This window comes from Castanea sativa, chromosome 8, assembly GCF_040712315.1.
Source record: "Castanea sativa cultivar Marrone di Chiusa Pesio chromosome 8, ASM4071231v1".
Lineage (NCBI taxonomy): Eukaryota > Viridiplantae > Streptophyta > Magnoliopsida > Fagales > Fagaceae > Castanea > Castanea sativa.
This window is the reverse complement of record NC_134020.1, coordinates 40,161,166-40,225,894: the sequence shown is the minus strand read 5'-3', so window position 1 is coordinate 40,225,894 and position 64,729 is coordinate 40,161,166. Positions and strand designations below refer to the sequence as shown.

The following is a 64,729-nucleotide window of genomic DNA, read 5'->3' as shown; positions in this document are numbered from 1 at the left end:
CGCAAAAGGCCAAAATTCTTGTAGTGATATATAGTTGCATAGACCTGATTTGGGCTTTTCAAGAAGAAGGCAAAGACTTCACCTTCCCTAGCTACAAGTTCCTCAACACCACCACCATTTCATTGATCAAAATAAAACTTGAAATGAATGACTTACTCAGCGACTAAGCCATTCATTTCAAGATTTGGCTATTAGAAGAGTTGCCGGAAGCAAGATCAAAGGTAGAGAAAACAGAAACGACAACATTTTAGCACAGAAAAGACATTATTTGTTTTATTTTAGAAACAAACCCTTCTTGTGTCAACATACAGTCATTGTCGTTTCCATCATAGAAGCCAGAAGGTTTGTTTTTTCCCTCCTATGCCAAAGTGCACCAGAGAGTATGCAATTAAACTTCACGCCAAACTTGAAGGTAAAATAAAATATACTTTCTTCCTAGAAATTTGCTGGATCAAACTTTGTTAAATTAAAGTTACAAATAGTGTGTAGTGTGTACTAACCTAACCTTTGCTTAAGAGCAAGTTTCCGAAATGATCCTCTATTTCAAAATTAAAATCCACTTATTTCGATTTTAAAGAGAATTTTAATATATTTAGTATGGCTTTTTGTTTTTTAATCAGGTTGTGAAGAGATTTGTCATTGCAAGTTTTTTGGTGCTCAATGATAAGCTTTGCATTATTATTCTAAATTTACCAGTTATGTTTTTACTAATCATGATTAAATCTTGGTAAAGAGAATCTAATAGAAATTTAACATATGTCGTTACTAATATAAATAGAAGGTGAAGAGTGTCATTTTCTTCAAACCTCGAAGAAAGAGAGTGTTTTTTCCCTCTTCAAATTCAGAGTGGAGTATCATTCTCCCAAATTTCAAGAGAGGAAAGTGTAATTACCAACAACAAAAAAATTACATAGCTCATTATGTCATTGCAAAATGCGTTGTACTTGTTCATAATAATGTAGTTATTAATTTATTGTATATATTTCAAATATTTAATAGGTTTTAGTATTTTTTTTTTAATTTTATTTTAACAATGTTAACCAATATTAAAAATTTCAAAATATTTTTTACAACAGTTAAATTGAGAAGCTTATATTGGTTCTTATTTGAACCTACCACTAACATTATTTTTTTTACCTATCACTAACTCCCAACCACATCAGTTAGGTGTAAAATAATTTGTTAATTTTTTTTGTGTCCATAAACTTTCTATATTTTTTACATAAATGTTGTGCCATCCACTTTGGCATATAGTCAGCATGAGCACAGTATTTTATTCGTTGTATTTGTCACACCAATCACTTAATATTAATAATTATTTTAACATATTAACAAAAGGTTAAGAAAAGTGCTACATCCACAACATTTTAACAACAAATCATAAGTGGTAAAATGTTGTTGTTTCTAATTTGAATCCAAAACTTAAATTATTTTTTTGTCTATCTGTAACAACAAATAACAATCTGCTACTTAGAATTTATTTTAAAAATGTTGTACACATAACAATTCTCAAAGGTTAAAGACTAAAAAATCTAAAATAACACATTTAAAGGGTTGGGTGGCCATTTCGAAACATGGGTAAAAAATGAGAAATAATTGTGTACTCCCGGAGTACAATAAATGCGTACTCTCCACTAATTAAATTCATGGTGGGATCCACCATTCATATGAGAGGAGGGACTACACATTTATGGTACTTCGGGAGTACCTAATAATTTTCTGTGAAAAATTTAGGATCTAAGAGGTAATTAAACCAAAATATTGTTTTCAAAATTAAAAAGTAGTTTAAGGAACAAAAATATAGGACGCCATTAGACCTTTAATTAGGAAAGATTTAAACTTTTTTTTTTGGGTAAACTTTTAAGTGCAAGTGATTATGTGATGATGAATTGTGTCTAACCTTTAACAATCATTTATAAAGTTCATATAAAACTCAATTATAATTAATGTGGAGTTTTGTTAAAAGAATTAAGGGCTTTTAAAATATAGGCAAAAATGCTCACACATACTATATTTTGGAAAATTCTTAGGTACTTCCGGAGTATAGTGAAATGGTGCTCCCTCCTCTTACATTCATGGTGGACCCCACCATGAATTTAATGAGCGGGCCCTATCATGAATGTGAAAGGAGGGAGTACCATTCTTTATGCTCCGGGAGTACCTAAGTATTACTCCTATATTTTACACATTTGCACATGTTTTGTTGTCATGTGGTATTGGGAACAATTGGACTTTTTCAATTAATCAAGAAGTAATGCTACCGCTACAAAATATTTTATAACATTTTTATAAATGATTGATGTGACCAACTTTTTAATGGTTTTCACTTAGATCTACCATTAACATCACTTTTTCATTTATTAATAATCACTCATTACATTAGTTTGTAAAATTTTTGTAAAAAAATTTGTATCTCTAGCATTACTCTTAATCAAGGGCATTATCTCACACATGCGCACACGCGCATGCGCGCGCGCGCACACACGCACATATATATATATATTATTTTTTTTTCTGGAAAGAAAACTTTTATTACCAAAAAGAAACTAACAACAACTCAGCCTAGGCAGCTTGCACCAAGATGAGATTAGCAAAACTAGGTGGGCTGAACCCCTTATCACAAGAGCCCAAAAATAAGAACTATCAAGGGACCACATAGTTAGAGAATGAGCAAACTAGGTGGGCTGAACCCCTTATCAAAAGAGCCGAAAAAAGAACTATCATGGGACCACTTAGCTAGAGAATGAGCAGCATGATTAGGTAATGTTTGATAACAGGTTTTGTTTTCTATTTTTAAAACCATGTTTGGTTAGTTGAAATTAAAAAAAATAGTTTTTTTAAGAAAAAAAATAAAAAATACTAAAATTTGTTGTTATTAGGATTTGTACTCTAATGTTAACTCATTAAATGAGACAGATTTATTAAACTAAATGTGTGTTTTCATTAACTTTTGAAAATTAAAAACTGAAAACAACCTTTTGCATGTTTTTAGTTTCTTTCACAAATAGAGTTTTGAAAATAGTTTTTGTTTTTTGTCCATTTTAGGTTGCCAAACATGTTTTTTAGTCTCAAAAATAGAAAATTGTTTTTTAAAAAATAAAATAAGGAGAAAAACAGTTACCAAACATACCATGAGCTTCTCTATATACCCAGCTGAAGAAAATCCCATCAAAATCATACGAAATAAGCTTGACAGTATCAACAAATTTAACAAGTCTCTAGGTTATGTTCTCTAAACTAGCATTAATGGTGTCTATACAAGCTTTGGAGTCAGCTTTCAATAATAAGACAAGTGGCTGGAAGGTTGGCCAGCAGCTATAATTATATAATTAATAAATCAATCAAGGCCATCTCCCATATAATTTATATTGTAAGGACTCAAAAAGAAAAGGCCTACCACTGCATACCCTTGGTGCGATGGTCACTCCACAAGTATAAGTGTTTGTGGGGTGTGGGGGGCAAAGGTCGGGGTTCAAGTATCCAAGAGGAAGCTTCACATATATATACGCTTAGATTAGGCTAGAATAAAATTTTATCTTATATCAAAAAAAAAAAAAAAAAAGAAGAAAAGGCCCAGCTCAATTAGAATAGTGATGCTGCTTAGATCTTTAAACCAAGCCTAAACAATGAATTTTTAAGAGAGTGGGCTTCTAAGTCAGATGCAATGCTAAGATAATCACAAGTCTAAGACTAATGGAACCAAAGTAACAAATAAGAGTGAATAGAACAACAATTCAATGTAAACTCTTCCTCAGGCAGATCCGATGATAGATCTTGTATTGATAAGTAAGGTTGATATTTCTTTACAGGGTCATTCTCTATCCTCACACTTTGTTTCTTTTTTCTTGGAAAACATTCCCCCACTCTTTTTGGAGGGTTCATTTCCTTATATAGCCCATTTCCCTGCATCTTCGTCCTCCATCTGTACGTTTTAGGGGAACTCTATGGATGCTTGTCTCACCAGGATTCTTCTGGAGATGGTTGAAGGAGCTATGAGCTGTGAAGTCACTGTTCAAAGGTCATTTTTTTCATTAATGCAGCCAATTAGGTTGGGGCAAAGCATTGAATGCAGAGGTGGGAGGTGCCTTCTTCAAGAAACTTCCTTCCTCCACCCTTGCATGTCTTGTATGGTTGTACCTTTCATTTGCCATCCATTCCCTTATCCTTGGGTTTTTCAGGGGTGCTAGTTGCCCTTTGGCTCTTTAATTCTCCTCGGGTGGGCATAGTCCTTGGAGTTTGCCTGCCTTTCTTTGCTTGAGTTGGGTAAATTTATCCTTGGATTGGGTTCCTTGGCCCTCAACCCTTCCCCCCCCCCCCCTACACACACACACACACATATATAATAAATATAAAAAGACTTGCAGTACTATCATGTATGTCCTTGAGTGTGTGGTATATAATTTTTATTACTCCGTATTTTATTTTTTATCCTTGGCCTAAAATACTTTTGTATATTAAAAATAGCTCACTCTGTCTCATGCTTTCCTCGTGGTCCGGATCAATCTTGTTTGCTAAAGTAACTACTAGAGAATTCAAAATTGTCATACAAGTTTACAACCATCAATTCTCCCTCACAACTTAAAATCCTGTCCAATCATCTTAAAATGAGATCAATTATATAGTCTATGTATTTTTTAATGTTGATAATCTAATAAAGTTTATCCTAAAAATATGGTATATTTATCCTAAAAAATTAATGTTATGATTGGACTAATGAATATGGAAGGAGAGGTGGTTCTCAGGTAGGGACATAGCTCTCTACTTGTAGCATAGGAGTCCCTTCTCTTCAAAGGAGGATGTGTTGTAGTGGGTTTAGTTTTTTAGGAGTACAAGGAAACAGTTGTCATGGAGGACCTTTCCAAAAGGTGGCAAAAACTCTCTCTAACAGATACAGAAGGAGACAAGTTTGATTTGTCTAAGGAAAAGAAAATACTAGAATTTGTCCTTGTGGGGAAGTTCTTCACCTGAAGAGCGATAAACATTGAAGTGCTAGCAAAAACGTTTCGACCCTTATGGAGAACACGACGAAATTTCGAGATAAGGGTAGCCGGCAATAATATAACACTCTTTTCTTTCGAGTTAGAAGCGGCCGTGGAGAAGGTTTTGCATGGAGAATCGTGGACATACGACAGGCATCTGGTGGCATAAGAGCGGTATGACGGCTGGAAGCCGATGTATGAACTCAGTTTCTACAACACGACATTTTGGATACAGATCCACGACCTTCCTTTTTCTTTGTTGACAAGGGAGGTCGCTTTGAGCTTAGGTGCGATACTAGGCACGGTGATCAAACTAGTGGACAACTCCGATTTGCAAGGAAGAAACTTCGTACGGGTACGCGTAGTGGTGGATACTTCCAAGCCACTAAGTAGGGGCCGGTGGGTGTCATAGGACCAAGACATGGAAGGATAGGTCTCCTACCGATACGAGAAATTACCAAACTTGTGTTATTGGCATGGTAGCCTTACCCACGATGACAAAGACTGCGTGGTATGGCTCAACAATAGAGGTAGCCTTTCCATGGAAGACCAGCAATACGGACCATGGCTTTGAGCTCCTCAATTCAATGGAGCAAAGAAAGTAATGGTGGAGGTCATGGGCTTTGATAGACCCGAGAGTGGTAGAGTTCAAAGTGCACTGTTGTCAGAGCACCAAACAAATACCACAGTCACGGCGGCAGTGAAAACATGAAATAGTGTGATGGGTAGTGCAGAAGGGGTTGAGGCTGAAAGTAAGGAGGAGCTCGCTCAAACCTCCATGGATGTCGAGAGCAGTGGTAACCCCCAGTCCAGCGGTGGAATGGTGAGGCTTGAAGAGACAACGACACAACAACAAATCCCGGGTTTTGAGGGGTGTATCAGGGATATTGATGATGCACTAAACTCTACCCCGATGATTACGCACTCAATTGATAATCCCAATTCACATGCTCTCAAGTTAGGAAAGTATTTGCACACCAACGGCAACACATCTCAACTTTTGAATTCAGAAACTGGTGTACATTATTTATGGAGTGATAAGGGAGAACTTTATGTCAGAGAAGATGGTAGTGCTTCTCCAAAAACTTCCTTCGTGGTGGGCCGGGTTGATAACTTACATGAGAATGCAGTGGGCTTAAATAGGCCTAACCGTAATAAAAATAAAAGCAAAGGGACCTTCAAAAATAAAATTGGACCTTCACCAAGCAAGCCCACACTGTCCATAAAGAGAAGTCCAAACAAAGGTATTCTTTTAAGTGCACAGGATGGTGCACATGAGCAAGAGGGCGCCATGCATTCAGATAAAGAGTATGTAGCAAAAAGAAAACACGTGTGTGCATGCACGTCGTATGATGAAATTATAGAGATATAAAAAAAGATACATATGGAGGAGGAAACTAGGCAACTTAGTGCCCTGTTGGCTGAACACCTAGGATTGGCGGAGGCTACTAGGCAGCCTCGGCGAGCACAATGAGTCTGCTCAGTTGGAGCTATCGGGTGCTTTGGAACCTCCAGTCAGTTAATGCCTTGGAAAAGGTTATTCGAAAAGAAGATTCCAAACTTGTCTTCCTCATGGAGACAAAGTTAGATAAGAAGAGCTGGATGGATATGGTCAAGGATAAATGTAACATGAAGGATGGTTTGTTTATTCCAAGTATTGGGAGGGGGCCTAGATTTATTCTTGAAGGAAGGGGTACCAGTGGTGGTTCAAACGTACTCTCAAAATTAATTCATTAGTGGATGAGGGTGCAGACTTTGGGTGGTGGCACTTCACTGGGTTTTATAGGAACCCGGACACAGCCAAACGCCCTGAGTCTTGGGCAAAAGTTAAATATCTCAAGGAAACTTCAACTCTGCCTTGGTTGATAATTGGAGACTTCAATGAGATTACTGAGGCTTCGCAGAATGAGGGTGGTAACGACAGATCGAGACAACAGATGATGAACTTCAATGAGACTATAAATTTCTGTGGTCTCCATGATTTAGGATACACTGGACCAAAGTTTACATGGAACTATGAGAGGGCAGATGGTGTGCGGATGCGTGAGAGGCTGGATAGAACGCTTGCAACTCCTGATTGGTTCAGTCTGTTTCCATTGGCTAAGTTATACCACTTATCATCATTGGTCTCAGACCATGTTCCTTTAGTGTTACGTATGACACCAAAATCAAGGGGTAGGAGACAGAAGAAACCTTTTCGGTTTGAATCAATGTGGTTAAAGGACCAAAGTTACGAGCAGGTGGTGACTAACGCATGGGAAAAAGGGATGATTTCAGTAAAAGGCAATGTTCTACAGAATTGTTTAGAGCAATGTAGGTCTAGTCTAGATGATTGGAATAAAATGTTTTTGGACATGTGGGTAAAAAGGTGGCTGAGCTCCAAAAGAAAGTAGAATAGTTAGAGCTTTAACCCTCCTCAATTGAGATCAATCAGGTTCTAAGAAGTACTCGATCCGAACTGAACAATTGACTTGACAGGGAGGATGCAATGTGGAGACAACGGGCACGTATAAACTAGTTCCAATTGCTGGGGATAGGAACACAAGCTTTTTCCATGCAAAGGCTTCCTCTCGACAAAAAAAGAACCTCATTGCAGGCTTGCTAGATGACGAGGAGGTGTGGCAGGAAGAGGAGGGTAAGGTTAAGGAAATTGTAGTGGGATATTACTTATCCCTTTTCCAGACAAATAATCCTATGTAGTTCACGGAGCTGCTAGCTACCATCCAAAGAAAGGTTACCCTTGTTATGAATTAACAGCTCACCAGTGAATATAGTGAGCATGAGGTGAAGGTTGCTCTAAAGCAAATGTACCCGCTAAAAGCACCAAGTCCAGATGGGATGCCCTCTTGTTCTTCTAGCACTTTTGGCCTACCTGTGGTAATGTGGTCTCTAAAATGGCTCTTGACTTCTTAAACCAAGGTATCTCCCCGCCCAACTTTAATGAAACTCATATTGTGATAATTCTAAAAGTTAAGGAGCCTAAAAGAGTGACTGACTACAGGCCCATAAGCCTGTGCAATGTCGTTTATAAGATTGTATCGAAAGTTATTGCAAATAGGCCGAAAAAGATCCTACCCTCTATCATTAGTGAAACCCAAAGTGCTTTCGTGCACAAAAGGTCAATGTGATGCACTTCAAAATGTCCTACAAGGGTATGAGAAAGCCTTCGGTCTACAACTAAATAGAGCAAAAACCTGCCTCTTTTTTAGCAGCAACACCCTTACCACAATCAAGGAAGAAATTAAAGGGAGATTCGGAGCACAAGTGATCAAACAGTATGAGAAATATTTAGGTTTACCATCCTTGGTGGGCAGGAATAAGCGTAAATCTTTCAATGAGATAAAGGAAAAATTGGGTAACAAGCTAACTAGCTGGAATGAGAAGATGTTATCCAAGGCGGGCAAGGAAGTCTTGATCAAGGCAGTGGCACAAGCAATTCCTACTTACACAATAAGCTGTTTCAAAATTCTAGACTCCCTTTGTGACGACCTTACCAGCATGATAAAGAACTTTTGGTGGGGCCAAAAAGTGGATGAGAAGAAGATTTTTGGATCACACATCTTTGGTTTATAGGGTACTCAAGGCCAAATATTTCCTCACATGTGAGTTCATTGAAGCATCCATGGGAAACAACCCGTCATTGACGTGGAGAAGCATCATGGATGCTTAACCCATGGTTAGGGAGGGGATCAAATGGAGGGTTGGCAATGGTAGAAATATTCGGATCTGGGGTGACCAGTGGCTGCCTTTAGGCCCAACTCACAAAGTGGCTTCTCCTAGATTATTTTTGCACCCCGATACACTAGTGGGGGAGCTTATTGACCAAGAAAATGTTAGATGGAAATCAGAAGTCTTGGCTGCCTTTTTTCTCCCACATGAGGTTGACATTATACAGAGCATACCCCTAGTTCCCAATTTCCAGAAGATAAACTAGTGTAGGCCTAATCTTCAAATGAAAAGTTCAGCATTCGTAGTGCATATGCAGTAGCTATGAGACTCTCATCAAATCCCAACAGTGGCACTAGCTTGGATATGAGCCTAGGTTGGCAACTTTGGAAAAGGTTATGGGCTCTTCCCCTCCCACACAAGACTAGACACTTTGCATGGCGAGCATGCCGCGACATACTTCTCACTCTGTGATGGTTGTAGGTTAGAGGTCGAAACAACGATTCATGCCTTTATATGGTGTCCAAGGGCACGTAAGGTGTGGGTATGCTCAAAAATAGTGTTGCCAGGTGGAGCTCTCTCTATGAATTCCTTTTATGATCTGATGTGGAAAATGCTTATGGTTGACCAAGTGGATGTGGATATGGTGGCCCGTGTGGTCATTCTAGCATGGGCAATGTGGTATCATAAGAACAAAGTAAGACTAGAAGCCCAGAAAAGACCAGGCAATGTGTTGGTACGTTGGGCAACTACCTATATGGAGGAATATAGTGCAGCTACTGTAGCACAAACAAACTTGGAGCCCATCATGCAGAGAGCCACGACATGGTCCCCACCACCACGATCTTTGTTTAAAATAAATGTTGATGGTGTGGTAGCTAAAGCAACAAGGAAGGTAGGTATGGGTGTGATTATTAGAGACGAGTTGGGTAGGGTGAGGGCTACAATTTGCAGAAACTTGGATGCTCCCTTAGGTGCCATTGAGACTGAATCCAAGGCAATTGGGGCAAGGTTGTTGTTCACACAAGATATCGGTATCTAGGATATTGTGGTGGAAAGTATCTCTTTAGTCATGGTCCAAGCTCTGAACAGAATCTTTGCTCCACCTTTTGCAGTCTCAGCAATTATACAAGGCATCCTGGATCTCAGCAAGGGCTTTCGGAGGGTGGAATTTTCTCACATTAAAAGACAAGGGAATAGGCCGGCTCACGTATTAGCAAAACATGCTCTTGGCATTGTTGATTTTATTGCATGGATTGAAGAGACACATTGCTTTTTTGAGAAAGCTCTTATCCACGATGTAACTTTTTAAGTGCTTTAATAATATCATTCTTAGTATTCCCATAAAAAAAAAAATATATAATATATATATATATATATATATATATATATATGTGGAAGGAGAGGTGAGGAAAGTAGACTAAATAGTAGCCAAATTATACTAAAATTTTGTACAATGTATTTTTCTTTACTCTCCCCTCATTTAATTTCATACCATTCTTATCCAAAAAAAAAAATCATGCCATTAATAAAGTGTCCAAATGATTATATATATATGATTATTAAAAAAATCAAAATCTTGCCAGCTAACATATTAAATATTTCTTTATTAAATTTGTTGACTTGTGGAAATCAAATCTTTTGATCTAACGTAATCAAATCTCTAACATCTCTCCTATAAAATAAAATGGAGAGATGTTAAAGATTTGATTTCAACACCAAGTCAACAAATTTTATAAGGAAATATTTGATATGCAATGTCTTTAGAACATTTATTAACCTTTTCCTTTAAAATGTGCAATGTCTCATGAATTAGGCTCATATTCTTCCTTACTGTTTTCCCAACCAAAAAAAAAAAAGTAGGCTCATACTCAATTCCTGAATAAATCAAAACACATAATAAAATAAAAAAAGTTAATGCAAAGAGAAATTACAGAATAACTAATTAAAATAGTATAACTTTTATAGTACAAATGTGATGCACAAAAAGAAAATAAAAAATGTAAGGGTCAGGCTAAACTAACCATTGATTATGGACAACAAGTAGTAGTAACTAGTAACCCAACAATGAACATGGTCATGACTGAGATGGTTCTCATTCTTTCCACTCTTCTTACAGAATTCCCTCAAAACTTCTTTCTTTCTCTTATTTGGCCGGAGAAGTTGACAAAGATGTATGTGTTTATATTTTCGGTGCATTATATAGTGTGAGTTTGAAATTTTGAGATTTTTTTTATGACTATTGCTATTGGAATTTGCTATAAGTGCTTAATGTTTTTTGATGAGTAATGCTACAGCCACAAACTATTTTACAACATTTTTACAAAATATTGATGTGGGCAACCTCTTATTGGTTTTCATCTAAACCCATCATTAATATCACTTTTTCATTTACCAATAATCACTCACCACATTAGTAGTTTGTAAAAAATTTTGTAAAATAGTTTGTATCTCTTGCATTATTCTTTTTTAATAGGAGTCATGAAAGATCTTAAATAAGTTTAAATGTACAAAATATTTTTTTTAAATTTTTGTTTAAAATCTAAATCTGAAATTTGATAATTATGATGATTGTTAATAAGCATTTATTATGATTGTGTTTATATATGAAATTATTTATTATATTATTAAAAAAATATGACCTAAAAAATCCTAATATGTTGGTTTAAATATATATATATAAAATATTAAAAATCAATTAAAAATATCCATTTTTATGATAACATGTAAAATCGAGAGCATATATATATATATATATATATATATATATATATATATATATATATATATATATAGTATTATTATTATATTAATATTATAAGTTTCAAAAAATATATATATATATATATATATATTATTAATAAACAAGTTCAATAAAATATGAGCTTCTCTTTAATTTATTTTTATTTTGAATAAGAAATTTAATCTTATGATCATTATTAATAGACATTATTATGAATATGTTGGTAATATTCTAATAGATGGACTAAATATGGGAGATTTTATAGGAAAAATAAAGTTAGGATTACAATAAAAATTCATAACAATTTCACAAACCCTAATTATTTGTCTATTGCCTATTCACCTCACACATGGGACATAAACAAAAGTTGCAAATTATGGGGTAGGGGGCGATATTGACTATTGAGTAGGATGAGGATGAATCAATGAAAGCAAAGTAAAGCCTTAAATGGCAATTAAAATGGAAATTTGTTAGAAAAATATATCCTTTAATTGTATCTTCACTTTTACTCTTTTTTTAAAAAAAATACATTGATAGTTAGGGGGATTTAAATTTTGAATGTGTCTGTTGGAAACACCTAAAGGTACCAATTGAGTTATTTATACTATTTATAATAAGATTTTTCTCTTTAAACTAGACTTTTATGTGGTTCAAAAATATCCTTTAACCTAACTATTAATAGGGACAAAATTTGGGGACAATTTGGTAAAGATATGTTGTGATGAGACTAGTAACTTATAAGCCTCTTGGCATTTCCACTTACTCCTTACCCTTGGCTGTTATGGGAATGGGAAATCAAGAAAGATTGGACATTTTCAAACACTCAAGGGAATTTAGGAAGGGATACTCTCCAATTAACTCGAAAAGGTATGGGGAAAATTGGATTTTTCAGACCTTCAACGGCATTTAGGTAGGGACACTCTCCACAATTAACTCAAAAAATAATAATAATAAACGAAAGCAGTGTTATTAAAACCGGCCCGGCCCAGTGACCCGGCGCGTTGACCGGGCCTAGTGATCAATTGGATCGCAAAAGTATGTGACCTATTCAAAACTGGTGCAACCCGTGTGACCCGGTTGGGTTTTATTAAACCAGCCGGATTTGTAAATTGTGTAAAATTACATTAATAGATCCACTTTATTGACTCTTTTATAATTTAAACTAACTTGTAACTCTATGCATATGCATGGATACATTTAAAGATATACAATAAGATGTATAATATAATTCATATATATATAATTTAAATACTATTGATAGCCATTTTTATATTTTGTTAACTCTTAAAAAAAAATTTGTAAGGATATTATTAAATATAAAATGTAAATTGTCTATGTTTTTTTTTTATATTAAATTATAGTGAAGCACTTTTTTTTTAACCATTCATTTATTCTAAATTTCTTGGTTTTTGTATTTAATAACTCACTTTAATGAATATTTATGATGTGGTCCCACATTTGATTTTAAAATTAAGAAATAAAACTTTTTAAGAATAAATAATTTAGAACACATGGCGCAAAATTAAAACTCTAATTTGGAATTCTAATTTGAGTTTCTTTCAGCTTCACCTATTATTATTATTATTATTATTATTATTATTATTATTATTATTATTATTATTATTATTATTATTATTATTATTATATAGATGTGTGATAGTAGGGTAATTTAAACAAGAGAAAACCTAAAAATCCTTTAAAAAAAAAAGCATTGTTCCCTACGCCCAGCGGATTCACACTTTCTACTTTATAGTTTGTACATGTAGCATCACTTTTCAGTTTTCACAATTCTCAAAACCTACTGCTACGGCTTGCTATTGTGCAATTTTTTTTTTTATGCTTTGAAGTCTAATAATGAGGCTGATGTTGGAGTTTTCAATGAAGATAGAGCTTCAAGTTTAAGCCCAGGTTGTAATCCATGGGATTGGAGTAATTGGACCAACCAATGAGAGACTGAGAGAAATAAGCATTAGAGTTTGAGATTTTTCATTTTATTTATTTAATATACATAATTTTTTGACATGTAACAAGATTTTCTTTAGCAAAGACTTTGTTGCAATCTTATGACATTTGTTTATTTTCCTTTTGAATTTTATAGAATTTCCAATGCTATTGCTTATGAAACATTGATTTTGAATTATAATGGCAAGATTGATTTAGGCATATGCCTTTTTTTTTTTTTTAATTTACATATTTAGGTTATGATTTCTCAAACTTAATTATATATATTTTTTATTTTTTATTTGATCTTGCAGTTTGATCGATGACTCACTGGTTGGACCAGTGACCCAACTCATAGAATGGGTTAACGCCCGGTCCGAGTTTAATAACTATGAATGAAAGTACTAACAAATTAGAGGGATGGAAATGTACCTAACCCAAACAAAAACGACCTTGCTCAAAAATTATTATAAAGTCCGATGATTGCATTATTTAAAAGTCCATCTCCATCTCATCTATTCCAAAATGGTTGTAAGTAAGAGGAGATGGCCTTGGCCCTTCTTCTATATAAGCTCATTTTTATTAATATCTCTTATCCTTTTTTTTTTTTACCAAATAATATCTCTTATCCTTATTCAGCTTTAAACGAAAAAAAAAAAAAAACAACAAAAGTCTGTTTTTTTAATAGGTAACATTTACATATCTACCATTCCTTCTTGTTCAAAGTTGGCCCTAGGCCAGGGCCTAGGCCACATAGGTCATGGTCTAGGCACTCAAATTGGAGAGCAATAAGTAAATATATATTTTTTAATTTTAAAAAAATGTGAGATGTAAATTTTTTTTCCTCCTATTTTAAGATTGGCAAATTTTTTTGAGTAATGCTAAAAATACTACAAATTTTATTAAATAAGTCTTACAAATTGTTGTATCACCAGTCACAAAAAATAATATCAAATACTTATTCATTTCCTTGTTAAAGTGCTACTAAGAATGTTAATTTTCACATCAGTTTTTTTTTTTTTTTTTTGGGTAGTAAAATTTATAAAAGTTTTAGCATTTTCTGAAAAAGAAAAATACAAATTAATAGAAATCCAACCAAATCATTGTTAAGTAGGTGAAAAATGCATAAGTTATTATAAATTTTACTATAACAAACTTACAAATTAATATGGCAAAACTATGATTAGTACCTGTTAAAAAATATAATAAATGAACGTTTAAATCAATTTTTTATGATCAGTGACACATTGCTTTGTATAGCTTACGTGGTAAAATTTCTCGTATACTTAGTATCACTCAAATGAATTAGTCATAATAAAAAGTAAAAACAATGGATTTAATTTTTAAAAAAAATTATAGTATAATATATTAAAAAAACTAATAGTTAACAAATTAAATATTATTCAAGTAATATTTAAATATAAAAAGTCTTATTTCAAGTTTTTGCCTTTAGCTTCACATTGTTTTGAGCCAAACCTATTCCTTGTCTATACTTGTAAAAGAGTCTTTTGGAAGATCGATTTAAGTATATGAATCTTAACAACGAACATATATAACATATTTTTTCTAATTAATTTTGTTAACGTATGATCTGATGTAATCAAATCTCTAAATCTCTTTGTAAAGATAATGAGAGAGATGTTAGAAAATTGATTTCAATATCTTAACAAAAGTTACAACTTTTTTTTTATTAATTGATCTATAATAATTTTTTTATAATTCAACAGTTACTATAAGGGAGAGGAGATTTGAACCTTACGTCTTGTAAACACTAAGATGTGCCAACTAATTGAGCTGGCAAAAAAAATTGATGCATTGAATTATATCCATATGGATATTATATGGTTATCCCAATATAGTCAAATTGTTAATTTTACTTATTATTTCGTGTAGTAAGTAGGGTTGTAAAAGAGTAGGGGTTTGTTGAATATTAAATATTCAAGTTTGACTCCACCTCAAAAGTAAACTATTCAAGCTTAGCTCGAGCTCAAACCAAGCTTGCAAACAATCTTTGAACTCAAACTCATAAAAAAGTCCAAAAACTTGAACTCGTGCTCAATATCAAGCTTATGAGTTTGAGACCCATCACAAGTATATTAGCAAGTTTGTTTGGTTCGAGCGGGTGGTCCAAAAGCCTAATTAATTAAAGTCTTAGTAAGATGTGTTTTTTTCAAACTCATATCGAGCTTCTTACCAAGCCCATAAACAAACCTAGGTTTTGCTTCTTCTTTTTTATCGAACCCTATTGTTCATGAGTCTATTCATGAACATTTTTTTAAGGCTTGACTTGTTATTAAACAAGCCTAAAATTAAAGTTGAAGCTTGGCTTATATATAAGCAAACAAAAACAAACTTTTTATTTAATCAAACAACTTGGTTCATTATAGCCTTGTAATAAGTGTTTTGGATATTATATGGCTCTCCCAATATTCAAACGGTTAATTTTACAAAGATCAACAATGGTGTCGAAGAAGTAAAAAAAGCTTGAAGAAGCTCTGCAGAACTCAACAATGGCGTCGAAGGAGAAAAAGATGAAAGAGGAAGAGAAAATCAATGAAAATTCCCAAATTGAAAGAACCTTAGAATTTCAAAATTTTCTAGAGGTTTTGCTCTGATACCATATGAAAAACTGATTTTCTCAGATTCATTGATTGAGTAAAATCCCTATAGGTACAAGCTAAGCAAAAATAAGCAAATGCTCTGTAACTAACTTAACAAACTCACACACGTGCAAACAGTAAATAACAAACTAAAACACGTGCGTGGCTAAAGCTAACTAAGTCTAATAACAAAACTACAGGTCGTTCACTATACAAGGACTAAACTACACTGCCGTTTAAGCTGACTTAAGTGCTCTTAATTCCTCTGCCTCTGGAGCTCGAAGCGATCCACTGAGGACTGAGCTGTTTGTTCTTCATTAGTTAAGTCTTTAAGGTCTGCACTAGCTGCGCTGAGTGAGTCTTTAAGCTGTTTTGATGCAATAGCTTAAGTTCCTTCATTCCTTGGCCTTTGATAGGTTATGTCAACTTTTTTTTTTTTATTAAAAAATGCTTATATGGTAAATAATTATTGGATAATAAAATGAAGTTAATGTAAGTAATAGATATCTGAAAAGACATTTGAGGATTGACGTGAAGTGCAACAACACCAAAAGCATGTTGGGATCAAATTATTTTGTTTTAAGAAACTTTCATTTGATTCAGAATATATTTAATGGGACCACTCAAGCACTCACACAAAAATCACTCACTAACATGTTACTAATTTTGTATATTCTGCTCTGTTTTCTTCAAACTCAAGCTTGTGAAAGTCTGTAATTCCTCTCTAAAACAAAACCAATGCTGATAGCATTGAGCCATAAACCTAAACCCGTGGCTAAACAATTCTTTAAGCATGAGTGTCTGGACCTTCACCCCAACCCAAGTCCCCAACCCCCTATAAATAGAGTACTGTGATGCTATCACTAATAGTGCACACAGATTCCCTCACTCACACACATAAGAAGTAGTCATTCATCTCCTTCAAGTTTCTTCTTCACACTTGCAATGGCATCAGGCTGTCACGAAGAGAACTGTGTTCGCCGGGATTATGGATTGAATTGCCATCTCTGTGTCAAAGACTTCGAAACTAAGGCGGCCTTGGACAAGCATTTCGAGTGGCACATTAGAAATGATTCGGTGAAGCCCGAATTCAAGTGCCCCAAACCGAAGTGCAATCGTCCGTACCCAACCAAGGTTGCACTCCAAGACCATATCAAGAATGGGCAACACTGAGCAGTGATCCCTAGCCAGTTTCTGTGTCTTTATTTTATTTTATGTGTTTATGCCCTGTTTCTTTATCTTCAAATAATTATGTTTCCCTTTATCTTCTTCAATGTAATCCGTATGTGTTTACTTAAATATATGAAACTGGTCTTCCTCTAATGGCTATCCCAGTGTTCCCACAATCATCTTTATTTATTTATTTTCTTTTTCCACTAAGTTTAGTTACAAGTTTTCAAACTGCCAAATTTATACGTGGATATTCACTTCTAAAATCACTTTTTTTTTAATTGTCAATAATACTCATTAACAACATGTCACATGTAATTTGTTGTGAAAATATTTTGGGACAAAATTTAGCTACAAAATCAGTTATAACTTAAGGTTACAAACTGATTTAATAAACTGACATGCATAAAAAAATGACATATACACTGCACATGATTACATAATTAAACTTAAATCAACAAACTCTAGTTAGCCACACCACCTATTAAAAATAAAAATTAAAACAAAAACAGAAAAAAAAACAAGCCCTGTTTTCCCTCCATTGGTCACCCCCAAACTCTCCTCTTTCTCCGCCACCGGTCACCCTCAAATCCTCCTCTGTCTCCACTGCCGGCTCGCCCTCAAACCATCCTCTCTCTCAAAGAAATTCCTGATTGTACTTTTATTTTGTCCTTTTGTTCCTTCTAGTTTGTTTCGTCATGTACCAGCTTGAGCCCATGGGCGGCTCTAGCCTTTGAGGTCTTAATTACCTGGATGTTTTTACCCAGGTCCTGGTGTTTTTTCTTGTATCATTGGTTTGGTTTTCGTAATATAAATTTCTATCTTTTCTCTTTAAAAGAGAAGGCATTGTAGGCACATCAAGAAACAAAGATAAAGTTTTCTTGGTTTTTTGTCAAATGTAAACTAGTTTGACATCGTTAGGCCCAAAGCTTGCAGATCAGATTTTAGTAGCATGGTACACAACGACTACAAAGCACTTGGTAGCATTTTGAACCACAAAATTTTTCTCACAATCGCTCAAATAAATTCAGCCTAAAGTGTATACAGAGGAGGGCTTAGGGGTGGGCCAGCAGTGGAGACACAGGAGGGTTTGAGGGGTGGCTGGTGGTGGAGACAGAGGAGAGTTTAGGGGTGACCGGTGGGGGGAGAAGAGGGCTTGGGTGACCAGTGGGGCTGAGTTGCAAAGATGTCAATGACTTAGGGTTGTAAACGAACCAAACCGTTCATGAACAACTCAGGCTCGGCTCGATAAAAAGCTCGTTCATGTTCGTTTGTTTACAAATAAACCAAACTTGAGCCTTATTTTTAGGCTTGTTTGATAAACAAGCCGAGCTCAAGCAAAAAAAATTGTTCGTGAACAAGCTCGTGAACAATAGGACTCGATATAAAACATGCCAAGCTTAACCTTCTTTATAGTTTGATATATGTTTACTAAATAAACTTATTATTATGACATTACACATATATTTTGGAATGTTAATTTATAGCTTGTTTATTCATATATGTTTTAAAATGTTAATTTATTTAGATTTGTGAAGATTATAATTGTACGAATGACAAATGTGGATGTCAAAATTGTATTTTGAACAATTACTCAAGCTATAAACAATAAATGATGATGGATGGATTTAATTATGTGAAGTTGTAATGTGAACAAATTCTAATCACGAGTGTTAGAAGCATGATAAAATGAATACATATTATATATATATATGTGTGTGTGTGTGTGTGTGTGTGTGTATTTGTTTGCTTGATTTTTGGTGATATAAGCATTTGATGATGTAATTTTTTTGGATCCCAAGCTAAAAAACTTGACTTGAGCTCGAGTTTGAGTTTGATATTAAACTCAAGCTTGGCTTGACTAATTAATCAAGCCAAGCCAAGCCGAGCTCAAGTTTTTTGGCATTCTCACAAGCTCAAGTTCAAACATTGTTTTTAGGCTTGTGTCAAGCTCAAGCCAAGCTTGAGCATTTGATTTTTATTAACGAGCCAAGCTCAAACACACACTACTCGGCAAAGCTTGTCTCGTTTACAGCCCTAAATTTATGTGTGTGTGAGAGAGAGAGAGAGAATATACTTATAAGTTTTTTATTTGAATTTTTTTTAATAGGTAGTGTGGTTAACTAGAGTTAGTTGGATTAAGTTTAGTTAAGTAATCATGTGCGGCGCACATGCCATTTTTACATGTTTCACTTTATTAGAAAAGTTTGTAGCCTTAAGTTATAATTGATTTTGTAGTTAAATTTTGTCCAATGAATTGAATATAGCATTTCTTATTATCTATTTATATTATTTAAGCAAATCACTTAGAGAAATGCTATATCAAAAACATTTTCACAACAAATTCTAAATGGCAAATTGTTATTAGTTATTATGGGTGGGAGAAAAAGTAATTTAAGTTGTATATTCAAATTAGAACCAATAATAACTTACCACCTATGATTTATTGTGAAAATATTATGATCGTAGCACTTCTCAATCACTTAACTTATTAAACGATTCACATGTTTAAAACAACACATAGATTGTTTCTTCAATTGCCATATTACAAATGGAATAAAAATAGCTTAAAATTGGCTTGAAACTAAACTTTTTCCTTTTGTTTTAAAAGCAACTACCTAAATCTTAAAGGGTGGTGGGGTTTGAAGGTTGTCACTTGAACCCCAATATGAAAATATTTTAGGTGTATAGTTTTAGTTACCAAATTAAATTCAAATATAACATGTACTAGCAAATGGTGTTATCATTTCAATGGATTTTTTTTTTTGGAGAAGACATTGCAAAGAATAATTAAATTCAATGCACATATATGTTTAAATTTAGGCTAAAATGCAAAACTCATACTCTAAGTTTTATTAGAATTCATTCTATTCTTCTAACTTTTCTGCTGTTGTCTATATTTCTTGGTTTCAATAGGATTCCTTATGAGCATTGTTTCTATCTACTATTATCTAAAGATAATGAAGTTATTAATGACCGGAAGAAACCAAGAAATAACCCCTCACGTGCGAAATTATAGAAGATCCCCTTTAAGAACAAACAATTCTATCGAATTGAGTATGATTATATGTGTGATAGCATCTACTATACAAGGAATATCAATTAACCCGATTATTGAAATTGCTCAGAATACCCTTTTTGAGCTTCTAGAATTTATTTCTCGTTCATTTCGATTTTCTAAGTTTCAAGTTTACTCCAATAAGGAAATGTCAACTTCCTTTAAATAAATTTTTTAAAGGAAAAAAATTAATTACATCCTAATCAGTGTAATATAAATATCACATTGATAGTACCTTCTATACAGTTCCATGATTGAAAGAGAGTTTTCTTACTTTTCTTTCTAATTTATTTTCTACTAAGCTTGCTTTTCTTTCGAACTAAAGGTAGTCATGTCCATTTTTCTACAATACTTGGGTTGGCTGAAAGGAACTTAATAAAGACTGGTGTATGCTATACACATTCTTTCACACAAACTTACACTTACAAGCCACGTGTACTGAAATAATATTCAATTCATAAACATGTATGATAGCTAGGACTATGCTTTTTCCTATTCTTATCAAGAAGGAAGCAATTCTTGTAGTTCTTCGAGGGAACTAGGCCTCCTTAGAGAATGAACAGAACAGTGAGCAGAGAGAGAGAGAGAGAGAGAGAGAGAGAGAGAGAGAGAGAGAGAGAGAGAGAATTGTACATCAATCTTCATTAATTCCTACTCCTTAACAGATTTCTCCTTTATAACAGAATCCAATGCTATGATTACAATGATACAAGATCATAACTACCTTTAACTAACTAACTACCCCATCCAATCACTTGACACAACTATAACTAACTAACTGCACAATCCACGCTATAACTACTAACTACCCAACTCATGCCCTGCTACTACTTAGCTTACAACACAGCAGCACCTGATGCACACAGCAGTAGCAACTCCTGATCCCAACAGCTCCTAGTCCACTCCACTCCAATCATAGCAATGCTTAAATCATTCCAATCAATGTACTCTGTAAATTTTCTTTGGTAGAGATACATATTCTTTTATAAATTATCATAACCATTATTTTTATAAATTATTATAACCATTATTTAAACTAGTATATAACCCGTGCTTATACATGAGAATGATGAATTGTAGTAGTGCTATTGATATTAACTTGGCTTATAAAACATATAAGATATTAGTTAGACTAGAACATTTGGAGGTATTAAAATAGTTTTTTCTTGCAATTTTCATGATATTGGTTACGCCAAGTTTCTCGTTACACTATTATTGTGTATATAATTTTGAAAATTACTATTAGACACTACATATATATAATATCAATTCACAATCACTTTCTGTGAAATTCTAATAAATACAACACAAAATAAAAGAATAAATCTGTCCAATAGTATCTCCTACATTGAATGAGGATTAGGCACATGAGATCATTCAGTTCCATTACAATTTGTTACGTTCCAGATCTTGACATAAAAAATACCTGAATAGAAATAGTATAAAAATATGTTCATTAGTTCAGAGAAAAAATAATAGCAAAAATCTAAAAAAATTAATTTGTATGGAAAGCTAACAAAAGCAAAATTCAATATATATATATATATATATATATATATATATATATATATATATATATGATTAGGTTTTTTATAGATTATTTATATTGAACTTCTCATTTTCTACATTGAATTAACTCACTTAACAAAAAAAACCTACATTACATGAGACGCGTGACACAAAATTAAATTCTAATTAAATTTCAATTTTTACATTGAATTAATTAACTTGACACAAAAATTTAAAAACTTAGATTAAATGGGACTCGTGATGCAAAATTAGAATTTAATTGAATTCAAATTTGAAATTTAATTGAATTTTCTCTTAACTTTGTCTATTAATATATACTAATATGTAACCTATGCAAAGCATGGACGCATTTCAAATTATGTTTAAAAAATAGCATGTTACACATGAATTAATGCTTACGTATAGATACATTTAAAACTAAACACAATTTTTTTCATAAAATATAAATAATTAGTCAAATTATTTATTTTTAAGTAAACGTAATTAGTTATATATTAAAATTCTTATCTAAATTTAACACTACTTATGATCATTTTTTTTTCTAATTATTAATTAAGAGAACGTACAATGATTTTTATTAAGTATACGTGGAAACCAACAAACTGGTGCATATATGAGTGATCTTAGGGAAAGACCTAATATATAGTTAATTATACCATAACAATTATAACTATTTAGCTAGTGATGAAATAGCCACAACATACCTAACTGGTTATTATCACATTTCAGAAGCAGAGCTATAGCGCTGATTCCACGTCTGGGTACCTGAGGAAGGCCGCAGCACTGTTTAGTTTGAAGTTTTGCTCAAACCCACCGACCATCAAGTATTGTCTTAGGCTGCAAGAAATCCTGTGCTCCTTAGGACTCACTTAATTAGGAGAGGCGGTGTCTGAATTTTATTATTTCTTTACATACAAGGACAACCTTTTAGCGCTACTAGGGTTTCTTTCTAGTTTACAAACTCCATCTATAAAAGGACTTGATGATGGCCCGTGATTTGAGCAAAACTTCAAACTAAACAGTCTAATATAAACTCTCTTTTTCTTCTTCCACATACCTTCTATATATAGCTACACCATCTTCTTAACCCTCAAGTACAAGGTATAATCTATTTTTCATGTGTTTCAATTGTTATTAATGATTCTCATGCGTTGCTGTTGTTGGATACAATTAATTGTTATTAAAGATTCTCATGCGTTGTTATAAACAGTCGATGTCCTTTTTTTCTTCTTCTTCTTCCACATACCCTATATATATGGCTACAACATCTTCTTGACTCTCAAGCACAGGGTATAATCTATTTTTCACGTGTTTCAATTGTTATGAATGATTCTCATGCGTTGTTATAAACAGTCGATGTCCTTTTTTTCTTCCTCTTTTTCTACAACATCTTCTTAACTCTCAAGTACAAGGTATAATCTAATTTCATGTGTTTCAATTATTAATGATTCTCATGCCGTTGATTGTTGTTGAATACAATTTTTTTTTTCCTTGGCGAGCTTCTAATACAACGGGTTTCAATCGTTCTTGCAAGATTTGGCGTTATATACTAGTTTGGAACATCATACAAGATGCAGTCCCCCAATGTTCTTAGGCTTGAAAATAGGTAATGTCTGCCTATTTGTTTTTTCATGTTTTAATCTCTCTCTCATTGATTGAAGATAGTGTAGGTTGGACAGTGGACATTTAAGAAATTCTCTTCTCAAAAGAAGAAAAAACATTTTTTTTTTGAAATACTTCCTTAATGCTTTAATAGTAATTTTTTTTTACTGAAATTTTATTAATCTATTTTTATGAAATAATATAAATTAATTCCTACAAAACCTGCAAATATTTTTTGTTATTATTTAAAAGACTAACTATATGGTAATGCATGAAATTATATATATAACTATAAATTTTATAAATAAGTCGACATGGGTCATCAATTTAATAAACATGTATGTTAAGGTTGAGGAATCATAATTTGCTTACTCGTTTCTTATTGTGTTAGTGTGTCAACCTATATAATTAAATAATCATAAGTCAACATGACACGATTAAACCCGACATTTGAAATACATTGCAACCCCTAATTAAACTCCCGTTTCAAGATGCATGTCCCTTCCATAATATAGATTATAAAATTTGTATGAAATACACAAGCCTTGTGCCTGATTAAGTATAGATTTTAAAATATTGGGAAATAAAGGATTTTTGAGTTCTAGTAGGCCATCCTAATTTTGGGAAAAAGAATAATCCACATTGTCTATATATGTAATAAGGTTTATTGAGGCTAACACTTATCCAATTTAATTAGGTCAATTTTTCATATTTATGCAAGATATATCAATTCAATAAATTTTCTATTTGTTTCAACTTACATTTTACAGTTAAAGAAGTTTGCTTGATTTTTTTTGTTAGCGTGTTAATTTTATGGACAAAAACTATAACCTTACTTAATATCTTTTTATTGGATGTGAATTTTGACAAACCTACCATTAGATTACATTTTCATCTTATATCCTTCATGCTTGCAAAATTTCAAGAAAATTAAATTTCAATAACTATGTCATTAATAAATTACTTAAATTACAAGTTTTTGTAACTTAAAATTACGCATAAAATGTAAGTTTATAAATCATATTATAAATAATATTTGATTGGTACAAAATTTAACATGTATATCAAAAGCATGAATAATATTAAAATTCACGCATGTAGCAAGCTTCATCAATGGAGTGATCAAATCAGAGATGAAGAAGAGAGAGATTTTTGAATATGCATTGAATTCTCATCTATTGAAATATACAAGCTCTGTTTCTTATATAGAAAATAGATTGGAGGGAAAAACTATAACCAACTAACAAACTAACCAATGAACAAGTGTCATCTGTCAACTACTCCTAACTAACTCTTCTATACCGTAAAACAATATGTAGCCTAACTACTAATACATAAAATGACATGTAGTTTATCTTTATGTACAAACTTTAGACTACTATCTTTACATTACAGATTTACAGTAATAACTATATTGATGAACTACAATTTAACATCTAACAAATAATATGTAATTTAACAATTAAATTTTCAAAATATGTAGTAATATTAATTTTATTAAAGGAAGTTGTAGCTAAACTTTGTCTTAATTTTATATTATACCTTTTTTGACCAATTTTTTTTAGAGTTTATGTAAATTTGTCATGAGATCAAGTACTGTCAGCAATAACTTCTTATCAATAGTGTGTTAATATAAGCATGCTCCAAATTCTACTTGCGCATATACATCCAATTATGATTAGTTTTAAAGAATTCTATTTTCTTGATGTATTTCATTTTGACATAATATAAACATATATATATATATATATATATATATATATTTTTTTTTTTTTTTTTTCAGTTCTCAACCTGAATGGGCACATCTTCCTGTACCTGTTTTGTGCTTGATTATGGACAAGTTGTCGGAACCCATATACCATGCTTGGTTTGCTGGTGTTTGTAAACAATGGCATTTAATTGCAAAGGACTACAATAAGAAAAAGAAGGCACTTCCAATGCTATTGCTCTCCCTTAACAATGATCATAAAACAAGGAGAGTTTTATATGGCATTACCGAAGGAAAAATATTCAAAAATATCAACTTAGAAGTATTTTATGCAAGGAGATGCTGCGGCTTCAGCCATGGTTGGTTGGCCACCGTAGATGAAAACATGGCTATAACCCTCTTGAATCCTTTCAACAAATCAGCCTCCAAAATCACTCTTCCCTCTTTAAAGCACCGTAAACGCATTAAGATTCCACAATTTAACGTTCTTAAGGTTGTTTTGTCTCACAATCCTACTTCAAGTCAGGACAATTATGCGGTGGTTGTTATTTATGCTCCTTCCGATTTGTTGGCTTTCATCAACCCTACGCAACAACATGCTTGGACTTACCTTGATGAAAATCTAACGGGCTTTACAGATATCGCCTTTTATGGAGGTTTGGCCTATGCTGTGGGACGTTTGGGTATGGTGGTGTCATTTGACGTTAACAGTAAGAATTATAGTTCTTCTCAGCTACTAAGACCAAATATAATTGTGCCAGGAGGCTGTCACACGACTTTTAGATATGCTGAAAGAGTGTATATTGTTGAATCAATGAAGGGAGACCTATTGGTTGTTCGGAGGTTTTTCAAACGAAGAGAAAGGTTTTTGGAAGAAATAGAAGAAGAGGAAGAAGAGCGCAAGAGTGTAACCGAAAGTTTCAAGGTTCACAAATTGCTGTTAAACGATCAAACAAAGGGATCATTAGAGGAGCATGTTGAGGTGAAAAGCTTGGGTGATGAGGCTCTCTTTGTTGGCGACAGCCAATCAATGTCCATTTTGGCTTCAAATTTTCCTGGGTGCCAACCAAATTCGATATACTTCACAGATGATTCTATCGACGTTTTTGCAATTAAAAATACGTATCGTCCGAAGGGGCCTTCTGACATGGGTATATATTGCTTGGAGAATGGAACCTTTCAAAAGCATTATACTCCGGAATATAAACACAGGTATTTGGCACCTCCACTCTGGGTTGTGCCACCATTGCAATGAATTCAATGCTAGATGTCTTAATTTTTCTTAATTTTTCAAGTTTACTTTTTTAATAGAATGGTTCGGGTTGCCCATAGTCTCTCAGCCAATAAAGTCGTTTTATTGTTAGCCTTTTTTATAATGATCTTGGTTAAAATTTCATTACTTGTTAATTGTTCGATTTTCCTCCTAGTTGTATATTTTGATTGGTTATGATTTTTGTTGAAGAGATTTATAACTTGCTCTAAATTAACTTTACCGATTGGTATTTTATATCTCCTTCATCATGTGATGATGTATTTATTCATTTATAATTTGTAAGTGTCCTATAGACTCCACGTTATATAGATAGGGAACCTTGCCACTTTATGAGAATCAACTGCACGACAAGGGCTCGACTAAATTATTCACCTCTCAACTTTTCATTGAGAATTTGATCGCCATGTTTTTTTAGGGTTTTTTTTTGTTATTGCTTATAATATTTGGTATAGTGTAATGCAACTGTTCGCGGTGATTGTCTCCAACCTCCTTTAGATGTGGTGGTGTCTAGTTTGAGTTTGTTGAAGGATTTTCAATTGTACAGAAGTAGCTAGTAACATTAGAAAATGCTACAGCGTAACTTAATATCAAGAGTCTTGTAGCTGAAAATAGGTAATCTAAACTGCCTATTTTTTTTTTTTTTTAATGTTTTAATCTCTCTCTCTCTCTCTCTCTCTCTCTCTCTCTCTCTCTCTCTCTCTCTCTCTCTCTCTCTCTCTCTCTCTCTCTCTCTCTCTCAGAGTGATTGAAGATAGTGTTGGACAATGGACATTTAAGAAATTCTCTTCTCAAAAAAGAAGAAAAAACATTTTTTTGTGAAATACTTCCTTGATGCTTTAATAGTTTTTTATTTATTTAATTTTTACTGAAATTTTATTTTTCTATTTTTATGAAATAATATAAATTAATTTCTACAAAACCTGCAAATATTTTTTGTTAGTTTTCAAAAGAAGAAAAAACCTTTTTTTTTTTTGAAATACTTCCTTGATGCTTTAATAGTTTTTTTTTTTTAATTTTTACTGAAATTTTATTTTTCTATTTTTATGAAATAATATAAACTAATTTCTACAAAACCTGCAAATACATTTTGTTAATTGTTAAAAGACTAACTATATGGTTATAATGTATTTATATATAATAAACGGGTCAACTTAACTCGAACATTTAATAAACATGTTGTGTTAAGGTTAAGAAATCCCTAATAAACGTGTCATTTTAGTGTGTCAACCCATATAGTCGAATATTTATAAGTCAACATGACAAGTTGAAACCCCTAACTCCTGTCTCAAGATGCTTGTCCCTTCTAAAAGGAATGGTAACACTGAATGATATCTATTTAGAGAACTCTGAAGAATGCTAAGGCTAATGATGAATGCTAGGACTTAAAGATTATGAACAGTGCAACATTGACCAAATGGAAGCCATCAATGATGATATGATCAAGTACTGTATGTGATTTTTGTTTTGGAGAACATGAGGATGAATTGTCTTTTATCTGCCTTCCTTTTAAGCATAGTTGTTGCAGTAGACACCCAATAATCTATTAGTTATGGTATATAAAACTTTTGAACTTGTGATTGGCGCATAAGAGTACGTAGTGTTAGAAGCAATATCAGTGGTAGCTAGGTTTATATGATATTTCTCCAATCACAACTTTCTACCTTAGCAAAGTTTAAAATAGATTGTGTCATTAACATTGTTTAATTTGACAACTTCTCAAGTGCATGACATTATTTTTTGAATTTTTACATTCAATAACTTTCCCATGCATCACACAGGTTACCGACTAGTTGTTATTATTATTATTATTATTATTATTATTATTATTGCAATATCGTATTAATAGAACTTACTATGATATTTAGGTACTAAAAAATAATATATTTTTACATATTTTATCATGAATCATAAATAAACATGTCTTGATTTTCAAAAAAAAAAAAACGTATCATTTGCAATGTGTGGGTTACACTCTAGTTAATTAATAAATAACATGTTTTCTACTCAACTTTCCCGCAAGATTTTGAGAACCAATTTTGGTTGAAAACAGGTTGGCAAGAAATATAATAATAACGCAGAGCTACAATGAATATGATAAGAAGATAGTTGTTACGTGCTCAACTTAAGAGTAACATCACGACTTAAACAACTAGTTGATCTATATTAAACATGACACCACCCAACACTATAAACGCTTCCATGGTCGTACAAATAACTAGCCACTAATCCATGCAATGCACGGAATAGTTATTTATATAATAAAATCTATGAGCTTTAAAAATAGAAAATTGGGTCAATAATATGCATATTATAGACATTTTGCTAGTTAGCATTTAAAAAAAAAAAGAACTGTCATAATTAAATAAAATACAATGGGAAGAAATATTTAACTTCTATACTTTTCTATAGTTTAAAAGTGAATGTTATTGGGTTGTAAGAGAGATTTTTATAAAATGTTAATACCATATATAAATGCTTATGTTGTCAACATCTCACTACAAGTGCATAGTTACTAAAACCTACAAAGTAATTTACAATTCTTAAATTAATAAAGCAAAATTCAAAAAAGTTATATATATAGACACACACACACACACTCAAAACTAATATAAATTACAAAGATATAAATAAATACCATGATATGAGGAAGACACACCAAGCTTCAAATTTGAGTGGCAATATGAATTTCTCAATCTTACTTAGTCGTAATAATAACAATGTAGACAATTCAAAACATGTAACAATATCAAAATTATAACACCTAATTCCATTATCTTTTACGTTGAATCCAAACAAATAATTAATCAATAAAAAATCATAACTTTAATTAAGAAAACAAAAAATCACATGAACCCAAATAAAAATTCTCAATAAAGCAAAAACATATAAGGTAAAGAATTAAGATCAACCTAATGAGACGAAAATACCAAAAACCCCAAGACGTAAAGCTTCCAAATTTTATAGAATCCCCAAATTCAACTTCAAAACCAAACAAAACCCTTCAAATTCATAAAAAAAAATCATATATAATATACCAAATAAAAATTTCTCATTCTCTGGGCCAAAAGACATAGGTTGCATCTTTGATTTTTCTCTAAAAATAAAGATGCTTCATCTGCCATATACAATATAAAATAATTATTTAAAATTTCAATCCAAAAACTAAACCCACAAAAACACTATCAAAATATAGAGATTAACTCAAATACTCAAAAGAAAATCAATTCTAAACATAATAGTTGAATAAGACAAAAAGAAAATCTTAGGCACATATGAAAGCAAATAATAAAAAAGAAAGAACCTATATTTTTTTTTACGTGAGTCTTTCTTCTTCTTCTTCTTTTTAAATCCTAAAGTGAAGTTAAGTTTAGGGTTCTGAGGTGGTAATTGTTAGGGTTTTGAGGAGAGAAGAGAGAGTCCTAACATTAGTCTCTCTCTTTTTTTTTTCTTAATCCTAATTTTTTTTTGTTTTGACGTGAGTCTTTTTTTTAAACCTAAAGTAAGTCCTTTTAAAAAAAAATCTAACGTGAGGTCTAATTAAAAAAATTATAATTACTTTTTTCAATCTTCAATTTTATATTATATATAGATAATAATAATGTTGTGGCAAGCAGAGTCCTAATAGGAGTCTCTTTCTCTTTTTCTTAATCCTAAAGTTTTTTTTTTACGTGAGTCTTTTTGTAAAATTATAATTATTTTTTAATCTTCGATTTTATTTTATATATAGATAATAATAATGATATGACAAGCTCTAGAGAGATCAACAAAATATATCTAATAGAGTTTTACTTAAACTAAACTATTGTAACACTGATAAGATAATTACAGTTGAAGATAAATAATAAATATATAAGATATAAAACCTAAAATAAAAGGAAAAGGAAAATAGTAATGATGTAGAAAATTGTGAGAACTTTAGAAGCCTTAGTTTTATATATATACTAGTCACTAACCCGTGCAATTCACAGAAAAACTATTGACTCTAAACAAAAATCAACAACGAGAAAATAAACATTCTAAAAAAAATTGGAATTAATCCAAACAAATAATTAATCAACCAAAAATATAGTTTTTAATAAGAAAACAAAAAATCACATGAACCTAAATAAAAAGCATTTAAGGTGAAGATTTAAGATCAACCTACTGAGACGCAAATACCAAAAACCTCAAGACTTAAAATTTCAAAATTTATAGAATTTACAAATTTTACTTCAGAACCAAACCAAATTCAACAAATTTATATATAACATACCAAATAAAAATGTATAATTTCCTAGGCTGGAAGACATAGGTTGCATCTTTGATTTTTCTCTAAAAAAATAGAGATGTTTTATCTGTCATGTACAATATAAAAAAAAATAATTAGTAGAGATTTCAACCCAAAAATCAAATCCATGATTATCAACGTGAGTCTAACATAACAAATAAAATTTTATCGTTCCCTAGGTTGGAAGACATAGGTTGCATTTTTTATTTTTCTCCAAAAAAATAGAAATATTTTGTTTGACATATACAACATAAAAAAATAATTGGTAGAAATTTTAACCCAAAAACCAAACCCATGATTATCAACGTTAGTCTTTTTTTTTTTTTTTTTTTAGTCCTATCATAATTTTTGTATTTATATAAAGTATCAACGTTTGAGTTTGAGTTTAAGTTGGACTTGTTAGAGAAATAGAGTTCACTCCTTATTAAGTTTTGATTAAATAAAAATAATTTTATTTTAAAAAAAACGATAATGATAAGTTTGAGTTTAAGTTGGACTTATTAAGAGATAGAGTTTCACTCTTAGTTAAGTTTAACTAAAAATAATAATTTTATTTAAATAAAATAATAAATAATTAGTAGAAATTTTAATCCAAAAACCAAACCCACGATTATCAACATTAGTCTTTTTTTTTTAATCCTATCACAATTTTTGTATTTATATAGATTATCAACGTTTGAGTTTGAGTTTAAGTTGGACTTGTTAAAGAGATAGAGTTTCACTTCTTGTTAAGTTTTGATTAAACAAAAATTATTTTATTTTAAAAAAAATGATAATGATTAGTTTGAGTTTAAGTTGGACTTATTAAAGAGATAGAATTTCACTCTTAGTTAAGTTTGAACTAAAAAAAATTATTTAAATAAAGTAATAATTTTATTTAAATATTGTGCTAGCGTAGAAAATTGTGAGAGCCTCAGAGGTTTCGGTTATATATATATATATATATATATATATATATATATATATATATATAAACAAAAATAACTTTATTTAAATAAAATGATAATTTTATTTAAATATTGTGCTAACGTGAAAAATTGTGGGAGTTTCAGAAGCTTCGGTTTATTAAACAAAAATAATTTTATTTAAAAAAAATGATAATGATGAGTTTAAATTTAAGTTGGACTTATTAAAGAGATAGAGTTTCACTCCTAGTTAAGTTTGAACTAAAAATAATAATTTTATTCAAATAAAATAATAAATAATTAGTAGAAATTTCAACCCAAAAACCAAGCCTACGATTATCAACATTAGTCTTCTTTTTTTTTTTAGTCCTATCATAATTTTTGTATTTATATAGATTATCAACGTTTGAGTTTGAGTTTAAGTTAGACTTGTTGAAGAGATAGAGTTTCACTTCTTGTTAAGTTTTGATTAAACAAAAATAATTTTATTTAAAAAAAAATGATAATGATGAGTTTGAGTTTAAGTTGGACTTATTAAAGAGATAGAGTTTCACTCTTAGTTAAGTTTGAACTAAATAAAATAATAATTTTATTTAAATATTGTGATAATAATTTTATTCAAATATTATGCTGACGTGGAAAATTATGAGAGACTCACGGTTTTATATATATATATATATATATATATATATATATATATATATATATATATATATATATATTTATAGACTAGTTGAATGCCCGTGTGTTGCACGGTTTTGGTCAAGAACTTATTAAATACAATATATATTAATGCATTTGAGAAATAATAAATTAAATGAAATATTTTTATTCATAATTCTCTTCAACAGTACCAATTGTCTAATAAAACTAAACAATAAAAATTAATATCAACATTTAGCAAAATAATATGTCCATGTAAATTAATATTTAAGCATTAAATTAGTATCAACATAAAATTCACAAATTATAAGCTATCCAAATGTATAAGCATTAAAAAAAAATTAAAAAAAAATCAATTTTCTATATATAGTCACATATATATATATATAATATAATATAATATAAGAGAATTGATTGAGTATCACAACTCTTAGCCTACTCGATGATGTAGTCGAAATTCTACATTGTACTATACTTGGGTGATGCGCGACTTATTTAAAATTTATATGGAAATAAATTGTAATCATATTGATAATAAGTGAGCCATTAGATAAAATGGATTAATTTTATAATATATGTAACTTCGTGCAAGTATGGTATATAGTATATAAATTTTGTTATATATATATTGAATTAAATTTATTTAAACTGCCACAAACATTTAGTAATAGAATTATAGTTGAAGAGAATTTATGTTTGGCTAGAAGAACTCGTGGGAACTTTTTTCCTTACCAGTTCAGCAAGGACTTCGACTGCACGGCGGTTCCCAAGCCCCCGGCAGTTCCAACTTAAGGCAATCATTGTACTCGGCGGGGCTGACTCTCAGCCTCCGCCGTTGGTATTTCAGTTTGGAATGTGTTCTCCATAGTCTTGAACCTCTTCGCATCTTCTTTGCTCAGGTCTGTACTCTCTGTGTGTCTCTTTGCGCCCAATATCCCAAGGGTTGGCTGTGGTGTAGTGTTTTGTGTGATGGTTGGACAGGTGTGTTGTGTGAAGATTGGACGGGTATGTGGTGTGATGGCTGGACGTGTTGGTTTCTTTCTTTGAATTTTTGGTTTTTGGTTTTTTAGTTGGTCATGTGAGGTTTGTAGGTCCTTTGGTTGGGCACGTGATGGTATGGCTAGGTTATGTTGGCGAGGTTGGTCTGCACCGTAGATGGGGACAGCGAATAAATTGGTACCATTACTCTCGGGCTCATTTAATTCTGGCTGGGCCTGGTGAGTGTTAATGGCAGTAACTGATGGCGCAATTACGTGTGGAGGTGTAAATGTGGAGTTAAAAGGCGTTAGAGACGTTGGATCAGCTTGGTGTGATGGTGGGCTTGAAACCACTGTCATTAATGGGTCCAGCTGTGGTAACGGATCCGAATTTTTAATGATCTTTATGGGGCTTAAAAACCGTTCCGCAAATATCGGGCTGCCTTTAATGTCCGTTCGTTTTGCTGATGTTTTGGTATCGGTTTCGGCGGACATATCGGGTTGCGGTGGAGAAGCAGTAGACGGCCTTTGATTCCTTCATGCATGGTGCTCTCCTTAATCGGTTCCGTGTTCCTTGTCCTGCTTCCTGCCTTCAGCCACTCCCCGTATGGTCTCCCTCCATTTTCTATGCTCACCGGCAAAGCACAGTCACTGTGTTCATGGCCGATTCGGCCACAGTTGAAGCACCACCCAACAAGCCTCTCATACCGGAACGCCACTCTAGATATTTCTCCCTCCGGGCTGCTTACTGGACCACCCCGCCTAAGTGGTTTGTTTAGTGGGACTTCAACTCGGATGCGCAGGAACCGGGATTGGTCGGAGTTGAAAGCCTTGCAATCCACCTCCACAAGATCACCTATAGTTCTTCCTATATCACTCCCAGCCTCCTCAGTAATCAGATCAAAGGGCAGTCCCCACACTTGGATCCAAAAAGTTTGTTTCATGAACGTGACGTTCCTCACCGACATACCCTTCTCCCATCGTCTAAGCGCTAATATATGGTTGTCGAAACACCTTGGCCCATTATTCCAAACCCACATCAATTGGCTTTCCATCAAAAACTTGAACTGCAGTAGGCCGTCCCCCACTTCAACTATCTTCAAGTCCTCTCCAAGCTTCCACATAGATCTAAGTAAATTCTTGGCTGCCTGTATGTTTATTGGCTTCGTTGTGAGGAACTTCCCAATGAGACTTATTGAGAACTCTTCCAGTACCTTTGCTCTCTGTGTTGGACGTATTGGCATGACTTCGTCTTCATCCGTCGTGAGCGTCATATTCTGTATCCGTTCAAGGAACTCAACTTCCATGATGGTGTTTGTAACCTTGGGTGTAAGAAAATAGGTAAGAAGGGCCCACTCTAAAGTGAGAAAGAAACTCCTCTCATGCAGGAGAAGAAAAAACAGGTTTTAATAGGTTCATAAAACTTGTGATTATAAGAAAAGCCAATGCTATTTATGGCTCAGATCTGAAACAAAAACAGAAATTAAGGAAAGTATATAAAAATGTAAGTAAAGTTTTGATACCAAACCAACCAACTACAGTGCCTTTCATTTTTGAACTCTTCCAAGCTAACGCCAAACATGTTTCTTCTTCTTAATTTTTCTTTTAAAATGTTTTTTTTTTCCTTTTTAATCTTCTTCTCTCTCTCCCACAATCTTCTGTAATTACTCTTTGACTCTTCTACGATACTTTTCCCCTTATTTTCACCATCCCTTTTTGTCTTTCTTAGAATTCCTTAGAATTAAACTAATAGTGCTTAGAATTCCTAAAATCTCAAAATTCAACCCCTAATGCTTCGAATTCTGAATTGTTAGGGTAACTTGCATAGAATTCTAAATATCTCATAAATAAACACTTACTGCTTCGAATTCTCATTTCTAGGGATTAAACCCTTGTGTTTAGAATTACCAATATATCTGAATTAAACTCAAAGTGGTTATAATTTGCTTTTCTAGGGATAAAACCTCCCTTTCTTAGAATTACAAAGATTTCATAATTTAACCCAATAATGCTTAGAATTCCTAATATCTTAATATTCAACCCCTAAAACTTAAAACCCCAAAGATCACGAAATCAAATTACAAGTGATTTGAAACCCAAATAACTTAAAATTCAATCCCTAAGGTTTAGCATCACCAAGATATCCAAATAAAGACATCTAGAACATATAAATCCAATTTCTTGGGATTAAACCCCTTGGAATTGGAATTCCCATAATCGTGAAATTAATCCCTTGATTCTTAGAATTTCCCATCCCTTGTGATTTAATCCTTTTTTGGGGCCAAAATGGGCATTTGCCTCTTTCGCCCAAACGATGTAGCAAAATGTCCATGTTTTGAAACTATCTAGCAAAATGCATCTGTTTTGAAACTCGATTTTTAGAAAATCAAGTTTCAATGTAAAACTCAATTTGATGAAAATCGAGTTATTTGGAGAAATTAACATGGAACTTGAGTTCTATAATTTTTATTTTTAAAGTTTGATTGCCTATAACTCGATTTTATAAAAAACGAGTTTTAATGTAAAACTCAATTTTTAGAAAATCGAGTTTCAAAATAGGGGTATTCTGCTAGATAATTTCAAAACAGGAGCATTTTACTACATCTTTTGGGCGAAAAGGGCAAAAGCCCTTTTTTGCCCCATTTTTGGTTAATTTAATTATGTATGAGATGATTTTTCTAAAATAAATAAAAAATTATGTATGAGATTTTTATGAAATTTAGTTTATTTAATTATGCAAGAGATTTTTAAGAGCCTTTAGTTTGTTAAATTATGTATGATATTTTATGAATCTAAAAATAAATTCCTAGTGCTTGTAATCCTCATTTGTGGGGATTAAACCCCTCAAGGTTGGAAGTGGCACATATTGAAATTTAAACCCAGTACTTATACTTCCCATGTCCTAGGATTAAGCCTATCAGTTAGAATTCTCAAAGTCACAAAATTCAATCCCATAGAATTTCCAAGATCTAGAAATTCAAGTCCAAGTACTTATAATTCCTAAGTATCTCATAATTCAACTTACATTACTTATAAAATTTGTGTTGTATATTCAAGAGTTAGGTCATTTTAGATATACATCACTATAAGTTTCTTTAAAACATTTTCCCCTTTCCCCGCATGTGTGTGTTAAAAATATTTAGTATTCTAAAAAAAAAAAAAAACTTACAGTGCTTAGATTTCCCAAGATCTTGAAATTCAACCATTAGAGCTTAGAATTCCAAAGATAGTATAATTAAACCCCTAGTGATTAGTATTACAAAGTTCTCATAATTCAAATCCTAAGCTTAACTTTTCCAAGATTTTGGAATAAACCTTTAGTGCTTAGAATTTTCATTTTTTGGGATTAAACTCGTCATGGTTGGAATTCCCACGATCTCCGAATCACATCCCTAGTACTTAAATTCTCATTTTGTGGGGAGATAAACACCTATTCATTATGGTTCTCACAATGTTTGAATTAAACCCTTTTTTTGATAATTCCCATTTCTCGAGATTAAATACCAATTCGTTATGGTTCACACAATCTTAGAATTCACTCAATCTCAATATGCTTCAAATGTTCATGAAATTAATTATTATTGGTGATATGAATAATATCACCCAATTTATTTTAGCCCAAAATTCAAATTCGTCCATTAAATTTTACTGTAATTGTCAAATTAGTTTGTAATATTTAATTTTTATCAATTTAGTCCCTCATTCTATAAAAAATGAGTCATTACGATCATCTCGTCCAAATCTATTAGCAAATGGTGTTGTTCAAACATTATTTTTATCTAAAATTCTAATTCAAAACATTTATGAGATACATCATTTAATAGACTGTGTTTTTTTTTTTTTTTGATGAGAATAGACTGTGTTGTTTAATGAGTATTATTAAAAAACAATTGTAAAATAATGCTTAAACCACTTAATTTGCAAATAAATTTGGACGAAAAGATAATACTAACTTTATTAAATTCTTTTTTTTCCCAAATGAGTGATTAAATCGATAAAAATTAAAACTTCGTTTCACATAAAATTGAAATTTATTTTTATCAAAAAAAAAAAGAAAAAAAAGAAGAAAAAAGAATAGTGTTTTTTTTTATAATTATTATTATTCCTAACGGACTAAAAAACGGAAATGCCTTCGTCTTTTATCAGATCAAAAGCAACAAATCAAAAGAACAAAATAGTACCAACAAAAAAGAAAAGAAAAAGGAAAGTCTCATGAACCAAACCTCTCCGATCAAACGCCCAATCTGAATTCCTCTCATTTCCGATGGCCAACGTGTCGGTGGCCGCCGAGTGGCAACTTCTCGGCGACCGTTACTACCGGAAACCGGAACTCTACCACCCGATGCAGTGGAGGCACATCGATCTCAGCCGCAACAAAGTCGCCTGCGCCCCGTTCGGCGGTCCGGTCGCTCTCATCCGCGACGATTCCAAGATCGTCCAGCTCTACTCCGAGTCCGCGCTGCGAAAGCTCCGCCTCTTCAACTCCGCCGGCGTTTCTCTCTCCGACGTCGTCTGGAAGAACCCCGGCGGTCGCTTGATCGGTCTGTCGTGGAGTGACGATCATACTTTGGTCTGTATCGTTCAAGACGGCACCGTTTATCGCTACAACGTTCACGCGGAGCTGATCGATCCCAATCTCTCGATTCTAGGGCATGATTACTTCGACGAGAATGTGGTCGAGTGCGTGTTTTGGGGAAACGGCGTCGTTTGCGTTACCGAGACTTGTAAGGTTTTCGCGGTGCCGGATTTCAAGACGAGGACGGTGGTGAGGCTGGCGGATCCTCCGCCGCCGCCGTCGAGTGAGCTGGAATTGGAACTGGAGCTGCCGCATTGCGTGGCGGTGATCGAGCCGCAGTACACTCTGTCCGGGAATGTGGAGGTGTTGTTGGCGATTGGGGATGGCGTTGTGATGGTGGAGGAGGATGAGGTGCAGGCTTTGCCGGTGCCGCCCGGGGACGGGCCGCTTCAGAAGATGGTCGTTTCCGGCAATGGGAGGTTTGTTGCGGCGTTTACGCACGATGGCAGGTTGGCCGTGTACTCGACTAGGTTCGAGAAGATGTTTGAGTACCAATGCGAGGTATAATTGTTATATACAGTGCCTAGAATGATAAGATAGGAATGTTGTGTGTTATGGTTTGAGATAATCTGACAAAACCCTCTGGAAAGGTTAGGTTTTTATTGGTGATTGTGAGGTTAGTTTGTCATGAACATGTTGAATTCACTATTGGCAACTATATAGGTTTCTTTGAAGAGGTCTGTTAAGGTAGTAGGGATGGGAGCTATATTTTATGATATGCTGAAGGTTCATTGAGCTTATAGAGATTGTATATTTTGATATGCGATTTCGGAGTTTGTGTGAGTTTGATAGAAATAGGATTGCTTCTTTATGCCTTTCAAAGTGAATTATTGGTTTGGTTTTATAAAATTCTGAGTGTGATTTGTCTGTAATGGAAAGTTGATGGTGGGTTTAATTCTTTTTAAATTAAATGCATACCTGGTGAGAACCTTGTTCTCTGAGCTGATGTTGCAATTAGAGTGATGCTGTCTTCTAAAGTGATGAGGAAAGATTGTATAAATACTGCTAACTGCTGCCCGAAATGCAGCTCACTTATAATAATTTCTCGAGCAAAATGGATATTTTTAATCTTCATGGGGCATCCTACCCTTCTTTCTTTTATTGTTTTTTTAGTTTCGTTGATTAAAGGATTAGAGTAGCCTATAGTTTGTTGTTTTTTGATGGGTTCTTAGCACACTGCCTGTGTGGTTTTTTATTGTACCTTTTCATCGTTTTTGGAATGAAGGATCATTTACCTATTAAAAAAAAAATTAGAGTAGCTTATATGCAAATTATCTTATATAATTTTCATGTGTACAGTCAGCTCTTCCTCCTGAGCAGCTTGCTTGGTGTGGATTAGACAGTGTGTTACTTTATTGGGATGATATGCTTCTGATGGTGGGTCCTTCTGATGAACCAGTGCGCTACCTATATGATGAACCAATAGTTCTTGTTCCCGAGTGTGATGGAGTTAGGATATTGACTAATACAAGTATGGAATTTTTACAACTGGTACCTAATTCCACAGTATCCATCTTTAAGATTGGGAGTACATCACCTGCAGCTTTACTGTATGATGCGTTGGATCATTTTGACAGGCGCAGTGCCAAGGTAGGCTTCTCTCTCTCTCTCTCTCTCTCTCTCTCTCTCTCTCTCTCTCCACATAGTGTAAACAGAAATAACTAATTTCATTTATTTATTTTGGCCTGATAATAAAGAGCAATCATCATGGAGCGGATGTCATAGGTTGAATTCTATTGTATCTATAAAAAAAATGTATTCATTTTGAGCGATTCCAATTTCTTGATTAGTATGTTATTGGATTTACCATATTTCTCTTCCTTTTATTTTTGAGTCATCAAAGTTAAAGACAATGGAAATTGATTATTAATCTCATTTGCTGATGAATACAGAAAAAAATTGGCATGGGCATACTTTGTCAACTGTCAGAAGCTTCTGAAATTTTTGTTCCGATACTTGTGAGGTTGTCAGTCAAGACCCACTAGGTGTATGTGTAATTTACAAATACTACTAATAATAAAAAACTTATGAGGATTGCAATATACCTAGTTAGACCTCATTTTCTTTTTTCTTTTTCTTTTTTTTTTGTTGATCAGACCACATTTTCTTGTTAATTTGTTGTTGTGTACGTGTGAAGGTCTTTAACATTAAGAATGGTTTACCTATTGGTGCTCCTTTCAAATTTATCATCTCATGTCATATTGTCATGTTACCCAGTACAATATGAATTTAACATTAAGAATGGTTTGCATATACGCTTTGCTATTTCTTTTCTACTTATTATTTTATTTTGGATTATAAATTGGTGTGAAGAATATAAAAATTACACAAGTTCTATATCAGTGGTTTAATGCTATCTTTGGAGTTACTTACAAAGATTTTTTTTTTCTCATTCTTTGCCAGGCAGATGAAAATTTGAGATTGATAAGATCCTCATTGCCAGAGGCTGTTGAAGCATGTGTTGATGCTGCTGGTCATGAATTTGATGTTTCTCGTCAGAGGACACTACTAAGAGCTGCAAGCTATGGTCAGGCCTTTTGCAGGTAGGTGTTGTTAGCTGATGCATTAGCATTTAATCTTATGAGAAATGTTATTAGACATTGTTAGTATTTGACTCATCAATAGCTAACATTCTGATATTTATGTATTTGATATTCAAAATATAGGCATTTCAGCTTAAGTTGTAAGGAATAAAGCATACCCACTCTGCCATTGCTCAAATGAGATTGGATTGTGATATATTTATATGGAATGGGATTGGATATAGCTAAACTAAAATCAGGCTTGGGCCAGGCTCTGACTTTCATGTTTGACCCAGACCTCTATTGTCATTCTAGAGTACATAGTTTTAGATTAGGCTTGTTTGCTTTGTTGCATTGGGTCATATGGAAGTTTAAAGTCTTTTCATTGCTCTCATCTTGGGATATTTTGGTGCATCAAATGATTCCAGTGATTTAACCTTGCTGCAAATTTGGTGTTACAATACTTGATAATTAACTATACTTGATAATTAACTATACATACGCAGAGACCACGCACACACACACACACACAAATATGTAAAAGAATCCACATAAACGTTTTGAGAAAGAAACAAAGGTTGGGGGAGCAGCTGGAGGAATTGGTTGGGGAAACATTTGTTTGACATATGGAATTTGACATCATTATGTTTGATGTGGTGTATCTAGAGGGAGAGGAATAAGCGCACTCTTGAGGATGTGGAGAGCTCGGGGTAGCAGCTTTTAGCGTCATTTAAAGGGTCTTTATTTGATTGTTCTTGGGCTTAGGGACTCAAATCTAGTGATTCTCTCTCGATTTTTATAGATTCCCTTTGTTCTTGTACATAGTTTTGAGTCTTTACTGTACTTTTTGGCTACTTCATGTTCTTTTCCATGAAGTAGTCTTTTTTTAAAGAAACTTTATCTTACCTATAAAAAGAAAGAAAGTTTTATATGTCCCAGCCTTCAGCTACTCCCATTTTGGCTTCCTGTTTGGCTCCTGATGTTTTTTCGCATTTGATGTGACTACACATGGCTCTGTAAATGGCCAGATACTTTACATCATTGCTTGAGTTATGAATCTTTGTTTCTAATTACTTAATAAAAAAAGAGAGCACTATTGCTAAGAGTTTTGTAGCTTGTTTGGCACCTCCTGGTGTTTCTTATGGAGATGCCCAGGGTTCAATTCCTCCCTCCCTCATTGTACTATAAAAACAAAAAGAGAGCACAATTATTTGTGAAGAGTATTTTGGTACTGTTGCCACTCATTTTGACATATCTTGGACTCTTTCCCCCTAAGAAGCATCAATACCAATACAGGATATGTTTTCTAGTACACAATAGACATGGGGATACATCAATTCTTGAAAATCTAGGGCATATACAGCACGGATACTTAAATTAGATAATGTACAATAATTATTTTCAAGTATATATTATGCTAATTTTTTTATTATCTTAAAACGATACACAGGAAATGCTAAAAGGTGTGAAACGTGTCTAAATAATCAAACTAATTTAGAATTTATTAGTTTTTTTAGAGAAAAGATACAGAGGAGAAAACAATAAAAAAAATTAAACAATTATCTCATGGTATTTAAGAGTATTCAACATGTTCAATACGGATATAACTATGGATTTTAAGTAGTAGTGCTTCCTAGAGTTTACTTCATTTTATTGCCTGTTAATTGCGTGACTGTTAAATCCAAAGTCTTAAAAGAACAAACATATTTTCTGATTTTTTGCTCTCGGTAATGATATCCAGTTGGCTTTGGCAGCAATTTTCAACGTGACCGTATTCAAGAAATGTGTAAAACTCTGCGAGTCTTAAATGCTGTGCGCAACCCTGAGATTGGCATCCCTCTTAGTATTCAGCAATATAAGGTTTTCAAAGATTACTGAATTCAGTCTCCAATTTCAAAACTAAACTTGCATGCTATTTTCTTTGAATTAAACTGAATAAGTTTGTTGCCCCAGTTGCTCACACCGTCCGTTCTGATTGGTCGTTTGATAAATGCGCACCAACACCTTCTTGCTCTACGGATATCAGAGTACCTTGGAATGAATCAAGTAAGTCTATATAACTTATGCAGACTTTGCAGTTATGATAGATTTGTGTTGTTATTTTATTTTATTTTATTTTATATAATTTTTTTAAGGAAGAAATTTCATTCAAACAAAGAAATCGTACAAGGGATAATTTTAAATTATGATACATCCTCATATCAAGTTACGTTTGCATTGTTGTTTTTATACTGGATTTCCATAAGTATGCATGCAGCATGCCCCATCCACCTATTGGACCATAGTTTGTCTGGGATAATCATTTATATGTTGAGATTTGTACGGTACAATATGTCATTGGTCTCGTGGTAGTTTATTTTTATTGATACCATGGACTAGCAATGCTTTTTGCTTCCCATTTCATTGTTACATTGTTGTGGGATTTGTTAGATACCATCTGCCTACTCTTAAGTACAGATACAAAAAACTAAATAAGACTTATCCAGCTATGAGGATTCATCATTAATTTTATAAACTTATATCAAAACTAAAGCATTTAAAACATATAGAATAGATGTGCCAAAAATGTAAAATCTTTTGCTGGCACCAGTAGGGAGAGAAACTCATGAGACTGGAAATGTGAAAATTGAAGCATGAAATTAATTAGCAGCTCAATAAGGTTCATCTGGAGAACACTGCATCAAAGAACCCTACTCTTTCCACTGGAAACATCAGAGGATAGATAGGTAGGATGTAAGATGGAGGCAGATATCAGAAACAGTCTGATTGCAAATATGTTTAGGTTTTAGAGTTATAAACTGAACATTTAAGTATGAATTTAAGATGCAAATCCATATAATTATTGTCGAACGTTTTGAACGATTTTTTTTTTTTGTTTTTTTGTTTTAAATTAATAAAAAAAATATTCATACTAAAAGTAGCTCAAGTGCAGCTGATGAGCTGTAACTTAACTAGTGTTTCCTCCTCCCATAAAATGGGATGGAGGTGAGGTCATGGGTTAAAGACCCATCGTGTGCCTGTGTAACTTACCAATAATAATAAAAATGTAGCTCAATTTCACAGGGTGTACTAAAGAATTACCTTTAACAATGATTTTTGGCTGACGCATATCTATCATAGTTAAGTGAACCATAGTCATAAAAGTTTAGTTTAAATGTATAATGTGACTTGAAAATAAATATCTAAGCTAGTGACAAGATAGGCTGATTGTAAATTTACATTACAGATTTAGTTTGAGTAGTTTTGATGCGGTTTTAGTGTGAGTTTGTGAGGCTAGAGGAGGCTGGTGCACTAGAATTGTAAGAGGTACTCGTGGGTGTGGGATGCGGAAGAGCATTAGAGGAGCAAAGAAGTTCTTTGGACAAGTAGTGTATAATGTGGGGTAGGGTCACCGTATTAGTTTCTGGCATGATACTTGGTGTGGGATTACTCCTTTAAAGGACATTTTTCCTGATCTGTTTACCTGTTCTCGGTCTAAAGAGGCTTGGATTTCTAACCTCATTGTATCTGCCTCAGAAGGGGGAAGTAGGAGCTGGAATTTTCAATTCTGTTGAGCTCCAGAGGATTGGGAGCAGGAAAATGTTTGTTCTTTCATTGAGTTTCTGTATTCCACTATGCCGAGGGGTGAGGGGGATGATAATTTGACTCGGAAGTTGACTAAGAAGGAGGTGTTTGATGTGCGCTCTTACTATAAGTTATTGTTTGGTCCTCTCAATGAGGTTTTTCCTTGGGAGTGTATTTGGTGTACAAAGGTGCCTAAACGGGTGTCTTTCTTTTTATGGACAACAGCTAGGGATGGGATGCTCACTATTGATAATCTAGTTAAGAGAGGTCAATCCTTGGTTAATAGGTGTTGTTTATGTTGTTGTGATGGGGAAATTGTGGATCATCTTCTATTCCACTGTTAGTTTTCTCATGTAGTGTGGAGTGCAATTTTCAAGGTATTTGGGATCCATTGGGTATTGCCTAAACGGGTGTCTTTCTTTTTATGGACAACAGCTAGGGATGGAATGCTCACTATTGATAATCTAGTTTAGAGAGGTCAATCCTTAGTTAACAGGTGTTGTTTATGTTGTTTTGATGGGGAAATTGTGGATCATCTTCTATTCCACTATAAGTCTTCTCATGCAATATGGAGTGCAATTTTCAAGGTATTCGGGATCCATTGGGTATTGCCGAAGACAGTTAGCTCTCTCATCTTTTTGCTTGGAGTCACTGGTTTGGAAAGCATCTATCAACCATATGGAATATGGTCCCGGCATGTTTAATGTGGCTGGTTTGGATGGAACGTAATACACGCATCTTTGAAGACAATAAGAGAACCTTAGATCTTTTAAAAGCTCTTCTCTTCGGTAATTTGTTTTAGTGGCCACATGTTTGGGGTTTTACGAATTGTATTTCCGTTTCTGAATTCTTACACTCTATTAGATTAAGTTTTTGAACCTACTGTATTTTTTCTTGATCAGAATGTTCACCATCGTGAACATGATGCTCAGCATTTTTGAATTAAAGTTTTATTACCTATCAAAAAAAAAAAAGTGTTGAGTTTGTGAAACTTTTGATGTTTTTCATATCTTATCCAGTTCATATATATATCTTAAAAATAAATAAAATAATAATAAAGGTGTTTTAAGCAGTATAATTTTCTTGAATAAAGTTCTTTTTGGAGATCGGGAAAGTAGGTAAGACAAATGTTTGAGAAATGCAAAGTACATGAGGTAACAATCTTGAAGATTTTTAAAAACCGACTGAGCTACACTTATTTCTTCATCCACTGTATGAGTGGTGCCTATAATGTGGAGGTGGTTGTTCCTTTATAGTGGCACCATACTAATAATAATTTAATGAATAAGCTAAAATCGCGTATCCTGCCTCTTTCAACCCATCTCTACTAATTTCTACTTCAAAGGCCTTTTTTTTTTTTTAAAACCAAGAAATAAAATCTGACCAAAATATTAATGAGATGGAATATGGGTATTACCGATTGCCTGTTTATGTTCTAATTCATTTGCCTGAAAATGATTTGTGCTCTCTGCAATGTATATTGACAGTGAGTGACTTGCATATGATGGTGTACGTCCTTGTTCTTAATACTTCTTTATATCCCTTTCCTGCCTACTGAATTTTGGACATTAAGATACTGTCATACTCTCTGGTGTTCAATTGCAAACTAAATTTTTTTAAACCTCGATTTAGTTGCTTCCTTATATGGGAATCATAACTTCTTGTATATGTAAAATAACTTTTTCCTGATTATGAGTGTTGCAGGAGGTGGTTATAATGCACTGGGCATGTTCAAAGATAACTGCTTCATTAGCAATCCCGGATGCTGCTCTCCTTGAAATCTTACTGGATAAGGTTGTCTAGGTTACTTCAAAACTCTATGTGATATCTACTTATTTCATTCTGTGCAAATACAATTTATATCATGCTCTTTTGTGTTTCAGCTGAGATTATGCAAAGGAATATCCTATGCAGCAGTTTCTGCTCATGCAGATAAGAATGGCCGCCGGAAATTAGCTGCTATGCTTATTGAACATGAACCACGTTCTTCCAAACAGGTATTTTTCTACTTCTCTTTCTTTCTTTTGCATTTCATTAGCTAAAATCTGCTATGTTTTGACGCCCCGGCAAACGAAGTGCTGGGGCATTTAATGGAAAGTTTATTATATACGATTTATGATTCTTTCACTACAGGTCCCTCTTCTTTTAAGCATAGGAGAGGAAGATACAGCTTTGATGAAGGCAACTGAAAGTGGTGATACTGACCTTGTTTATCTTGTTTTGTTCCATATTTGGCAAAAGGTAATACTGACACAAACTTAAACCAAAGTTTCTGTTTTTAATGATATCACCAAATGTGATACATATTCTCTTCTGTTTTGATGCAGAAGCAACCATTGGAGTTTTTTGGAATGATACAGGCCAGAATGTTAGCAAGGGATTTGTTTATAACTTATGCACGGTAGCTATACAGCCTTGTCTGATTTAGTTTCTATTTTCGTTTCTCCCATGTAATTAATCTTTTCTAGGTATTATAGTTTGCAAGTGAATAAAAAATCATAGTTACTAGATGCTAATGGGACACTTGAGGCATCAAGGTTGGGTAGATCCTAGGGGCGCCGCTGGGGGCGGGGGCAACTCTACAAACACGTCCAAAGTAATGCTCTTGATTCAGTGAAATAAATTCTTGAAAACACCATGAAGGAAGGTATACATCCTGGGATTTGAAAACATGTTCTTGAAAAATATATTCTGGAGCTTAAAAAAATACAATGAAGGTAAAACATAAATAGATTTTAAGTGGCTTTTAGGTTTAAGAGTAAAAGGTATGATTCCCAACAAGGAGAAATCAACGAACAGCATATAATATCTGGAATTTAAACAAAGCCTGGCATGGAGAGGAGAGAAAGAGAGGGGGGGGGGGGTGTGGGGTGTTGAGGAATTTCAACGGGATTGCAGGGCTTCTTATAATCTTTTTCAATTTCTTTGCCTTTTGGTTGAAACATTATACTAAAATAACAATGGAATGAGAGAGAGAGAGAGAGAGAGAGAGAGACACTTGGGCTGCATCTTTCTCTGCTTTTGTGCCTAGGTTGTGCTTTTACGGTGGTCAAAATGGAATTTTTAGCTGTCAAGTATCTAGTTTGTGTGTGTTCTATGTGTGAATGCTCATTGTGTTAACTGTTTCAGGTGCTACAAGCATGAATTCCTGAAGGACTTCTTCCTATCAAATGGACAACTCCAGGTATGTTTTAATTCTTTGAGATCAAGGATTGTGTGTGTGTGTGTGTGTGTGTGTGTGCACACGTGTATGTATGTTTGTGCGTATATAAAAGTTTCCGTAGAGAGTACATTTTGTGTTTGAAAGGGTCCTGTAGAGAGTAAGGATTAGGGAACCATAGGCTGGTAATCGTTTGTTGTATTTCTGATTATTATAAAGGGTGTTTAGTGTAAGATATGGTTTGAGCATCTGATTATTATAAAGGGTGTTTGGTGTTTGCATATCAAAGAAGATGTAGCAATAAATACAAGTATGATATCTAATCCACTGCCATACTATAATATGTTACTAGCAATTGATGTTTCCTTTGTGCTTCCAGCCATGCACTGATTTCTTAGTTCTATTTTTTTTAATAAATGATAGTACCTAGTTCTATTTTCTACTACTGTAAACTTCCAGATAGGGTTACTTCTTTAAATCTAGAAAAGATTTAGCTGAAAGTGGAATCATAATTGTCCCGAAGGACAAGGGGGGTTTCTCTGTGTGACTAGTTAGAACAGTGGATCCTTGTACAGTCGATCCCTACTCTTATTAGCTGATTTCTGTTTATAGTACAGGACTTGCAAAGCTAATTTGGTATTTGATTGAATACTTAATGAATTTTCTATTGATAATCTCTGGTACACTGGAACATTGATTTATGCTAAAAGTTTCTTCTGGTTTTTGTAGGAGGTGGCTTTTCTTTTATGGAAAGAGTCATGGGCGATAGGAAAGAATCCCATGGCAATCAGAGGATCTCCTCTCCATGGTCCACGCATAAAACTTATTGAGAAGGCTCATAGTCTTTTCTCAGAAACAAAGGAACATACCTTCGAGTCAAAGGCTGCTGAAGAGCATGCCAAATTGATAAGGTGAGAAATGATTTACTTAGATTACTCATACCATTTGTTCCTTATCTCTCTCTTTGTAATTAGTTCTCTTCTGTTTTTCTTTTTCTCTTCTTTGTAATCTTTGATATGCTTTGTGTTTTTGCTTAAAGCAGTTTTTTGAATATATATCTTTTCTACTTATCAAAATAAAAAAGTTATAGTGCCCCTTGTTATATCACTCCTCAAGATGCAGCATGTTTTATTGGTTTTACAAGGTTATATTAAATAAAAATATATGCCAAGTATTTAGGGTTTAGACATAGTTATTCACACTGCTTCTGGAGTATGAAATAACCATTAATACAAGATGTAGAATAATAAAGAATGCTACTAATTTTTTTTTCTATTTCTATAGAATGCAACATGAATTGGAGGTGACTACAAAGCAGGCCATTTTCGTTGATTCAAGCATCAGTGATACAATCCGCACTTGTATTGTATTGGGAAATCATCGAGCCGCAATGAAAGTGAAAACAGAATTCAAGGTTTGTAAAGTTTCTTCAATGCTTCTTAGGGTAAACAAAAAATAGGGTTCATCTTGTTCCTCATTCCATGAAATTTTTAATAGAAAAAGGGTGCTGAAGCATGTCCTTGGGTGAGAAAAGATTGAGCAACTTTCAGCTTTCATAATTGTTTATGTGCCACCTATTTGTTTTATCAGGTGCACTTTTGAAGTTGATTGTTGTTGATTTGTCTCAGGTTTCCGAGAAGAGATGGTATTGGCTTAAGGTTTTTGCTTTGGCTACAATCCGAGATTGGGATGCCCTGGAAAAGTTTTCGAAGGAGAAGAGACCGCCAATTGGTAAGTTTTCCGACTCTAGTTTAATTTAAGATGGTAATGAAAAGAAGCAAACACAATAGTAATCTTATTTTGTTTACATGTAATCTTCACTAGTTGTCTAATATTGAATCATGGATTTGATGTAATGTATGCATTGGGTAAGAGTATTTTAGTTTAGGTGGTAACTATTGTCAAGTATTCCTTCCAGTGATGTGCTCTTCCAAGTCTATGAGTAATTTTTAGGGAGATATGTCCTAGTCTATATCCAATAATTTTATCTATATTATAAGATATAATGGATTCAAAAGAGTTTTATGTCAAGGTTTTCTCTCTAATCTCTCTTGATGTCATAAGTTGATTACCTATTTGCATTTCTCTTCTAATAGGTTACAGGCCATTTGTTGAGGCATGCATTGAAGCAGATGAAAAAGGAGAAGCTCTAAAATATATCCCAAAACTTGCTGATCCTCGAGAAAGAGCTGAGGTAATTAAACCTGTTCAGCATATTATATGCACTTCAGATTCTGCTGCTTGCCCAGATTCAGTGCTATCATTTTTTGGCTGAATAAATTTCATGCTTCTAAACATGCCTAATAGACCGGTTAAGAAAAGAAACTTAAGAATCTAGTTTGTTAAAATAGTAGTTCAAGGTTCCAGCTTCCCACTTGTTATTTTCTGTGCAGGGGCCATATATGTTGTTTCAAAATAAATTTCTCCTTTTTGATTATGTGTTGTATGCATCAACAGTTCAGCGGTTTAATGATAACTCATGTTAAACTTATTATTGCTTTCATTTTTCTGTGTCTGCTTGCGTGAGAGTACTGGTTTTTTTTTTTTTTTTTTGAAAAAATTTATCTGTATAATACATATTCAAGCAACCTAAAGTGCCATTCTTTAATTTTGAACAGTCTTATGCTCGGATTGGAATGGCCAAGGAAGCTGCTGATGCTGCTTCTCAGGCCAAAGATGGTGAATTGCTTGGTAGATTAAAATTGACCTTTGCACAAAATGCAGCAGCTTCATCAATTTTCGACACTCTTAGAGATAGACTGTCCTTCCAAGGTGTTTCATAGTATTCTGACTCCAATTTTTGTGTTTCACTCTCATTATTTTCCTTTCAAGCTTTTTTTCTGTGTGCAATGTGTGCATATTGTTCCCAGTAAGTTGTGTATATTTCTGGATGAATGTAAAGGCATAATCGTTTGACAATCACAACTGGAGCTTTTGTAATTCTTGAAGTGCTGCACCACTATGCTGGTTATGATGTTTTCTAATTTATCCATACTACTTTTTTTGATCCTGTATTTTATCTCGGTAATTTCAGAATATTATCAAAAAGACATTGCAGAAACTTAATTTGCTGAGTAAATATTTTCTTGGATTAATGAATATTGATGGTGTAAGGCAGTGAAAACATGGATGTCATCTTTCGTTCCAGTATACGCTTGGTTGAGACTTGAGAGTCTTGAGACCATGTATCATCGCGAGTGGAGTCCCTTATAAATTTGTAAACAAGACTATCGAGTTTTCTTTGAAAATAATAATAACTAGTCGCTAACCTGTGCACTATTGAGTATATGAAACATTATTTAATTTCGGTTTATTTACAACAATCAGCATATTATAAATGCATAGTATACTTAGAATCATGAGGTAACATTAATAATATACAAATTGTAGCAATCAAACCTATATAATAAATTAAGTTCTGTCTAGCAAATATTGTAACTCTTTTAAGTACTATCTAGCAAATATTGTAACTCTTTTGAGAATGAATGTTAAGTGAGCACGATTTTTAGCAAATTTATTTTTCTAAGATGTAAATGAATGTTTTGCAGACATAACTTTTATTGACCTCTGTAAGAATATTTAAACAACTAATTGTTTCTTCTTCTTTGATTGCAAATTAGGATTTCAATCTCAAAAATCCCTAACCTCAATATAAAAAATTCAATTGCTAAATATAAATTATGATTCTAGTCCTTAGTATCCTCAATTATCCGATAAATGTTGTATTGTTAAAATAACAGTTTGTTTTTTCAACAATTATTGTGATTTTGTTGCATGACATACCTAAACATAAGGCATTAATGATGGAAGATATGTAGCATGCAAGCTATAGAGATATAAAGATTTTATTAGAAAGTCTCTTTAGAAGAAATTTTTTTTTTTTTTTCCGATTACTTGCCTTCGATAAGGAAAATAATAAAATCAATCATCAAAAAGATTTTTTTTTTTTTTTAAAGTGAATAAGAGAAATATATAAATACAAAATTTTAAATATAATTACATATTACAAATTTATAATATATATATATATATATATATATATTTATATAAGCGCCAAGAAATAGCTAATGAAATAATCTCTGAAATTAATATGAACAAAACCCACCATCATGATCATTTAACAATATGACGCACTAAAGTCAAGGAAAACAAAGAACCCTTCTTCAAATTGAGGCATTTTTACAGATTTTGTATGAGTTCAATACTAAGAAACATACACAAGCACAAACTATTAAGGAAAGAACATAAACAAACACACGGGCTATAAAAGTAAAAATATAAAAGACAAAAGAAAGAAAAGCTACAAAGAGAAATTTACGTGCGTAGAAGACAAAGAGTTTGTAGAACAAAAGAAGGGCATAGAGGGTTTTCATGTGATGCGATCAGGGCCAAACCAATGATGTCATAAATAATTTAATTGATAATTAAATAATTTAAAAAATAAAATAACTCATTATATTTATTAAAAATTTATCCAAGGCACAAAAATAAGTCAAGTGAGTATTCAAACCTCATAATATTAAAAAGATTATAAATAATCATATTAACATTACGAAAAAAATTATTTTTATGACAACTTTTGTCTTTATACGTTTTACAACGAAATCTAAAGGGAGTAATTGGACTCCAAGATTGAATTGAAGCCTTTTTTATTTTAATAAGAAATTCAAGCTATTTTAATGTTTAGATACAAATTGTTCTAAACAATTTGTATAAGTACGATGGACGCTCTACATATATAAGTGCTGAGATATGGGAAGCAAGGATCAAGGTTCAAGTTTTCAGGAGGAAGCTTCACACACACATATATACTTAAATTAGACTAGAGTAGAATTTCTATCTTGTATATATAAAAAAAAAAAAAGTAAATATATATTTAATATGGTTTTTTTTTTTTGAACCTTTGATAACAATATATTTAATATAATTGATTGTTTTTTACTACCATGATACAAATTACAAAGTTTTACAAACACAATATTCGAAAAAGCGGAAAAGATAAAAATAAAATGACAATTTAAGTACAGTATCATAAATGTTGTTCATTAGGTTTCCCTTTTAAGATTCAGTCATGTGGCTACTTAACTAAAAAATACACTTCCATCTCATGAGAAAAAATTCACATGGCAAAATCTTAAAAAGGAATCTAAGGAACAACACTTAAGTATTGTACCTATATCTTGCTCAAAAGAAAAACACCAAAACCAAAGTGTGACAGACAATGTAATACCCTAGGTATTGCACCTGGTGCAATAGCATTGGATAGCTGAGATTGAAAGTTGAAATCTCAACCATTGAATTAAAAAAAGTGTTAAAGAGTTAAAAAGTTAAGATTAAAAAATAAGATGGTAAAAATTAATGTGAGATGAATCGGTGGTATTGCACTAATTTTTTTTCGTGTGGATCCAAATCTGTACGTGTGGTTGGGCTTCCCACCCCTCCTCCCCCTAAGATTTAAGATAAGTAAATTAATTTTTGATATTGGACTTTTTTCCCCATGTTTTAGATAAATAAAATTTGTTGTTGGACTTATTCTTTTTGTTTAAAAGGGCCAAGGATACTGTTAAAAGATGCCGAGTTTTAATTTTGTTGGGTTTAATTTTTGATATTTCGAAAAATAGTGATAGATCCCTACATATGGGCTCCCCCCACCCCGGTATGATTTAAAATTAGTAAATTAATTTTTGATATTGGACTTTTTTCCCTATGTTTTAGATAAATAAAATTTGTTGTTGGACTTATTCTTTTTGTTTAAAAGGCCAAGGATATTGTTAAAAGATGCTAAGTTTTTATTTTGTTGGGTTTAATTTTTGATATTTCGTATATAATGGTAAATCCCTACATATTTTTTCAAATAGTGGTACTTGGCCATTTTGGCCCATCCCACAAGTACAAAGTCGATCAGAATATAGAATTGGTTTTTTTTTAAGGAATTTTTTTTTTTCTTTTGAGGTCTTTATATACTGATTGAATGTTTTAATTATTGGATTTCCTTAATTTATGATGACTAGTTTAACGTTATTAACAACCATTGTGAAAATAATTAGGGGTCTTTATTACCAAACCAAATAGACAAAAATTTGTTCAAAGTTTAGTGATTAAGTGACATTGTTGTATAGTCATATTTACAATAACTGTATTGGCTGGCTTGTTAGAATTATGGTTCCCTCAAAAACCAGTTTTATGAATTTTTATTTAATAATAAATTTCTTTTCATGTACACGATCATTATGGGTATTTTCATTAAAGACCAACGGCAAAGAGTTATGATTTTTTATAGACTATTAAATTTGTTCTATGTTGTGAATATTAACTGAGTAGTACCACTAGAGCCTATATTTGTTGTGCTGCTATATAATATGATGATTTTTACTCTATCTTGGAGGTAGTGGCCTTAAGCATACAAGTGGGTATAATGTAACAAGTACATACATTAAACTAGATTCGATCAAAAACACTCAATAGAGTGACCACTATCAATTAAAATGTTGTTGTATCATAATATTCCTATTGTCCTTAAACATAAGATGTTTGCATTTATCTATATATTATGCACATAACTTTGACAACGTCAACCGGTGATGCTCATGCAAATCCTATGTATGAACACGTAATGAGTAAATATTTAAATGCTGAAAAAAGGGTCTACTCAGGGACGAAGTCAGGACTTAGAGTATGTGCGACGGCTATGACCTCTGGCTCTACTACTACTTAGCCGCTAAGGGTTTTTTTATTTTTATTTTTTAACATTGATGCGTGCATCTACTGTTTGATAAGAACAAAATTATTTTGTTTAATTTTTTTTAAGTGCTGGGTTATTTGTTTTGGGTGATATTGATTTATTGGGCTTATTTTTATTTTTATTTTTTATCTTTGCTATTGGTAATTTTTGTTGTTAGACTAATTTTTTGGGGCTTGTATATTTTGTTTAGATTTTAGATCTATAATTTATTTTTATGGCCTTTAAAAAGAGGAAAAATGCTAGAGTTGCAAACATTTTTACCAATTGCTAATGTGGTGAGTGGTTATTGGTAAGTAAGAAAATAGTGGTTATTGGTAAGTAAGAAAATAGTGGTTATTGGTAGGTCCAGATGTGAACCAATAAGAATTTGCTAACTCAATAGTTTGTAAAAAATTGTAGAAAGTCTGTGGTGATAACATTACTCTTAAAAGAATTAATGATATTGTTAAGGGAGTAAAGTATAACTTTATAATACAAAATTTTCTAAAATTAATACTACATATATACTAATTTCTTTAAAAAAAAAAATTGGGGGGCCAATGTCTCTCAGAGTCCATGAATAGCCCCAAAGACGGAACCACGTACAGGCTGAGGGGGGCTGTGCCCCCCCCCCCCCCCCCCCCCCCCAATTTTTTTTAAACCCTAAATAGTAGGTATATATTTAAGACTTTAGAAAATAAGCCCAAGAAAAATTATAGTTGCCCCCCCCCCTCCCCCAAGAAAATTATATTTTCCCCTTCACCCCTCTCCTTTCCCTCAAGAAGAATGAAAACTGACCCCTCTCAAACTAAATTAACCCAAAGACAATAAAATGGTTACATGCATGGCCTACTCTTTTGGCCCATCGCCCCTACTGAAACAATTTTTTTAGTACAAATACAAACCCACTTCTACAAATCTGAAATTCCTAACAGTTATACATAGAGTCAAGAGAGAGAGGCTCCAAAAAAAAAAAAAACTCAAGAGGGAGAGAAATCTAACAATTAACCTTCCAAGCCAACCACATGTCACCTAAGAAGGAAAAATTTTGAGGAAGAACAACCGCTAGCCACTACTCCCACTGCTCCCACTGCTCTACCGTTCCTCACACTCACTAATATAAATATATAATCACTCTCCCTTCATATCTCTCTCTTCTATGGATAAATGGGCATTGATCCTCTACGGTATACGGTCAGAAGCCACCTTCATTGGGCCCCCAGTTGGGGAAGGCCCATAAACAATGCCACCCTTGGGCCTGTTCCCCCCCCCCCCCCCCACATTCAGCCCATGGACGGCCCAAAAGCCTTAACTTGTTGATTAGTATCTCGGTATCTAAATGCACCTCGGATACCCCATGGTTGGCTAGGGCACTGACGATGTTCGGACAATCCTCAATGGACTACAAATGCCTTGGGAGATTAGGTTACCGACCAAGTTTTGGTGGCTAGCACCAATTCCAACGTGATAACTCTAATTCCCAATAACATTTATTAGTTGTCAGGAAAAATCAACTTGGACCCCACTCGCACTAGTGGAGTCAAATAGTAATGATGATTCCACCACTAGCCTCAACTATAAATATCAAAAGGAAACATGAGAGAAGGGTTGAGCAATTTTATGTGAGATTAAGAGTTAACTGAGTAGGTCCCAGTGAGTGTCTTTGCGTGAATTTTGTCCCTGAGCCCGCCCAGGGACTGCCCTTAGTAGGATACCAGTACCCACTTTATAAATTAATTGTGAGTCCAAACATTAGGTCTAGTTACGTGAGGGAATTTAGATATGCACAGATCCATATTTGTTGTGCGTGGAATTATTTACTCCAAGTGTGTGGTTTGTAGGAGCCTATATAAGCTAATAGTAAAACTGTGGAATGTCAACCACAAGTTCCTAACAACCATAAATGTTTTTATTAAATTGGAATATAAATATTATTGTATTAAATATTATTGTATATAAGTGAAATAGTGAATTTTGCAGTTTTTCCCCACTTCCAAGAAATCCCCTCAAAATGAAACACTAAACTGATATATGTATACATATAGGGAATGGCTCACCTCCGGTTTGGAAGTCTCCCATTTTCTCCCGTTTTAAAACCGCTAAACGACACAATCCAAGGGTTACAAAGAGAGCACATCAAATACAACTTGTCTTTCCTAGGAAGTCTGACCCTCTTTTTCTCTCCCCAACAAGCCTCACTCTTCTTCTTTGCCTCTCTTCTTCTTCTCCATCACTATTGCCATATGAGCATCAAAGACACCGAAATTAAAGCTTGCTGGAGAAAACATGGCAAAACAAGCCCCATACTTTTGGATCCTCATAATGTAGCTCGTTTAGCACTTGACTCCAACCATTGGTGTGGGATGCAAAACTTGCACACTATGCACAATGGTAAACTAACCAAAGGCAATCCAACTATGCTTTGAAGTGAAAGCACCGGTAGTAGCAGCTGTTGCAAGATTGATGAAATTGTAGATGAAGACAGTTTAGTTCCAAGTGTACAGAAGGCACAGTGCAAGGAAGAATGAAATGATGTTGTTTAGATATTAAGTATTGTCATAAATGGAACAGTGTCGTTTAGGTGTTAACTGTTAAGTATCTATCACTTAAGCTCAGCACGTGTGCACGTGAGAAAGGCAATTATGCCCTCTTCAGTCTGTAACTAACTTTCCCTCTTCTGTTATTGTATATATAGATTGTAAAGGCTTCATTATGTAAACTCACTGATGCTAATACAATTGAATTGAGTTGAACAATTATCTCTCTTCTTTTTTTCTATTACACTCTGTTTTTCATATACCACTGTTATTCTATGTGATCTTTTATGGTATCAAAGCTCTGATCCTTATCCATGGCTTCCACATCTTCATTATTATCTTCAACCTCTGGTTCAACCCCTGCTATGACTAATACAGCTTTGCCTGCAAATACTTCATTGCTTTTGTTATCCAATATGTCTTCGATGATGACTATCAAGCTCGATTATAGTAATTACACTATTTGGAAGCATCAGATTGAGGTAATTCTTGAAACCTACTCAATGATTGACATTCTTGATGATTCAATTACTATTCCAGATTGTTTTCCAAAGGATTCTTTTGGTAATCTCACTACTGAAATTAACCCTAGCTTTATTTCTTGGAAGAATCGTGAACAAGCAATGTTCACTTTTATCAATTCCACTTTATCACCTGCGGTTCTTGCTCTCACTGTTGGGTAAAAGTCTGCTAAGGGAGTATGGAAGGTGTTAGAAAAGAGGTTTGCCTTAGTGTCAAGGTCTCATGTTATGAGCCTTCATAATGAACTTAGTGCAGTGAAGAAAGAAAACGATACAATTGATGGATGATTTCAAAAGATCAAACAGATTCGTGATAGATTGGCTGTTGTTTCTGTGATCTTGGATGATGAAGAGCTTCTTCAGATTGCTCTTAATGGTTTACCCTCTGAGTATGATTCTTTCAGAATTGCAATTAGAACTCGTAGTGATATATTGTCTATTGAAGAGTTAAGTACTCTACTTAATGCTGCGGAGAGAGTAATTAAGAAGAGATCTAATGCTCTTACTCCTCCTTCATTGGCTATGAATGTGAATTTTCAATCTTCACATCAAGGTTTTTCTAATCAGAGAGGCAGAGGGCGTAGATACTCTAATCAGAGAGGAAGAGGTGGCAGAGGCAATCACAATGGAGGTTTTGGTAATTCTGGTGGCTTTGGTAATTCTAGTTACCATGGTAGTTATGCTTTTGATCTCAAAGATCTTGGGCTACTTCATTACTTTCTTGGGTTGTAGATTGAGTATACTTCCTCAAGATTATTTGTGCATCAAACCAAGTATGCTATTGATTTATTGACCAAGTTTGCTATGGCAGATTGCAAACCTTGCAAGACCCCTTGCTCTTCTAATCAACATCTACTACCCAATGATAGTCTTTCTTTATCTGATCCTTCATCTTATAGGAGTCTTGTTGGTGCTCTTCAACATCTTACCTTTACAAGGCCTGACTTATCTTTTGATGTCCAACAAGCTTGTCAGTATATGTGCAATCCAACTCAGAACCACTTGCAGGCTTCTAAATGTATTCTAAGGTATAATAGGGGCACTCTTCATTATGGCATTGCCTTTACACCTGGTTTTCCTTCCTTGTCCGCTTATTGTGATACAGACTGGGCTAGGGATCCAGTTGATCGTAGATCCATTTTAGGCATGGTTGTGTTCTTTGGGAATTGCCCTATCACATGGTCTGCTAAGAAGCAGTCCACTGTCTCCAGATCCTCCATTGAAGCTAAATATAGAGCATTAGCTTCTTCAGCAACTAAATTGTATTGGATTCGTATGCTCCTTAGAGATTTGGGCATTTTTCTCTCTACTCCTCCTTTATTATGGTGTGATAATGTTAATGCCTTGGCAATTGCATCCAATCCTGTCTTCCATGCTCATACAAAACACATTGAGGTGGATTACCATTTTGTGCGTGAGAAGGTTCTTAGGAAGGATCCCCTTGTTAAGTTTATTTCCTCCAATGATCAGCTTGCTGATATTTTTACAAAGGGGTTGCCTTCTTCTCGTTTTCACTGGTTGACTTCCAAACTCATGTGGAAATTCCCATTTCGTTTGAGGGGGGATGAAAGCACTAGTAGTAGCAGCTGTTGCAAGATTGATGAAATTGAAGATGAAGACAATTTTGTTCCAAGAGTACAAAAGGCACAATGCAAGGAAGAATGAAATGATGTCGTTTAGATATTAAGTATTGTCATAAATGGAACGGTGTCGTTTAAGTGTTAAGTATTTATCACTTAAGCTCAGCACGTGTGCACGTGAGAGAGGCAGTTATGCCCTCTTCAATCTGTAACTAACTTTCCCTCTTTTGCTACTGTATATATAGATTGTAAAGGCTTCATTATATAAATTCACTGATGCTAATACAATTGAATTGAGTTGAACAATTCTCTCTCTTCTTTCTTTTCTATTACACTCTGTTTTTCATATACCACTATTAGTCTCTGTGATCTTTCATGAAGCACTCTAAACTCTAAAGGGTCTTATGGTGAGAACATTTTATGGGGTAGTGGAGATGGTTGGACACCTTCTCAGGCTGTCACGGTGTTAGGCTAAAAATAATACAACTTGGGTTTCAGTGCATCAATGATAGAAAAAATCTTTTTAATACCAATATACCCACTGTCAATGTTACCACAAGACCGGTCATAACATTAACATCTAATTGAAAAACAATTCAAAGGATTTTACGAAATAAAAAATTTCCACAACCTGAAAGGAAATGAGACAAGATGCTTGGGGAATTTATATCATTCTTGGCATGTTGGACAAGGACTTGAGTGGTGTACTTGGCCGCAACCCCATTGGCTTCCGTCCAAGAGAAGGTGGAGTTAAGGCCAACAATGGTAAACTGCACACCTCCCTTCCTCGCACTCGCACAATATAGCTTGCTTTGCTTCCCATAAATCCACTAAGATATTTTGCTCTTTTTAATTCCCTAATCCATTGTCCTGTTTTGCCCCTTCTTCTCTAGCAAGCTTTAATTTCGGCGCTTCTGATGCTCATGTCATGTGGCGATGGTGATGGAGAGGAAGAGAGAGGCTTGTTGGGGAGAGATAAAGAGGGGTCAGACTTCCTAGGAGTTTGGAGATTGGAAGAGACAAAAGTTGTATGTGACGTGCTCTCTTTGTGACCCTTGGATTGGATTGTGTCCTTGCCACGCTCATCGGTTTTAAAATAAGAGAAAATGGGGGACTTCCAAACGGGAAATGAGCCGTTACCATATATATGTGTATGCGCGCACATTATTAATTATTCATTGACAATCAATTTTTTAAGAACTTTTAAAAGGGAATTTAAATGCAAAAACTTGATTATTAATTTTGTATCTCAAAAATAAAAATAATGGTTTTCACATAACTTGATTACTTTATGCTGTATCTTCACATAACTTAACATTTATGCCTCTAAATATTCTATTTTATGAGTCTTTGACTAATATTTTCTTTATTTAATGTTGTGAGTTGTGATTATTTATTGTTAAAATTTGTTTAATTAAGATTAGCATGACTATGTCATTATATTAAAGAGTGAAATCATTTGGTTTATACGTTTATTCGAATTTTGATGGCGCGTTATTGAATATTCAAATGAAGCTAGAATTGGTGTTGTGGTCTGAAACTCAAAGGGAGAAGTTATGACAAAAATGTTTAAGAAAATACCAATGTCTTCATCTATTGTGGTGCTGGAGATATTAGCTACACAAATGGCTGTCTGGTTTGTTCATGAGATCAATATTCTTAACGTATTTTCGAGGGAGATTCAGATTTCGTTATCAATGCTCTTTGACATGATGATATGTTTCTATCTTCTGTAGAACATCTAGTAAAAGACTCTAAGTGTCTAAGGTTCTGTTTGTTTAATTATCTCAAACTAACATTTTTACATTTTAAATAACATTACACACATTTCTACACACATTTTCACATACTTTTTCACCCACACGTATTTCAAAAAATTACAAAAATCTCATCTCAAACTACTCTACCAAACACCCCCTAAGTCTATTGTTGGTTCATTACATAATCATTCCATCTCTCATCCTTGAAGGCAAGGCAATGTTGTAGCTCATGCTTTTTTTTTTTCTTTTTTTTTTTTTTTTGTGGCTAAGCTTCAATATTATTCAACCAAACTAAAACAGAGAACTATAATCAACCTTGCAAACCGTCCTTAAGACATCTAGAAGGTTAGTTTGGAGAGCATAATTATTTTTTACTCTGTCAGTATGAATAGAGTCTATTACTTCAGACATTCTTAAGTTTTTGTTTTTGATTTTGCAAGTTGCTGAATCAAACCCTTTTGTTCTGATTCCAAAAAGAAGAAAAAAAACTGGTATATTCGTTTATTACTTTATAGTTTATAAGTTTATATAGCAAATAGACATAAACCATTAACTCTTTTAGAAAGCAAATAGACATAACTACAACCAAAAGTCACTTAAATACCCCCAAACTTTGGAAAAGTGACCTTAAACAACTCTTCATGGAGGTAAAACTCACTTCTTTTTTTCTCTATTAATTTTTGAATAAAGAATAAATAGTTTATCTTCTGAGATGTTCCGTATGTGTTACTATAAAAGGCCAAGCAATATATGGCTTTGTATCCGAACTTCCAAATTGTAAGAGCATTTATGGGAGTAAAAGAAGCTACGGATGGAAATGGTATGGGGAGACTTGTGGTGATGATGATATTAATGCTAATCACACCTATGTTAATTGTAGTGCAAACGAGTGATCGTCTTCTCTCATCTTCTCTCCATCCTCAACCTTCTTCTCTCCTCCTTCCCTCTGCATCTCCTATTAATTATGCTCATCTCTCTCCCCATCAAAGTGATGCTTTACAATCTAAAAAGCTTCGATTCACAAGCATTATCATGTCATAAGTGTCACCCACAATCCCCGACTGGTGTGCATTCGAAATGGAATTGTTTTACAGTATGTCATAAGATATCAAAACCAAAATGTACTCAAGTTTGTTTCCCCACAATCCACGACTGGTGGGCATCGGAAATGGAAATGTCATCCAGTATGTGGACTCCTGACCTCCTGATCCTGAATAGCAATGCTCTTCGTAAACATCATAAATATCGTACGTGACAAAGGTAATTTCTTCTTCTCATGATATACACACACATACACACACATATATATATAAAGTTAAAACCAAGGTCAATAATCTGAGACAATTTTCAGAGTAACAGTGTGAGGGAGGGCATATAGTAAGTTAACACACATCTGAAACGTATTAACAAAATAGCATCTTGAGTTTTAGAAACTCGAGTTCCATTTTAAAACTTGAGTCTCAGACACTCGCTTTATACTTGATGACATGGACAGGAAATTCCAGAAAATGCCACATAGATCTCGAGTCTATAAGACTCGAGATCTAAATCGAGTTCCACAGACGCAGGACCAACGAAGAGAACCCAGGCAGAACATTCTTCGTTGAAGAAAAGAGAAACCCAGTAGAACACGAAGAAGAGAGAAAATGAAGAAGAAAAGAAGAAACCCAGAACGAAGATGATGAAGAAAAGAAGAAGAAACCCAGGAACGAAGATGATGAAGAAAAGAGGAAGAAACCCAGAAATGCAGAACATTCTTCATTGAAGAGGAGAAACCCAGTAGAACACGAAGAAGAGAGAAACCCAGTTGAAGATGAAGCATGAACCCAAGAAGAAGATGAAGCCCGAACCTAGGAAGAACGGAACGAAGAAGAAAAGAAGAAACCCAGAACGAAGATGATGAAGAAAAGAAGAAGAAACCCAGGAACGAAAGATGATGAAGAAAAGAAGAAGAAACCCAGAATCGAAAGGGAAAAATGGTAGAACTCGAGTATCTAAAACTCGAGTTCTACGTGAAAGGCAAAAAATGTGGAACTCGAGTTTCTAAAACTCGATTTCTACATGGAATTTTTTCCGCCTCAGCTTTTACCTCTTGAGTCTCGAGTTTTAAAAACTCAAGTTCAACCTTGAACTCGAATTTTTAAAACTCGAGATGCTAGTTTCCCACTTTCTTTTGCAACAGGACAACTAACAATATTCTTAGAAACTTAACATTAAATAGAAAAAAAAATCTCAATAATCTCGTAATTTAACTAGGTGGCACATTCTTTGTGTCATTTACACTTTAAATCTCTTTCTAATTATTTAATTAAAAAAAAAGCGATGTATTGTTTCATAGCCACGTGGTATGCAATTGGTTTTTTTTTTTTTTCGCATGATTTAATATAAGCCCAGTATCAATAAAGTTAGCACAGTGATGTATTGCTACTTAGCCACGTGGTATACAATGAGCAATTCTAAGGACTATAGTATATACTGTCTCTCAACTTCCACTTTTATATGTTGTAAAAGAACCTTCTCAAAAAAAAATATATGTTGTAAAAGAATATATTAATATATTCTTTACCCTAATTACACGTTAGAACTAACCACTTTTATTTTATTTTTTAATATATGCCCTATTTTTATTTTAATACAAGATATATGAAAATTCTACTCTAAACTAATCTAAATGTATATATGTGTAGAGCTCTTTCTTGAATACTTAAACCTCAGTTCTTGCCATTTCCCCTTTATCTCACAAAAACTTTATACTTAAAAAATAACTATCATGTTAAATGTGCACAGTTGTCATTTTTATTAAAATTTAGAACCACTTTATTATAATGAATAGACACAACTTCAACCATTCAAGCATTAGTCCATTAACTCAAATGCCACCAAATTTTGGCAAAAGTCACCTTAACTCCTAAAGAAAAACCCACCTTTTTTTGTTTTATTTTTTTCTTATAGTTTCATTTTTGAATAAAAAATTAAAGGTTTTACTTTTTGAGCTTTTGCATATATACGTTATAAAAGGTTTAAACCCTCACTACAAAAAACGCGGTTTTAAGCTGCATTTTCTATAGCTGTGTCTAGTGGTTCTCTTTATACTATAATCTTTAAAACATTTTTGTTATGGGATTTGTTTAAGATTGGTTTTTTTAAGCTTTGAAAGTTGTATTTGATTAGATTTGTTTAGAATTTATTATTTGGTGGTTCTGTTTTGATTTTTACTTTATTGTATTGCTTGAGTTGGCTGGGATTTATGTGGATAGATAATGGTAGTCAGTTTGTGTTCTGAACTGTACTAAAAAAATGGAATTAGTATTCATTTGTGTGTCTTGAATGTTTAGATGGGGTAGTTTGGTAGTGGATGCCAATTATGTCATGCCAATTAAATTGAAAGATGGAATAAAATTTTCATATTTTGGTTGAATATCTTGCTTCTGAGAGATCAAGATGTTATTACGTGGTTTTCATTGTTGCTTCCAAAACATTGGCATGAAAATGAACATAAATAAATAATTTTTTTATGCTTTGCAGAAAAGTTACTTTTGTGCTCAAGATTTGCTGTTAGTAGTTATATCTTAATCCCATTGTAGCATGTTAATAGAATACATACTTACCAAAAGGTTGATTATTTTTTGTTATTTTCCTCCATTACTCATGTGCTTCTGAAAATAGTTAACTAGATATTTTACCATGTTTTTTAGTAGGCAATTCGCCATGAAGCTTTCACACACATGGAGGGTCAGAAAGAATTTGTGCAGATTGACCACAATGAGTTGAGCCGAGTCAAAGGGGAGATAATAGCTGCGTTTTCTATAGCTGCGGAATAAAAAACCCAAGGTACGGGGCTATAGCCGCGTTTTTAAACGCAGCCCAAAGATGGTCTATAGCTGCGTTTTCAGGTCCAGGCTATAACCGCGTTTTAAACGCAGCCCAAACCGCGTCTATAGCTGCGTTTTGAAGCTCGTATCTATGTTTGTGGAAAACGCGTTTTTGTAGCGCCCGTAGTATATACAGGTCCCGCAGGGCTATTGTTGCACGGTATAGGCCGCGTTTGAAAACGCGGCTATAGCCCTCATTTTTTGTAGTACCTCTGGTATATACATATAACTTTGTATCCAACTTCCAAATGTCAAAAAGTTTTAGAAGAGTGAAGGAAGTACCTACATTAGGGACGGTATGTACCTACATGATGCATATATTTTCAGTCAGGTACTTTATTTAGCTACTCTGAATAATTTTTTTTTTTGGGGAAAAAAATTGTAAATAAGAAACAAAAGCTAAATCGGCTGAATTACAGCATAAATATGTGGTGAGACTTCTATGAATAAGTAGGTAGGTATAAATATGTAGAGCTAATTACGTAAATTGATTATTTTCAGTCATCTACTTATAACTGCTTATGTTTAGCTGTACCTATTTTTCAAAAAATAGGTAGACCTAAACGTAATCAATATTATCACTTTAATTGTAGTCATTGGGGTTGTGCTTTTTCTTACATGCAACTGGTATATGGTTAAGACCAAGGTCTGAAATATATAGAAGCATTTAACTTTTGTTCTGCTTTAATGAAATTCATCCGATTCTTCGTTAAAAAAAAAAACTTAGGATACTATAAATTATATTTTGTACTAATAATAATATTTTCTAAAAAATGAATTATTTTTAAAAATAATATTTTCTATAATATTGTTTCATTTTCTTATATCTGACAA

General features: G+C 33.3%; 3 protein-coding genes across 3 annotated transcripts; 2 read left to right on the top strand and 1 right to left on the bottom strand.

Moving 5' to 3' along the window:
- The first annotated feature begins 23,258 nt into the window (after positions 1–23,258).
- On the top strand, positions 23,259–26,252 carry LOC142607368 (putative F-box protein At1g65770). The gene is made up of 2 exons (XM_075778824.1): positions 23,259–23,293; positions 25,073–26,252. Exons 1-2 carry the CDS (start codon positions 23,259–23,261, stop codon positions 26,250–26,252), a joined length of 1,215 nt encoding a protein of 404 aa, XP_075634939.1.
- Positions 26,253–33,495: 7,243 nt separating this feature from the next.
- LOC142606325 (uncharacterized) lies at positions 33,496–34,389 on the bottom strand. Its single transcript, XM_075777692.1, has one exon. It carries the CDS (start codon positions 34,387–34,389, stop codon positions 33,496–33,498), a length of 894 nt encoding a protein of 297 aa, XP_075633807.1.
- A 2,860-nt stretch (positions 34,390–37,249) lies between these two features.
- LOC142607461 (protein VACUOLELESS1) lies at positions 37,250–49,914 on the top strand. Its single transcript, XM_075778970.1, has 15 exons — positions 37,250–38,159; positions 38,958–39,248; positions 40,062–40,201; positions 41,935–42,040; positions 42,134–42,226; positions 45,449–45,538; positions 45,628–45,741; positions 45,878–45,985; positions 46,072–46,145; positions 46,874–46,928; positions 47,634–47,815; positions 48,189–48,318; positions 48,533–48,635; positions 49,001–49,098; positions 49,523–49,914. Exons 1-15 carry the CDS (start codon positions 37,347–37,349, stop codon positions 49,685–49,687), a joined length of 2,562 nt encoding a protein of 853 aa, XP_075635085.1. The 5' UTR covers positions 37,250–37,346; the 3' UTR covers positions 49,688–49,914.
- The last annotated feature ends 14,815 nt before the right edge of the window (positions 49,915–64,729 follow it).

Excerpts from the sequence above, each read along its gene's own strand:
- LOC142607368 (XM_075778824.1), top strand. The coding sequence starts at position 23,259 with ATGCAGTCCCCCAATGTTCTTAGGCTTGAAAATAG. Across the intron at positions 23,294-25,072 it reads GTTCTTAGGCTTGAAAATAG|TTCTCAACCTGAATGGGCAC; the intron begins GTAATGTCTGCC and ends TTTTTTTTTCAG.
- LOC142606325 (XM_075777692.1), bottom strand. The coding sequence starts at position 34,389 with ATGGAAGTTGAGTTCCTTGAACGGATACAGAATATGACGCTCACGACG.
- LOC142607461 (XM_075778970.1), top strand. The coding sequence starts at position 37,347 with ATGGCCAACGTGTCGGTGGCCGCCGAGTGGCAACTTCTCGGCGACCGT. Across the intron at positions 46,146-46,873 it reads TTGTTTATAACTTATGCACG|GTGCTACAAGCATGAATTCC; the intron begins GTAGCTATACAG and ends TAACTGTTTCAG. Across the intron at positions 47,816-48,188 it reads GAGCATGCCAAATTGATAAG|AATGCAACATGAATTGGAGG; the intron begins GTGAGAAATGAT and ends CTATTTCTATAG.